Source organism: Zingiber officinale, chromosome 6A (genome assembly GCF_018446385.1).
Source record: "Zingiber officinale cultivar Zhangliang chromosome 6A, Zo_v1.1, whole genome shotgun sequence".
In the NCBI taxonomy this organism is placed as follows: Eukaryota; Viridiplantae; Streptophyta; class Magnoliopsida; order Zingiberales; family Zingiberaceae; genus Zingiber; species Zingiber officinale.
The window spans coordinates 62,867,320-62,936,471 of NC_055997.1; the positions used below are offsets into that span (position 1 = coordinate 62,867,320).

A 69,152-nucleotide genomic window follows, 5' to 3' on the forward strand; every position below is an offset into this window, starting at 1 on the left:
ATTTAAACTGTATACACAACTGATTTGTGAGTTTTGAAAACTATTTATCATAGATAGATTAAAATAGTAATCATGCTGCTGTTTGGCCCCGGCAACTGTACTTGCTATGCGCGCATCCCTAACTAGACCCAGGTTTGCAAGTCCCGAGGTTAGTAAGGTTTACTAGGTTATCTAAACCTAGGGACGACTGTGAGAGCCCAACCCAATGGATATCTAATCCAGTACAGTGTCACTACTAAAATAAAATACTGATTATAGCTGAGTTCTTCTTATATTGCTATCTCTAGGTTATCTGAACCTAGAGCTAGGTTATCTGAACCTAGAGGCGACTGTGGGAGCCCACCTATTGGACCGTAGTCCCACATGACTATAGTAAAACTGTACATACTGAATAAATGCTTCTATTGCATTTACTAAGCTATTAAAATGCCTAAGTTGCATTCTTTTCCTGTGCTGCACATATTATCGAACACCTAGTGTGCACTATTGCACAACCTATGTGTCAAAATTCGTATGCTACTAAACAAAATAGAAATTCACACGAGAGCTACTTATACTGCAGGTGAGGGGTTTCTTACCTTCTGCTCTAATTTTCTTACGATTCTAATCGCTAGATTTCTGGAGAAGACGATCCTTTCGACGATCTTCTCGCGTCTATGCGTTCCTCTCGCGGAGGGGAGCGTCCTCGTGTCGGAGTCGTCGCCGGAAAGTACTCCTACGCTCCTCAAGATGGAACCCTAGGTCTCCTTGAGGTTGGCGCCGAGAGATGAAGGAGAAAGAGAGAGAGTCGGCGGTGAGGTTTGAGGAAAAGGTTTTCTTGTTTAAGAAAATCACAATTCCCCACTTAAATTCCCTATTTATATTAAGTGGGTAATTCGGCCCAACTTAAATATAAATAAAATTGTTCCCCTTTCCTTTCAGCACGGCCCTGCTGGGTTCACTTGGTTACTAGAGTTCACCTTAAGTCATAGAACCCAATAGGTCTCGGGTTCAATTCCCGCGTAGGCTATTCTACGATTCTATTTATTTTTGCTACTTTTGCTACTCTAAAAATTCTGTAAAAATATCCTAAATTTCCAGAAAAATCATAGAATATTTCTAAAATACTTTTGAGAATTTTCGGGCGTTACATCAGGTTCATGTTCTCTAGGGATCAAGTCTAAAGACTCTTCCAAAGCATGAATCTTTCAGGTTGTCTAACATCCCACTATGACGAGGCACTGTCTGTTGTTGTGTATCATTTGTGATATATGTTGCAGTTTCTTGTGATATTTCATCATGCACTGTGGTACTAAAGTAGGCGTGTCCTCTCGCATTTCTTCTAGAACAATTTCACTCATGGGCTTATGGTTTATTACATAATCTTTCTCTAAAAATCGAGCATTGGTGCTAACAATGATCTTCTGATTTTTAGGATTATAAAACAAATCACCTTTCGTTCCCTTAAGATATCCTACAAACAGACAAACTTCTGTACGTGATTCCAACTTATCAGTATCTCCCTTTAGCACATGTGTTGGACTACCCCATATCCGAATATGACTCAGACTAGGCTTATGCCCATTCCATAATTCCATGGGAGTAGAAGGTACTGATTTAGAAGGTATCATATTCAGAATGTACACTGCTGTTTCCAGAGCATATCCCCAAAATGAATCTGGTAATTCTGAATAACTCATCATCGATCTAACCATTTCTATAAGAGTTCTATTCCTTCATTCTGTCACACCATTCTGTTGGGGTGTACCAGGTGCAGACAACTGCGATTGAATTCCGGCCTCTGATAAGTAATTTCTAAACTCTCCTAAGAGGTATTCGCCACCACGATCAGACCGTAATGTCTTGATACTTTTACCATGACGTTTTTCCACATCAGCCTTGTACTCTTTGAACTTATCAAAGCATTCAGACTTGCGGCGCATCAAGTAAATGTATCCATATCTCGAATAATCGTCTGTAAAAGAGACAAAGTATTCGAAACCACCTCTCGCCTGGATAGACATAGGACCACACAAATCAGAATGAACTAGTTCTAACACATCTTTGGCTCTATACCCCTTGGCCTTAAAAGGTCTCTTGGTCATTTTTCCTTCCAAGTAAGACTTGCAGGTTGGAAAGTTTTCCACCACCAATGAACCCAAGAGTTCATCGGCTATTATCCTTTGAATCCTACTCAAGTTAATATAACCTAGCCTTAGATGCCAAAGATATGATTAGTTCATTTTCGAATGTTGCTTTCTCTTATTAGAGTTAGAAGATGTGTTATTAATTTCCATTTGTTGCATCGTGGGAGTTATTGGATTTAGAATATATAAATTGCCAATCAACGTACCAAAACAGATAACTTCTCTATTTTTCTTGATAACAACTTTGTTATCAAAAGAGACAGAATATCAAGTTCTTTGAATAGTTTAGAAACTGAAATCAAGTTCTTTCTAAAACTTGGTATGTAAAGACAATTTCTCAAAATCCATGTTTTATTCCTATCAGAGGATAAACATCTCCCACTGTAACAGCTGCTACTTTTACAGCAGTGTCCATGTAGACGGTGATTTCCCCTTCATATAGTTGTCGGATTTCCTGGAACCCCTGCAATGATTTGCAGACATGATCAGTGGCTCCCATATCTACATACCAGGTACCGATAGATAACACCACTAAACATATTTCAACAACTAATGAAATACACCTTTATTGTTCTCATTTCTAAGAGGGCAGTCCACCTTAGTGTCCAAGTTTTGTTTCCAATCATTATAATTAGGACTACTAAGTCTATTCTATAGTATAACAGCTAGGGGGTTGAAAAACATTTGAAATCCTAAGAATCACAAAAATATTTGGTCAAAACCAACACTTCAAAATCCCCATGAATTTTGTATGTCATGTTAGTGTGGACGTATACAAATTCAAACATTAAGAGGAGATTTTATCCATTAATTTTATTATCTTGTCAACCTATCTTTATGACAAATAAAATTAATAGTATTATCTTGTCAACCTATCTTTATGACAAATAAAATTAATAGTTGGTCTGTCTTTGATCAAATATTTGGTCAAAACTTTAGAATTTAAAATAATATTGATTCCCCGAAACAATATCATTTAAATTCACCAACACCTCAAACACCGTGAATTTTGCATGCCACGTTAGTGTGGACGTATACAAATTTAGCATTTGTAAGAGGAGGTTTTACCCATTAATTTTATTATCTTGTTATCCTAATTTTATGACAAATAAAATTAATAGTTGGTTTTCCTTTGGTCTCACAAATAATAGCAGTGACTCTGTTGGGGAGGATACTATTAAATGCGCCTAAGTGTATATCATTACTTGATACTTAGTCCATTAAATAGGATTGTGTCCATTCAGTTAGAGAATATCACACGCTCCTAAATAATTTCCTATAAACATCCATAAAGGAAGTTTGATCTAGTGATTTGCGAACAAACTCATCCATTGTGGAGGGAGACACTCAGAGCCAACACGCAAGTTTGTTGCATCACTTATAAACCAGTAATGGAGACCGTGGAATTTATTTACTAATCTCTCTCCCACTTAGTTATTTAAAGATGAGGATTTTATCATGCACACACACATCACTACAAATAAAGCAATAAATATGGAAAAATAATTTTACAATTATTATGGCATTTTCCATCACTGTCCTCCGTGTGTTGCCAACCCTAGCTGCTGTCATCTTTAGCCACCACAATCGGGTCCAGTCGCTGCATCCATCTTGCTTCCTTTTCCGCTGCGTCTCTGGTCCTCAAACAACATCACACCTCACAAGGATACGATCGGCGACAAAAATAGAATTTTACATTTATCGATCTTATATTCTACGAAGGAATGTATATGTAATCTAGATCGAAACAAAAATGTAAAATCCTAAAACTAATACTTCTCTTGTTGTATTTAATACATACAATCATGCACACACATAAAATGCCCTCGACATGTCCAAGGATCCAATCACACACAATCACATTAGGGCCATAATAGTTAGATCTAGGATGCCTGCAACCACAGAGTTAAATCTATTTACACATCCTACTATTATCCTGCCTAAAATATGTATGACATGTGCATAATTAAACTAAAAACCAAACACACAGAAGCAAACCCTAGCTTTGATACCAATTGTTGGTTGCAACTTAGAATATCGTACTAGTTCCCCTGTATAAAAATTTTGTACAAGTCCCGAACCATTCCGAACAACCTATTGTGTTCTTTAGAAATTAAATTTGGAATCGCAAACAGAACTTAACATTATTGATTCCAAATTCAACTTATCTATTCTTAGAGGTTTAGACTTGGATCGCAAACGATGCTTAACATTATTAATCCATATCCACCTATGTTACAAATTTGATTAAATATTTATTTAAGAGTTCGACTTCCAGGTTAAACATGGTGAGGTACTAGGCCTTCTTGGGTATGGGATTATCCACCACTTCCTAGACAAAGCCTTTCAATGAAATTCAATATTTAATCTCCTTATAGTAACACTAGATTTAACCATTAAAAACAATCGAATCACAAGATCGAAAAATAAAAGAAACACAAAGTTGAATCATAAATTTGAAACCTAGAATCATTAGCCTCTTGTGTTTGGTATTTCAAGATCTAAACAAAAGAATAAACTAGTTATGATTCGGAAACTAATAACTAGTTATATCTTTTATAGCTTATAGACCTCACGATCTTCTATCGTATTCCTCTTCTTATCTCGGACGTCGTGTGGGTGACAATCTACCGAGACGAGAATCCACCCAAGCCTCCTTCTTCTTCTTGCAAGTTTCGGCCACCAATAATCTCCTTGAGATGAAGAACTTCGGCTACCAACCAAGCTCCAAGGGATGCTAAGAAACAAAGCCTCCTTTCTCTACTTCTTCTCCAAGTAAAATCCGGCCACCAACCAAGCTCCAAGGGTTGATGCCGCCGGCCACCAAAGAAGAAGAAAAGGAGGAGAGGAAGGATGAGGGCCGGCCACCACCAAGGAAGAGAGGAGAGGAATAATACATGTGTTATCTAAAGTGAGGCACCTCTACCCTCTCTTTTATATTCCTTGGTCTTGGCAAATAAGGAAAGTTTTATAATTAAAATTTCCTTATTTTCCTTGCCAATGTCTAAGAAGGAAAATTTAATAAAAAACTTTCTTATAAACCTTTCAATGGTCGGCCATATCAAATCCTCCAAACAAGAAAAGTTTTAAACACAAAATTAAAACTTCCTAATTTGTTTTCGAAAATTTTTAAAATAAAAATTTCTCTTTTAAAAAATGCCTTTCATGGTTGGTTATAAAAAGAAATTTTTATAAATTAAAATCTCTCTATTAAAACATGTGGATGATTACAATAAGGAAAGTTTTCTCCAAAATTAAAATCTTCCTTTCAATCTACAAATAAGGAAATATATCAAACCTTTCTCTTAATCCTTTGTAGAAACTATAAAAGGTAAAATTTAATTTTGAAAACTCTCTTTTAAAATTATGTCTTCCACATTAGGAAAGATTTTAAAATAAAATCCTTTTTATTTTAATTGTGGCCGACCACCCTTGCTTGGGCTCCAAGCTAGGGTCGGCCACCACTTGATCCATCCAAGTCTTATCTTGGTCGACCCTTGCTTGGGTTCCAAGCTTGGCTTGGCCGGCCACCTATGGATGGGTAAGAAGGTAGATTTAGGTGGGTATAAAACTTTATAAATAAGAGGCTACGATAGGGACGGAGAAGAGGAATTGGTTTTGATCTCCCGATGAACTTGAGGTTCTCGTGTTCGCCCTGAACACTCAACTCGAGTTATTAATAATAACTCATACCACTAAAGAGTTATTATTGAACTACTGCACCAATCCCATATTACTATATGGACTCCTTTTTATCATGAGTGTGTTGATCTCCCTGTGTTTAAGTTATTGAATGTCCACTAATTAAATGAGTTACTGACAACTCACTTAATTAATATCTAGCTCCAAAAGTAGTACCACTCAACCTTATCGTCATGTCAGACTAAGTCCACCTGCAGGGTTTACATGACAATCCTTATGAGCTCCTCAAGGGGGCATCATCAACCTAGATTACTAGGACACAGTTTCATTCTATAATCAACAACACATCATATAAATAATATCATTTCCCAACTTATCAGACCTATTGATTTAACGAGCTAAATCGCATCTTTTGATAAATTAAAGAAATAAATATTAAGTATATGTATTTATTATTATATCATGATTAAGAGTACACACTTCCATAATAACAGAGGTATTGTTCTTTTGTATAGTCAGTATAAAAAGAAACTACCTCAAATAGTCCTGCTCAATACACTCAGAGTGTACTAGTGTAATTTATTAGTCAAGATAAACTAATACCTAATTACACTACAACCACTCCAATGGTTTGTCTCATTCCATCTTGGTTGTGAACAACTATTTATAATTTATAAGGAACTGATAACATGAGCTTCTGTGTGTCTCCTCACACCATGTTATCTACAATATAAATTAAATGGACAACTACACTTAGCATAAATGTAGACATTTGACCAATATGATTCTTATTTCTAAATAAATATTTATACAAAAAGCTAGGCTTTTAGTATACATTCCAATATAATGTTGCAATAGATTTTCAGTTAGAAGAGTTAAACTCTAGATTCAGTGATGAGATAGTAGAACTTCTTATGCTTAGCTCTACTTTGGATCCAAAAGATAATTTTAAGTGCTTCAACATTGATAAGATTTGTATGCTTACTGAGAAGTATTATCCTGAGGACTTCACTGAACAAGAAATGCATAATTTGATGTGTCAACTACAACATTATGAGCTCGATGTAGTTTGTCATGAAATTTTTAGAAAAATGTCCACTATCTCATAATTGTGTCGAGGGTTATTTGAAACAAAAAAATGGCAATACTATAATTTGATTGATAAGTTGATCCGTTTAGTTTTAACTTTGCATGTTTCTACGGCAACTACAGAGCGTGCATTTTCATCTATGAAGCATATTAAAACAATTCTTCGTAATAGAATGGGAGAGGATTTTCTGACAGATTCTATGATTATTTAAAGAGAGTTTGCTTCAAGTATTGATTCAGATTCTATAATTGATGAATATTATACTTTGAAGAATCATAAATCAAAACTTCAATGGAATGTGTATGGATCATCTTTGTATCTTTGGAGTTTGGTATTGAAGGTATGCATATTGCACACTAGAACACAAAACTTAGTTTGGTATTGAAGGTATGCATTTACTAGGTGAAATTGAAAGTTTGAGATAAAATTGTCTGCTTTTATATCATTCACTGTTGAACTTTAACCAAGGTTTTTGCATATTGAAATTTTGTAGGCTTTGGGTCGACCACTTTGCCGCTTTATATGTCATAACCTGTTCAGCTTTTAGTCTTCTTTACTTCGCAAGAATCTGTTGTGAGTGTTGTTTTCTCAGATTAAGTTATTGTAACCTAGTAATTGACTTACTTTTTGTTGTCATTTTTAGGAGTATAAAAGTATTTCAAAAAGGAAGTTAGATTATATTACTGGATCACCTCTAAAGCCTAGTCTTTTACCATCCTTGTCCATGGGATTCCAAAGTCAATAGGGGAACTTTGGGTGATACTATTATAAACTTCTTCCTACACTATCATGGATCAAACTACTTAGGACATCAAATAATTTGTCGAAGTCGAAAACTATAGAATTTTTCTTTAAGTGTATTTAGGACATCAAATATTTTTTCCAGATATTTTAAATGTTTAGTCGAGATGTTATACTTGGTTACATTTACATTGGCATGTGACATATCATGTTTGAAAGTTATTTGAACATATATTAATCTTTTGTTAGATTTTGATTTTCTATCGGTTTCAAATATGATTTTCTTTTCCAGAACTAAAGAAGATGTATTTGTAGAACTTGATTTTGGCCACTCAACTTAGACTGATATTTTGGATTAATAAGGTGAGGTTAGTTTTCCATTTCATGTTATTGAGCTTAATGCATCAAGGTATTCTCGATATCTTGGATTTGCCAATGAATTAACCTGCACTCTCGTGTTTTGCAGGATTCGACCTACAAAAACTATGAGGTCACCTTTGTTGATGTTGCTCACAATACTATTATCTGCAATGACCTAAGGATTAACTTTAGTGTTACTGTTAAATTTGTTTTTATAGTTACCTTTTGTCTAGAATTTGATATGATTTCAACTCAAGAATTTTAGTTACCTATTCAATGTGTTAGTCTAGTCTCATAAGTTATGTGATTCTACTCAACTTTAGACCTTTATAAATGTTTTGATAATTGGCATTCTGATATATTTTTAGTATTTATCATTTTCTTATTTGTTTGGTTGATAAATGATTTTTTGTATGAATTTAAGTTGAAATAAAAGATACATGTTATAACTATTCTATGTGTCTTGTAAAAGATATTTTCTAGAATATTTTTGTATAATAATATTATAGGTTTCTCTCAATATGCATTTTTAAAAATATTAAGAAAATTAGTGATAAAAATTTAATTTCATCATTATATTTAGCAATAGCTTTTAAATTTCTTAGCTAAATTAGTGACATAATTAAATTTCTATCATAAAATACATTGCTAATCAAAATTTTTACTATCGACAATTTTAATTTTATTTTTTGATTATTATTTGTTCATGCCTAATGAATATATGTTATTTTATTTTATTGTTAAAATGTTTTTAGCCCAACTAGATAATAAATCCTGGCTCCATCATTGGCTTCGTCACAATCGGTAGACTAATGGTTCGTCATCCGGTTGTGAAATTAACAGCCCGTTTTTATCAACGCACGAGATGTACCATGAACACTAGGGATGTAAACGAGCCGAATCGAGCCGAACAGTATTAGGTTCGAGCTCGGCTCGTTTAAGTTATATTCGGGCTCGAGCTCGGCTCGAGCTCGAATCGAACTTTTATTACAAGGCTCAAACTCGACTCGTTTTGGAATTATCAAGCTCGCGAATAGTTTGAGCTTGGCTCGTTATTAGCTCGATTATCATACTAAACTAGCCTAATTCGTTAAGCGAGCTCGGGTTCGTTTTAGAGCTCGTTCTTTTTATTCATTTTAAAGCTCGTTTTAAGGTTCGTTTTAGAACTTATTTTTTGGCTCGTTTTAGAACTTGTTTTTTTGTTCGATTTAAGACTCGTTTAAAGGCTCGTTTTTTTGCCTTGTGAGCCTACAAACGAACATGTTCGCGAGCTCACGAGTCGAATATCCTTAAGCTTGAGTTCGGCTCGATAAAACTGTCGAGCTCGAAATCGAGCTCGAGCTTGAGCTTGGCTCGATAAGATAAACGAATGAATTTTTTATCGAACCGAACTCTGAATAACTCGCGAACCATTTGATTCATTTACATAAACACCTAGTTCGGCCAAACACGCCTCAGCATTTGGAACGCCTCTAATGTCTCACACAAATGCCACGTAATGAATCAAGAGTCGGTCCCGTATATTTTGACAAATGAAAATCTTGTTTCTTGACGTGGTGCTCCAAAGAATACACAGGATCCCAAGCCACACGAATAAATCCAATGGAAAAAGGCGAAGACTTCTTTGACTCCTGCGGCCAGTGACTCATATTCCGATTGCTTTCGCTTTATTTCCGCCGCCCTGTCCATGCTGGCGACGGGCGAATGGGGTTCGTCGAGGCGAAACTTGTCCTGAACAACGATGAACTTCCTCCTTCTCCGTCGTTGCATTCCTTGGACGTCGTGCTTGCAGATGTAGCTAGGTTGGAGGTGGGGGAGAAGCCTGGAAACGGCGTCGATGCCCCGGGGATCGCAGTAGCTCAAGCAAATGCTGGTGTGGACCCCGATCCTGGGTCTCCCAAGAAAGGGGTGGAGGAGGCGGAGAAGGAGGTCCCGATGCAGTTCCCTCAGAGATCCGAGGCGCCCGATTGCGCATTTTATATGAAGACCGGGGCCTGTAAATTTGGTTCTGCCTGCAAGTTCAATCATCCTCCAAAACGGAGGAAACCCAAGGTTGTAATTGCTTTTTGGGTTTTCTTTTTCTGGATCGGATTGGGCATATGTCTTCTTTGCTTGGTAATGATCGGAGAATTTTATGATTTCGATTCGCAGGTTAGAGCAAAGAAAGGCGCGGAAAATGTTCAGGTGATTCTAATTTTTCGCCTTTACCCAAGTCCTAGGAGTTTCCTTGTTTATTTATTACTTATGGAATTTCTTTAGTGACACATCCGTGAAATGGCTTAGTACAACAACTGTTTGACTGCAAATTAAGATGCAGCTAAGTATGTGCTACCAACCACTTGAAATGAAGATGCTACAGTTTGTTGAATGTTGCATAATCACGATCAAAGTTGATAGGATTATGAATGAGTAGATGTCAAATGTTGTAGAGATCTCTAAGTTACTTCATAATGTTTAATTAGATAGCTTACTTAGCCCCACGATGATCTAAACATTCATTTAGAATAAACAGTTTGATTATGGCATGCCCATCGATGCTGCAGTTTTGGATTACCACGTACTGTGAGATCAGACGACCAAAACCAAGCTGAAAGGTCATTTTTGCATTCTAAAATGTGGACAAACTGGATACGAAAACCAGTGGTTGGATGAACATGGGCCAACACATCGATGATGATCAAATCTGAAAAGGAAAAAGATACTTAAACAAACAATTGACAATAGCATGTCATAATGCGGCAAACAGAAAGCGATACTTTAACTTGAAGGACATGGAAAAGAGTCAACAAGCCTGAGGGAAGTAAAGAGTCAACAATGCTATATAGATGTTGGCTGGAAGGGACATAATCTGTAGCTGTGGTGAAGTTTGCAAGCTTTAACATGAATAGATTAACCAAACATGATTGAGGAGATGCTATGTGCATAGAAGATGGTTGAACAAGGAAATGGAGAAGTTTGAGGTGTTAGGTGGGAAGGGAAGCCATTTGGGTTGCATTGTACTCATAGTTTTCACCAAACATATATCAAAGAAGACAATATGGCTCCACACCATGTTAACAATGATTTTGGAGATATTATTTACTAATGGTATTTGCAATATCAGTAATTTGTATCTGTTGCTTTGCTTTTTATGCATATTTATATCAAGTGCTATAGTCTTAAATAGATCCAAAGGAGAGATAGATCCACATAGCCAACTACTGAAGTCGGGATGAACATAACTTGATGATGATAATCACGATTCTTATGAGTATGATCATTTCATAGTGGAATATCCTATTTCTTTATTGCCATCGCTCCATTCTAATATACATTTGTTCTCACACTCTTAAATTTTTAATGACTACACGATTAATAGTAGAAATAACATTTGTGATTTTTAGCATACATATTCAAATTTTCTCTACGCAGTCAAATCAGTGTAGAAATGGATGGCTTGTGTAAGGTTGAAACATGGACAAACTTCATAGCTTCATAATCATATAGGTGGTCTGTAGGCATGGTGAGGCTGCCTACTAAAAATGACGTGATGACACTTTCCTGCTAAAAATGAGGTGATGGCATTCAAATCATCAAATGATGAAGTCCTCTAACAGTGTCAAGTGGTGTTGTATGACATTACTCAATGTTAATCTCATCATAGTTAAATCTAGTGAATAATAAATTTAGTGAATTTGTTAACTACTAAATACAGGCATGGAACTGAATTTGTTAAGCCTCTTTGAAGTATCTCTATCATAGTTAAGAATTGATTGAGATAATGAATCTAAGTTTAATTTTAATTAAAAAAAAATCAGTCGACACATTGCGACCTCTGACGCGGCTGCTAGGGTCGCGCGACCCCTCCAGTGTGGCCGAAGGGTCACGCGAGCCTTCTACGGCGACCGCAAAGGTTGCGTGACGTGGCTGCCCTGGTGCCAGGTAGTTTCGGTCGACGGGCGGAACGAAATATTTTGTCTCGACACGATATTTCAATCCTTGGTTTGTACAGATATCTCGTGTCAGTCTCCAATCATTTAATTGTAGTTTCTTGACTCTAAATGTGTAAAGTAGTGATAGTTTTTAGCCAATTCAGGGAATTAGAACCAACTTCTTACCACCATAGTATATTTTTAAACATTTTAGATGCATATTGTGTTCCCCCTAGATTTGAACAATTTAATGATATGAAATTTGGAAAGATTGACAAGAAGAAAAAGTTGGAGAAGTTGATGAAAAAGAAAAGAAGCTTGAGGATATCTGTTTCGTTTTTAGAAATATTCCAGGTATGTGACCTTGAGGATAGTTGAGAGGGTTGAAATATTATATTATTATAGTAAGAGATAACAATTACATGTTATTTATAAACGAATCAACTTAATGACCTATAGGTAAAACATCAAAAGTGGGACTAAACCCACAATTCATTTAAGAACTCCAATAACCGATTAAATAAAAAAAGGATGACTTCTCCTGTTTGCTTAAGTAGGAACTCTCTTGTGCACTTATTCTGACATGATTTTACTTTTTTGCTGGTTAGCTTCCAAAGAATGCTAAAGGAAAGCAAAAGGAATGCCTTTTTAAAAAGGTAGAGCAAACTGAAAAAAAGGCAAACCTTATTTTTTTTTCTATCAGATAAACCCTAGTAAAATATTTTTGTTTATATTTTCTTCTTGACCTTCTCTTGATAGGATGACAAGGTAGAGAAACAAACTTCTTCCAGAAGGTTGCAGCAGGAAGATTGCAAGGTTAATATCTCTTGTTACTATATTTTACTGCTGCATCTTTTTAAGGATTTATTTTGTAGATTAGCTCTCCAAATTCTAAACCCTTCAAAAGCTCTGTGAAAGCCTATCGATAGTCCTAACATTTATAGAGCTTCGATCACGATCACGTGGACAGTCCTTATTTTACATTATATTTCCTTTTGAAAATTCAATGACTTTGCAAAATGCATACAAGTGATTCCTCTAGCATCCGAAGGTACAGTGTCCAGTAACTGTGTTGGCCAAATATTTCTTTAAAACTTTTAAGGAAACCTTCTTGGAGACACTAGCAAGAATCGATAGGCAAGTTGGTGCTTTATCGTTAGAATTTGGCAACAAAGAGTTGATGTTGACTTTTAAAAAATTAGTTATTACAACAAAAGACTTATAACTAGAGTTGAAAGAGGGTTTTTGTCACCTATAGACTTGAAAGTGCCTCCATGAAAGGACATTCTGGAATTTGTGGCTGAAGTTTTAACACTACAAGTATGCAACTCATAATTGAAGTGGCTTTGCATGGTTGTTAAGTTTCATCTAAGTTATTCTAGTATTCAGATATCGTATTATATATTCTAAGTGTGGCCTAAACAATGCTTTAAAAGCATTCCTTCTCGTAGACACTGAATACACAAGTTCACTACCTTATCATTAAAACATGCCAATGAAGACTTAAGGCCCGCCATTTAAATACCATCTATTGCTATCATAAACTGGAATTCAAAGAGTATATCCCGTCATTCTTGGACTTGAAAGTGCCTCCATGAATAATACCTTTTTGTTAGTCATAATGATGGCTAGAGGCCCTTTATTTATAATAGATATGTATAGCAGTAACGATGGTGGCATTTATGCTGACCCATTGAAATTGAAATGAATCATAAGAATGTTGAGCAAAGATGTGCACTGTACATTTTTGTAATAATTCCACAAGCTGGTGTGCTATCTAGTGGTGGACATTATTTGGCTTATTAGTTTAGTGAAGAAAACTAAAACAAACTGAAATTCTTTGGTTAAAAAAATCCAAATCAAAATTGAACCTAAATCATTTTAATTTAGCTTGAACCAAACGGAATTTTTTGGTTTAGATTTGCTTGGCTTAGTTTGAAACCATTAATTAAAAATTAATGTAAAAACTAGTTTCTAAACAATAATTCTATTAAAATTAAATATTAAAAGATTATATTTTGAGGCTAGCGTTGATTTGGGTATCAATAAGGCCAAGAAATCATAATAATTAACATACTAATTTGGCTATAAATACACCTATACATATATACAAAATTTAATGGTTCTGTTCGGGTTTGATGGTTTTTATAGGTTCTACCTGAATCCTAACCAAAATCAATAAATTTACCTCGTATCCAAACTGAAACCAAATCGGAAAACTAATCTTTTCGATTTGGACCTAGTATCCCAACCTAAACCAAATTGATAAACTATACTTTTCAATTTGGACTTAGTATCCACACTGAAACCAAATCGATATACTAAACTTTTCGATTTGATCAGATTGCGACTGAAATTTTAACACTACAAGTAGGCAACTCACATTTGAAGTGGCTTTGCATGGTTGTTAAGTTCCATCTAAGTTACTCTAGTATTTAGATACCATACTATTTATTTTAATAATCTCCTCTCACAAATGGAGTTAGTTAAAGGAAAGAAATATTGAACAACAACAACAACCAAGTTTTATCCCACTAGGTGAGGTCGGCTATATGGATTCTTTTACGTTATTGAGCTCTATCTCCTAGCATATTATCATCTATACTTAAATAGATTTTATCTTATTTTATTATTGTTAACCAAGTTTTTTTTGGTCTTCCTTGTTTGATATGTGTATTTGTAATAGTTTCACATCACCTAACTAAAGCATTTATTGGTTGTCTAAGTACATGCTCGTACCATCTTAAACGTATCTCTTGGAGTTTTTTCTCAATAGATGCAACTCTGACTTTCTTTCTATTGCTCTCATATCTTATTTTATCCATCCTCGTATGTCTACACATCCTCTTTGACATTCTCATCTCTAACTCTCATTTTCTGCTCATGAGTTCCATATAACATAGCAGGTCTAACTGCGGTTTTATAGAACTTTCCTTTAAGTTTTAGAGGTACTTTACAGATACTGTTCAAAAGAAAACCACGTGTATTGGATACCACGGGTTAGGCTTTTTATAGGAAAGAAGTATGTACATAATTACAAAAATACCCCTACAAATATATTACTTATTCTAACACTCCCCCTCAAGCTGGAGAATATAGATTATATGCACCAAGCTTGTTACATATGTAGTCTTAGTGACTTAGTAAATATATCTGCTAGCTGATCATGTGAATTGACAAAACTAGTAGATAGTTATCCAGATATGACTTTCTCTCTGACAAAGTGACAGACAACTTCAATATGCTTTGTCCTCTCATAGAAGACTGGATTTGAGGCAATATGCATGACGGCCTGGTTGTCACATATGAGTGACATTTGTGTAACCTCTCTAAATCTTAGTTCCTGAAGCAACTGTTTTAGCCATACAAGTTATTGACTGGTTATAGCCATAGCTCGATATTATGCCTCTGCACTGGATCTTGCCACAACATTCTGCTTTTTTCTTTTCCAAGAAACAAGGTTACCTCCGACAAATATACAAAATCCAGAAGTAGATCTTCTATCAAAGGGAGATCCTGCCCAATCTGCATCAGAATACCCCACAACTTGAGTATGTCCTTTGTCTTCATATAGAAGACCCTTTCCTGGTGCACCCCTGATATATCGAATAATGCAAGTCACAGCATCCCAATGTTCTTTGCACGGAGAGTTGAGAAACTGACTTACTACACTTACTGCAAATGAGATATCCGGACGGGTGAAAGTAAGGTAGCTTAGTTTTCCTACTAATCGCCTGTACCGTTCAGGATCTGAAAGAGACTCCCCTGATTTGGCAGGAGTTTGACATTAGGATCCATGAGATTATCAACTGTCTTTGAGTTTAACATTCCTGTTTCTTCCAGAATATCCATTGCATACTTCCTTTGGGATATAATGATCCCATCTTTAGACTGTGCCACTTCTATCCCTAGGAAATATTTGAGTTTGTCGAGATCCTTTGTCTGAAAATGTTTGAAAAGATGTTGTTTTACTTGTGAAATCCCAAGATGATCATTACTTGTGATGACAATATCATCAACATAAACCACTACATAGATGCAACCAGTAGATGAGTGGCAATAAAAGATAGAATGATCAGCCTCGCTTCGAGTCATGTCAAACTGTTGAATTACGGTACTAAATCTACTGAACCATGCTCCAGGTGACTGCTTGAGACCATATAAAGATTTCCGCAAGCGATATACAAGACCAGAAGACTCCCCCTAAGCAACAAAACACGGAGGTTGCTCCATGTAAACTTCCTCGAGCAGATCACCATGTAAGAATGCATTTTTGATGTCCAATTGATGAAGGGGCTAATGGCGAATTGCAGCAATAGACAGAAAAAGACGTACAGAAGACATCTTGGCAACAGGAGAAAAAGTGTCTCCATAATCCAATCCAAATACCTGAGTATAGCCTTTAGCGACGAAACGGACCTTAAGTCGATTGACCGTGTCGTCTACACCAACTTTCACCGTAAACACCCATCAACAACCAACCACTGACTTCCCAGGAGGTAGAGGAACGAGGTTCCAAGTTCCACTGCTCTATAAGGCACTCATTTCCTCAAGCATAGCCTATTTCCATCCTGGATGGGCAAAGACATCACCTGCAGTCTTTGGAAGAGAAACAGACGACAAGGAAGACAGACAATAATAATAGGATGGAGAAAGACGATGATAGCTCAAAGAAACATAGTGAGGAGAAGGATTGCGAGTGGAACGCATACTCTTTCGAAGTGCAATAGGAACATCAGAGTCAGGAGATGGGACCAGAGGAAACGACGAAGGACTTGGCTCCAAAGATGTGCCCACAGCAGTGTCAGTGTTGGTCGGCGGCAAAGCAGAACGAGGACGACGCTGATAAACCTGCAAAGGAGGAGACGAGGCTGGAGATGATAGAGGCGCCTCCGAAGAACAAAAGATAGTTACTGGTGCAGGTGAAGAGGGAGAAACCTCGAACTATGAAGCGGAAGGCCCAAAAAAAGAAGCTGACTCAAAGAATGTGACATCAGCAGAGATGAAGTACCGACGAAGAGTAGGGGAATAACACTTGTACCGTTTCTGAGACTGTTGGTACCCAAGGAAGACACACTTATGAAACCGGGGAGAGAGTTTGTCAATGCCGGGATCAAGAGCATGAACAAAACATATAGAACCAAATACTCGAGGTGGTAAAAGATGAAGAGACTGATGCGTATAAAGTACCTGATGAGGTATTTTATCCTGGAGAGTGGATAAAGACATGCGATTAATGAGATAACACGCAGTAAGTACGACATCACCCCAAAATTGATGAGGGACATGAGAATAGAGAAGAAGAGTCCGAGTGGTCTCAAGGAGATGACGATTCTTGCGTTCTGCTACCTCATTCTGTTGAGGGGTATGAGGGCAAGACGTGCGATGCAACACACCATGAGATGTCAAGAAGGTACGAAACTGAGTAGATAAATACTCGCGTGCATTATCACTTTGCAAAGTTTGAAGGGAAGTACCAAATTGAGTTTTTATTTCAAGGAAAAAGGATTCAAAAATAGAAAACAATTCTGAACGATCCTTCATCAGATATAATCATGTACAACGGGAAAAATCGTCTATAAAAGTAACAAAATACCTTGACCCCATTGTAGAAGAAACACGACTCGGACCCCAAACATCAGAATGAACCAAAGCAAAAGGAGACATTGCCCGACTCTCAATGCGAGGAGAAAAAGAACTACGAACATGCTTACCTAATTGACACGACTCACAAGATAGACTTTAAGTGAAAAAGACTAGGATGTAACTGTTTCAACTTATTAAGACCTGGATGTCCCAACTGAGCATGAATAAGAAGTGGAGATGCCGCCGTCGAACCAACCAGAGAGGGTTGTTGAAGCCGATATAGGCCATGAGACTCACATCCGAAGCCAATCATCCTCCCCGTCCTCCGGTCTTGTAAGGAAACAGATGTGTTAGTAAAAGAAATGACACAATCAAGAGATCGAGTAAGTTGACTTATCGATAATAAATTAAAGGGGGCTCCGGGAACATAAAGAACATTATGAATGGAAAGAGATGAAGAAGGATGAACAATGCCAATACCCTGGGATTGAGTTTGGGAATCATTGGCCATGGTGATCATTGGTAAATTACCAGAAGTAGTGATAGAGGAAAATAGGGATTTATTACTAGTGATATGATCGGTGGCTCCAGAATCAAGAACCCAAGGAACCGAAGAATGAGATATGCCAGCAAAGGAAGTACCAGCGTGTGCAATGGGAGCAGTGGAACCAGAAGCCTGACGATCTTCAAACCATTTCAAAAAGTCAGTATAGGAAGGTGTAGGAGTCGAATCAGGTATTAACTGTGAAGTGGAAGCTGAAGAAGCAACAGAACTCTGAACAATCTGAGCAGCACGAAGAGGACGACCATGTAGACTCCAACACTTATCAATCGTGTGTCCCGGTCGGTGGCAATGATCACACCAAGGACATCCTTTGCCCCCTTTGCGAGGTGGAGGTCCTTTGTGTCGAGAGACCAAAGCTGACGAGTCGACAGGAACGGAAGAAGGCATCATCAAGACTTTGGCCGTGACACGGAGAAGAGTCACCCGGGTATTGTCCATGGTAGCTTCTGTGGGGCTGCCCAAGATCTGATCACGGACATGAAAATAATTTGTGGGCAGACCATTTAAAGCCAGAGACATAAAAAATTTCTTTCGATTTTCAAGCTCTTCAACAGGAGTGACCGCAGGCGGTAGCCATTCATTGAAGTCACAAAGAAGGCTAGAGACCGAACCCAGATAAGTTGACATTGAATCCTTGATCTGATGGTCATTGAGGATGGTCATGAGATCTTCACAAACCTGATAGAGTCGCCAAGAGGTGTTTGTAAAGAGTTGTTGAGCCTGTGTCCAAACGGCTTTGCAGGTTTTGTGAGTACGGAAGACATTCCTAAGAGATGAATGGATGGTAGCTCGGATAATACAACACAACTGAGCGTCAACCTTCTTCCATAGAGGGTGATCAGCAACTGGAACATCTTCTTCAGTTTGAGTGAGATGTGTCTCATATCCCTGTCCAACAAGCCAAAGCTCAATGTGAGATGCCCAAGAGACGTAATTTTTACCATCCAACCCCTCGGAAGAGAGGGGTGCAGTGATGTAATTGGTAAAGATTGAGGTATCCAGCTTTGAACGCCGGATGTAGCCATTGATTAGGTTGGACTCTCCGCCCTCTCAAACTTCAAATATGTTTGTGTTGGTTATTCCGTATTTGTAAACAGCAAAGATGGCTCCATTCAAAATCAAGAGAATGCTACTAAACTGCCTTTCTGTGCTGATCTTGAGCTATTAGTGGATAGAAGGACATCAACAGAACGTGTGCCTGTTCATGTGCAGAATACAGAAGAAGCTTCTACTCACTTCCAACCAGCTAAAGCTAAACCAGAGCATGCATCAAGGAGCAACTTCTTCGACCTTCTTTATCGGCTTCCAACTCAGATTCTCCCACAATGTAGCTAAGAAGGTACAGCGAGAACACAATCCCCAGAACCTTCTAGGCGAGTTGATGTGGCTCTGGCGGGTCACAGGGGAAGACGCACAGGGAGCAGCAAGGAATTAGTCCGAAGAAGGCCGGGTTGCAGGGGAAGACGCCTTGATCTAGGTCGTGGTGTCAGCGACGGAGAAGAGCCGCGACTGTGGTGCTCGCGTGAGGAGAGAAGGGAGTCGCCGGCTGAGAGGCGACTGTAGCTCGACGACTAGTGCCCGCATGAGGAGGCGGAGAGGTCGATGGCTCCGATTGCGGGAACACGCGAGGGGGGGAGGGAAGCGGAAGTAGGGGAGGGACTCGACGACAGCCTTGTTGATGCCGCCCGAGGAGGGATGACCTGCGGCGTCAGCAGTTTGCAGGGCGAAGCGATGGTCGCGACGGCGCTTGAGGTATGCGAGTAGGGGTTTTGAGCACAGAGAAGAGGGAGCTCGGCGGGGTTGGTAGCGGCGGCGGAGAAAACTTAAAAAGGAAATTAGGATTTTCTTAAGAAAATAGGGTTGGCTCTGATACCATGTTCAAAAGAAAACCACGTGTATTGGATACCACGGGTTAGGCTTTTTATAGGAAAGAAGTATGCACATAATTACAGAAATACCCCTACAAATATATTACTTATTCTAACAGTTACATAAAACACCCGACGCTCTTCTCCATTTCAACCATCCCGCTTGTATTTTATGTAAGATATCTCTCTCAATTTCTCCATCATTTTGCAAAAATGATCCTAAATATTTAAAGCTTTTGGTTTCGGGCAACTTGTCATCTCCTATCTTAACAATTATCTCATTACGTCTAATATTGCTAAAGTTAAATTTCATATATTCTTTCTTTATTCTGCTAAAGCTAAAACATTTCCCTTCTAGTGTTTCCTACTAAGATTCTAATTTAGCATTTACTCTTTCATGTGTTTCATCTACCAAAATAATATATGTAAACAACATGCACCACGGTACTGTATCTTGAATGTGTGTAGTGAGTTCGTCCATAATTAGTGTAAAAAGATAGGAACATAGAGCTAATCCTTGATGGAAATGCTTTAGTTGCTCAGCGTGAAGTCATTAGGTTGTTATATTCTCGTACATATCCTTAATTAGTTCAATAAACAATATTTTTTTAGCTACAAATGGGGGAAAAATATAAGAGCCAACAACATGTAAATAGAGAAGCAATATTCTCAATCATTTGTTTGGATTGGTTTACAATTTTTTTTCCTTTGCTCTTGTAACTTCTATATGTTATGAAAATTCTTTATTCTATAGGCTTCTGATCAAATCTCAGATTCTTCTTTTTTTTCCAATTCATAATTTACATTTGAAACAGTGCTGAGGATATGGGTAAAGAAGTCATTTCGGTATATGTAGAATTAACAAAATACTAGATATAGTTTTCTTACCTCTTAATGTCTTTTAACACAAACTGGATGCATGAAGATCTGCAACTATGCATATGCAAAATTGGTGAAATCCAAGAACTTTAGAACCAATTCTTCAAGGTGGTTTGTTATTTTATTCACTGTAAAATTTAGAGGCGAAGCAAGTGCTCTTTGCATTAGTAATCCAGTACCCTTGTACTTTTCTCTGATATATTGCAACCATGTGAGCTGTAGGATCACATGTCCTGTTTGCTAACTAAGAACCCTTTTTGCACACTTATACTGACATGACTTTCCTTTTTTGTTTGTTAGTTTCAAAAGAATGCTATTGGAAAGCAAATGCCTCCCTTTAAAAAATTTGAGCAATCTGAGGAAAAGGTCAATAATTCTGTCCATTAGTGTAATTATGCATCATTATTTTTCTATCAACTTATAATCAGAGTACAATGCCTTTGTTTTATTTTCTTTAACTTTTTTTACAGGCTGACCAGATGGAGAGACACTGGTTAAGGTCGGAACAAGATGATAGTAAGGTTAGCTTCTCTCATTACTACGTGCTCTTTTCTCTAATCTTATTAAAGATTATTTTTGTAGCTTAGGTCTCCAAATCTTTTCGAAAGCTTCATGAAAAATGTTGGGTCAATGATCCTAGCATTTGAAGAGCTTCAATCACAGTGGCAATTTGCATAAATTTTTAACATTCATACAAGCGATTTCTCTAGCATCAGATAGTACAATTCCTAGTCATCATATGAGCCAAACAATGCTTCAAAAGTATTCTTGCTTGTAGACACCAGATAGGCAAGTTCGTTATCTTATCCTTAAAACATGCCTACCTTTTGAAAAATCACCTATTATTAGCATGGACTTGAATTCAAAGAGTATATCTTATCACTCTTGGACTTGCAAGTGCTTGCATGAAATAGTGACTTTTTCTCAATAGCTAGAGATCCTCTAGTTATAATGATGCCTAAGACACTTGACCAATTGAATTGAATCGAATCATAAGAATGTTTATACATTCTCGTAATTATTCTACAGGCTTGTGTGCTAGTGGTGGACATGATTTGATTTATTAGTTTAGTGAATAAAGCTGAAACCAAAACAAAATTCTTCGGTTTAGAAAAATCCAAATCGAACCGAAACCATTTTAATTTAGTTGGAATCAAATAAAAAAATTTGGTTTAGTTTTGCTATGGCATAGTTTGAAACTATTAATTAAAAAATACAAATAAATTAAAAATCAATCTAAAAGCTAGTTTCTAAACAATAATTCTATTAAAATTAATATTAAAAAACAATATTTTAAGTTAGTGTTGATTAGGAAATATTTAAGAGAAAATCGTGTATTAGATACCACGGAGTTATTGACTTATATAGAGGACATATAACATAATTACAATAATACCCCTAATTATTATATTTACAATATTCTAACACTCCCCCTCGAGCTAGAGAATATAGATCATATGCACCCAGCTTGTTACATATGTAGTCAATTCGAGAACCTCTCAGTGACTTAGTGAATATATCTGCTAGTTGATCATGTGAGTTGACAAAACTAGTAGATATTTCTCCTTATATGACTTTCTCTCCAACAAAGTGATAGTCAACTTCAATATGTTTTGTCCTCTCATGAAAAATTGGGTTCGAGGCAATATAGCAGCTTGGTTGTCACATATAAGTGACATTTGTGTAACCTCCCCAAACCTGAGTTTCTGAAGCAATTGTTTTAGCCATATAAGTTCTTGACTAGTAATGGTCATAGCTCGATACTCTGCCTTTGCACTGGATCTTGCCACAGCATTCTGCCTTTAGTTTTTCCAAGAAACAAGCTTACCTCCAACAAATATACAAAACCCAGAAGCGGGCCTTCTATCAGTGGGAGATCCTACCCAATTTGCATCAGAGTACCCTATAACTTGAGTATGTCCTTTGTCTACATATAAGATCCTTTCCTGGTGCGTCTCTCATATATCGAATAATGTGAGTCACAGTATTCCAATGTTCTTTGCATGGAGAGTTGAGAAACTGACTTACTACACTTACGGCAAATGAGATATCCGGACGAGTAACAATAAGGTAGCTTAGTTTCTCTACTAATCGCTTGTACCATTCAGGATCTGGAAGAGGCTCCCCCTGATTTGGCAGGATCCATAAGGTTGTCGACTATCTTTGAGTTTAACATTCCTGTTTCTTCCAAAATATCCATTGCATACTTTCTTTGGGATATGACGATCCCCTGTTTAGACTGTGCTACTTCTATCCCCAAGAAATATTTGAGTTTGCCGAGGTCCTTTGTCTGGAAATATTTAAAAAGATGTTGTTTCACTTGTGAAATCCCAAGATGATCACTACATGTGATGACAATATCATCAACATAAACCACTACGTAGATGCAACCTGTAAGTGAGTGGCGATAAAAGACAGAATGGTCAGCCTCGCTCCGAGTCATGCCAAACTGTTGAATTACAGTACTAAATCTACCGAACCATGCTCTGGGTGATTGCTTGAGGCCTTATAAAGATTTCTGCAGGCGACATACAAAACCAGAAGACTCCCCTTGAGCAACAAACACGGAGGTTACTCCATGTAGACTTCCTCGAGCAAATCACCATGTAAGAATGCATTTTTGATGTCCAACTGATAAAGAGGCCAATGGCGAATCGCAGCAATTGACAAAAATAGTCGTACTGAAGACAACTTGGCAACAGGAGAAAAAGTATCCCCATAATTCAATCCGAAGATCTGAGTATAGCCTTTAGCGACGAGATGCGCTTTAAGTCTGTCAACCATCTCGTCTGGACCAACCTTCACCGTATACACCCATCGACAACCAACAACTGACTTCCCATGTGGTAGAGGAACGAGGTCCCAAGTCCCACTACTCTGTAAAGCACAAATATCATCGAGCATAGCTTGTTTCTATCCTGGATGGGCAAAGACATCACCTGCAGTCTTAGGAAGAGAAACAGACGACAAGGAAGAAAGACAAGAATAATAGGAAGGAGAAAGACGATGATAACTCAAAGAAACATAGTGAGGAGAAGGATTATGAGTGGAACACATACCCTTTCGAAGTGCAATAGGAATATTAGAGTCAGGAGATGGGACTGGAGGAAACGACGAAGGGCTTGGCTCCAAAGATGTGTCCACGGCAGTCTCAGGGTTGGTCGACGACAAAGTAGGACGAGGACGACGCTGATAAACCTGCAAAGGAGGAGACGAGGCTGGGGATGATAGAGGCGCCTCCGGAGGACAAAAGATAGTCACTAGTGCAGGTGGAGAGGGAGAAATCTCAGACTGGGAAGCGGGAGGCCCAAAAAATAAAACTGAATCAAAGAATGTGACATCAACAGAGATGAAGTACCGACGAAGAGTAGGGGAATAACACTTGTACCCTTTCTGAGACCTTGGGTACCCAAGGAAAACACACTTATGAGACCGGGGAGAGAGTTTATCAATGCTAGGATCAAGATCATGAGTAAAACATATAGAATCAAAGACCCGAGGTGGTAAAGGATAAAGAGGATTATGTGGGTAGAGGATATGATGAGGTATTTTACCCTGGAGAGTGGAAGAAGGCATACGATTGATAAGATAACACGCAGTAAGTACGGCATCACCCCAAAACTGATGAGGAACATGAGAATGGAGAAGAAGAGTCCGAGTGGTCTCAAGGAGATGACGATTCTTGCGTTCTACAACCCCATTCTGTTGAGGGGTATAAGGGCAAGACATGCGATGCAGTACACCATGAGATGCCAAGAAGGAACGAAACTGAGTAGAAAGATACTCGCGTGCATTATCACTTTGCAAAGTTCAAAGAGAAATACCAAACTGAGTTTAGATTTCATGAAAAAAAGATTGAAAAATAGAAAATAATTTTGAACGTTCCTTCATCAGATATAACCATGTACAACGGGAAAAATCGTCTATAAAAGTAACAAAATATCGTGATCCCAATGTAGAAGAAACACGACTCGGACCCAAAACATCAGAATGTACCAAAGCAAAGGGGGGTGCAACCCGACTCACAGTGCGAGGAGAAAAAGAACTACGAACATGCTTACCTAACGAACACGACTCACAAGATAAAGACTCTAAGTGAGAAAGACTAGGATGTAATTGTTTCAACTTATCAAGACCTGGATGTCCCAACTGAGCATGAATAAGAAGTGGAGATGCCGCCGCCGAGCCAACAAGAGAGGGTTGTTGAATCCAATTAAGTCCGTGAGACTCATATCCGAAGCCAATCATCCTCCCCGTACTCCGGTTCTGTAAGGAAACAGACGTTTTAGTAAAAGAAATAACACAATCAAGAGACCGAGTAAGTTGACTTATTGACAATAGATTAAAGGGTGCTCCGGGAACATAAAGAACATTATGAATGGAAAGAGACGGAGAAGGATGAACAATACCAATACCCTTAGACTCAGTTTGGGAACCATTGGCCATGGTGGCAATTGGTAAATAACCAGAAGTAGTGAGAGAAGAAAATAGAGATTTATTACTAGTGATATGATCAGTGGCCCTAGAATCAAGAACCCAAGGACCTGAAGAGTGAGATATGTTAGCAAAGAAATTACCAGCGTGTGCAACAGTAGCAGTGGAATCAGAAGCATGACGATCCTCAAACCATTTCAGAAAGTCATTATAGGAAGGTTGTCGGGTCGGATCTAGTGACGGCAGCGCAGCAGAAGCCGAAGAAGCAACAGAACTCTGAACGACCTGAGCAGCGTGAGGAGGTCGACCATGCAGACTCCAAAGAAATTACCAGCGTGTGCAACAGTAGCAGTGGAATCAGAAGCCTGACGATCCTCAAACCATTTCAGAAAGTCATTATAGGAAGGTTGTCGGGTCGGATCTAGTGACGGCAGCGCAGCAGAAGCCGAAGAAGCAATAGAACTCTGAACGACCTGAGCAGCGTGAGGAGGTCGACCATGCAGACTCCAACACTTATCAATCGTGTGTCCTGGTCGGTGGCAGTGATCACACCAAGGACGTCCTTTGCCACCCTTACGAGGCGGAGATCTGTTGTTGTTTCGAGAGACCAAAGCTGACGAGTTACTAGGAACGGAAGGAGGCAACGTCAAGACTTTGGCAGGGACACGGAGGAGAGTCGCCCAGGTACTGTCTATGGTAGCTTCTGTGGGGCTGCGGATCTGATCATGAACATGAGAATAATCTGAGAGCGGACCATATAAAGCCAGAGACATAAAAAAACTTCTTCCGATTTTCAAGCTCTGCAACAGGAGTGGCCGCAGGTGGAAGTAGTTCATTGAAGTCACAAAGAAGGCTAGAGATCGATCCCAGATACGTTGATATTGAATCCTTAATTTGATGGTTAGAGGATGGTCATGAGATCTTCACAAACTTGATAGAGTCGCCGAGAGGTGTTTGTAAAGAGTTGTTGAGCCTGTGTCCAAACATCTTTACAGGTTTTGTGAGTGCGGAAGACATCCTTAAGAGATGGATGGATGGTGACTTGGATAATGCAACACAACTAGGCGTCAACCTTTTTCCACAAAGGACGATCGGCGACTTGGACATCTTCTTCGGTTTGAGAGAGATGTGTCTCATAACCCTATCCAACAAACCAAAGCTCAATGTGAGAAGCCCAAGAGGAGTAGTTCTTACCATCCAACTGCTCGGAGGAGAGTGATGCGGTGATGTAGTTGGTAAAGATCGAAATATCCGATTTTGGAGTGCTGGAGGTAGGCATTGATCTGTTCGGTGAAAGAGGGTAGTAGCTCAACTCTTCGGCGACGTCGCAACACCTTGAAGACAGGCACGGAGAGAATTAAGGGTATGCTGCGGCGTTGGAAAATTTAGGGCTTGCTGCGACGGCGCTGGAAAATTTAGGGTTGGCTGCGGCGACACAAGGATATTCCACGCATAAGGAAGAGCAGCGGCGGCCTGTGCTCGCGATCGGGAAGGAGATGCCTCTACTGGTGCGCAAGGAAAGGAGGCGGCGCTTGTGCTTGCGAGCGACGCGAGAGGGAGAAGAAAGATCGGGAGAGATTTGCCCCCGTCCAAGCATGACTAATGGCGGCAGGAATTGGTGGCGACGTCGAAAAAATTAGGATTTGGCTCTGATACCATGTTAAGAGAAAACCGTGTATTAGATACTACGGAGTTATTGACTTATATAGAAGGATATACAACATAATTACAATAATACCCCTAGTTATTATATTTACAATATTCTAACAGAAATAAATAATGCCATGAAATCATAATATTGAACACACTAAATACTTATAATTAGTATTTACTTACACATACATATTATAAAAAACTTATTGGTTTTAATGGTTCTGTTTAGTTTTAATAGTTTTTATAAGTTCTAACTGAATGACGAGAGCTTCGTGCACCGGGCTGTCCTTTTTTATAAGTTCTAACTGAATCTTATCCAAAATCAATAACTTTACCTAGTAACCAAAATGAAACCAAATCGATAAACTAAACTTTCCGATTTGGATCACTTTAGTTCAATTTGATTAGGATTTATGATTGAACTTCTAATGCTTAAAGTATGCAACTCATATTTGAAGTGGCTTTGCTCTGTCGTTAAGTTCCACCTAAGTTTCTCTTGTATTCAGATATCATACTAAGTATTTAAACAATCTCCTTGTATAAATAGTACAAATGGTTAGTTGAAGGGAAAAAGTACTAGATGCATAAAATTATTTGTTTTAGCTAAGCAAATGGGGAAATATAAGAGCTAAGAATATGTAAATAAAGAAGCAATAATTTCAATCATTTGTTTGGTTTCCAAAAGTTTTTTTTCTTTGCTCTTGTACCTTTTATACGTTATCAAATTTCTATATTTTATAGGCTTCTGATCAAATCTCAGTTTTCCCTTTTTTTCATATTTATAATTTGTGTTTGGAATGCTGCTGAGGAAGTGGGAAACAAGTTATTTCGGGAAATGTTGAATTAATAGGAATACAAGATATAGTTTTCTTACTTCTTAATTTGCATTATGTATGATTACACAAGCTGCATGAAGTTTTGCAACTATGCATATGCAGAGTTTGTGAAGTCCAATAGCTTTAGATTATGCAATCAAAATTTAGTTCAGACTAGTTTCCAGATTACCAACTCTTTTGGGTTTCTTTGACATTTTATTCAATGTAAAATTTAGAGGTGATGTAAGTGCTCTTTGCATTAGCAATCCAGTAACCTCATACTTTTCTCTGATATATTGCAAGCATGCGAGCTTTAGGATCACATATCCTATTTTCTAATTAAAAACCCTCTGCTGCACTTATACTGACATGGTTTTGATTTTTTGCTTGTTAGTTTCAAAACAAAGCTGTTGGAAAGCAAATACCTCCCTTTAAAAAGTTTGTGCAAACTGAGAAAAAGGTCAATAATTCTTTTCATGGGTGCAGTTATGTATTATCTTTTTTTCTATCAACTTATAGTCAGATTATAATGCCTTTGGTTTATTTTCTTCTTGATATTCTGTTGATAGGCTGATGAGGTTGAGAAAAACTGTTCAACGTCAGGAAAAGAAGATAGCAAGGTCCTCGTTGCCACTTGTTCTTTCCTCCGATCGTCTTAAAGATTACTTTTGTAGATTAGGGCTCCAAATCCTTCCTAAAGCTTCATGAAAAATCTTGTTAATGGTCCAAACATTTGAGGAACTGTAATCGTAGTGACAACTTGCATAATTTTACAAAATGTATACAAGCGGCTCCTCTAGCATAGATAGTACAATTTTATAGTCACTGTGTGGGCCAAACAATGCTTCAAAATTATTCCTGCTTGTAAACATCAGATATGCAAGTTCGTTGCCTTTCATTAAAACATGCCCACAATGACTTAATGCCCATCTTTTAAAAAGTCATCTATTATTAGCGTAAGCTTGAATTCAAAGAGTGTGTCTTATCACACTTGGACTTGTATGTGCCTCCATGAAATAGTACCTTTTTTGTCGGTGAGAATGATGTTTATGTACAACAATAACATCAGTGGCTTTGACACTTGGCCCATTGAGATGAATCATAAGAATGTTGGGCAGAGATGTGAAGCTTACATTCTTGTAATTATTCCACAAAGTTTGAGTGCTAACTTAGTTGGTGAAAAGGATTTGGTTTATTAGTTCAGTGAAGAAAAGTAAAATCAAACCAAAATTCTTTGGTTTAGAAAAATCCAAATCATAATCGAAATGAAACCATTTTAATTGGCTTGAACTAAATGTTTTTCTCTTGCAGAGTTTGAAACCATTAATTAAAAAACATAAAAATCAATGTAAAAGCTAGTTTCTAAATAATAATTCTATTAAAATTATTAAAAGATTATTTTTTAACGTTAGTGCTGATTGGGAAATAAATAATGCCAAGGAATTATGATAATTAACATACTAAGTACCTATAACTACACTTTACAAATTATAAACAATTTAATGGTTCCGTTTTGGTTTTAATGGTTTTTATAAGTTCTAACTGAATCCTAACCCAAATTGATAAGTTTATGTAGTAACAAACTGAAACCAAATTGATAAACTAAACTTTTTAATTTGGATCAGTTTAATTCGATTTGGTTTGGATTTGTGACTGAACTTTAATGCTTCAAGTATGCAACTCATAATTGAAGTGGCTTTGCTCTGTTACTAAGTTCCATCTAGGTTACTCTAGTATCCATATATCATATTATTTTTATTTTAATAATCTCCTAGTACAAATAGTACAGATAGAGTTAGTTGAAGAAAAGAAGTATTAAATACAGAAAATTATTTGACCAAATGGGGAAATATAAGAGCATATAAATAAAGAAGCAATATTGTCAATCATTTGTTTGGTTTCCAAAAGGTTTTTCTTCTTTGATCTTGTAGCTTTTATATGTTATCAAATTTCTTTATTCTATAGGCTTCTGATCAAATCTCACTTTTTCCTTTGTTTTTCTTATTTATAATTTGTGTTTGGAATGCTGCTAAAGAAATGGGTAAAGAAGTCATTTCAGGAAACATTGAATTATCAGAATACAAGATATAGTTTTCTTACTTTTTAAGTTGCATTATGTCTTTTTACACAAACTGCATGAAGTTCTGCAACTATGCATATGCAAAGTTTGTGAAATCTAAGAACTTTAGGTTACGCAATCAAAATTTAATTCAGACTGGTGCTCTATTTATTTTTTCAATATAAAATATACATGTGAAGCAAATGCTCTTTGCATTAGCAATTCACTAACCTAGTACTTTCTCTTATATATTGCAAGCATGTGAACTTTAGGATCACGTCTCCTGTTTGCTAATTAAGAACCCTGTTGTGATCTTACACTGAGTTGGTTTTGCCTTTTTGCTTGTTAGATTCCAAAGAATTTTATTGGAAAGCAAATGCCTCCCTTTAAGAAGTTTGTGCAAATTGAGGAAAAGGTGAATAATTCTTTCCATGAGTGCAGTTATGCATTATCTTTTTTTCTATCAATTTATAATCAGAATACAATGCCTTTCAACTTCAGAACTAGAAGATAGCAAGGTTAACATCTCTCATGCCACTTGTTCCTTCCTCCGATCTTCTTAGAGATTACTTTTGTAGATTAGGTATAGATTGCAAGCATGTGAACTTTAGGATCGCAGCGATCTCCTGTTTGCTAATTAAGAACCCTGTTGTGATCTTATACTGAGTTGGTTTTGCTTTTTTGCTTGTTAGATTCCAAAGAATTTTATTGGAAAGCAAATACCTCCCTTTAAGAAGTTTGTGCAAATTGAGGAAAAGGTCAATAATTCTATCCATGAGTGCAGTTATCCATTATCTTTTTTCTATCAGTTTATAATCAGAATACAATGCCTTAGTTTTTATTTTCTTCTTGACATTTTGTTGACAGACTGATGAGGTGGAGAAACATTGTTCAATGTCGGAACTAGAAGATAGCAAGGTTAATATCTCTCATGTCACTTGTTCCTTCCTCCGATCTTCTTAGAGATTACTTTTGTAGATTAGGTATATATTGCAAGCATGTGAACTTTAAGATTGCATCTCCTGTTTGCTAATTAAGAACCCAGTTGTGATCTTATACTGAGTTGGTTTTGCTATTCCAAAGAATTTTATTGGAAAGCAAATACCTCCCTTTAAGAAGTTTGTGCAAATTGTGGAAAAGGTCAATAATTCTTTCCATGAGGGCAGTTATTTATTATCTTTTTTCTATCAATTTATAATCAGATACAATGCCTTAGTTTTTATTTTCTTCTTTACATTTTGTTGACAGACTGACAAGTTGGAGAAACATTGTTCAACATCAGAACTAGAAGATAGCAAGGTTAACATCTTTCATGCCACTTGTTCCTTCCTCCGATCTTCTTATAGATTACTTTTGTAGATTAGCCTTCCAAAAGCTTCACGAAAATTATTGTCAATGATCTTAGCATTTGAAGAACTTCAATCATAGTGATAATTTGCATAATTTTGCAAAATGCATACAAGCGGTTCTTCTAGGATCAGATAGTAGAGTCACTAGTCATTGTGTGGGTTAAACAATGCTTTAAAAGCTTTCTTCCTTGTAGACACCGAAACACCAAATATGCAAGTACACTGTCTTATCATTAAAACATGCCAACAATGACTTAATGCCCACCTTTTAAAAAATCTATTAATAGCTTAAGCTTGAATCCAAAGAGTATATCTTATCACTCTTGGACTTGCAAGTGCCTCCATGAATAATACCTTTTTGTTTGGTTGCCTAGAGATCCTTTATTTATAGTAAATTATTATGTGCAACAGTACTGTCGTGGCTTTTACTCGACCCATTAAAATGATTCATAAGAATGTTCGGCAGAGATGTGAAGCTTACATTTTTTGTAATTATTCCACAAAGCTTGTGTGCTGACAATTGGTGCATATGATTTGGTTTATTAGTTTAGTGAAGAAAAGTAAAACCAAACCAAAATTCTTTGATTTAGAAAAATCCAAATCATAATTGAAATGAAACCATTTTAATTTGTCTTGAATTAAACTGAAAATTTTGGTTTAGATTTGCTTGGCTTAATTAACATACTAATTGCATATAATTACATTATAAATATTATAAAAAACTTAATGGGTCTGTTCAGTTTTAATGGTTATTATAAGTTCTAACTGAATTCTCACCAAAATCAATAAATTTGCCTAACAGCCAAACGGAAACCAAATCTATAAACTAAACTTTTGAATTTGGATTTAGTTTAGTTCGATTTGGTTAATCGGATTTGTGACTGTACTGTTATCACTACAAGTATGCAACCCATGATTGAAGTGGCTTTGCTTGGTTGTTAAGTTCCATCTAAGTTACTCTAGTACTAATATATCATAGTATTTGTTTTAATAATCTCCTGGTACATATAAATGTAGTTGAAGGAAAGAAGTTATAAATACAGAAAATTATTTATATCTGAGCAAATAGGGAAAAATACAAGAGCCAAAGCATGTAAAAAAAGAAGAAATAATGTCAATCATTTTGTTTGGTTGGTTAGCAAAAGGTTTTTTTATACTTTATTAAATTTCTTTATTCTATAGGCTTCTGATCAAATTTTAGTTTCTTCCTTTTTTTCCCTATTCATAATTTGCATTTGAAACGCTGCTGAGGAAATGGGTAAAGAAGTCATTTCAAGAAATGTTGAATTAACAGAATGCAAGATATAATTTTCTTACTTTTTACTATTATGTCCCTTTACACAAACTGCATGAAGTTTTGCGATTATGCATATGCAAAGTGTGTGAAATTAAAGGACTCTAGATTATGCAATCATAATTCTTCTAAGATGCTCTGACATTTTATTTCAATGTAAAATTTAGAGGTGAAGCAAGTTCTCTTTGCATTAATAATTCAGTAACCTCACTTTCTCTGTTCTATTGTGAGCATGTGAGCTTTAGGATTGCATCTCCTGTTTACTAATTTAGAACCGCCTTGTGAACTTATACTGACATGGTTTTGCTTTTTTACTTATTAGTTACAAAGGAATGCTATTAGAAAGCAAAAACGTCTCTTTAAGAAGTTTGAGCAAACTGAGAAAAAGGTCATTGATTCTGTCCATAAGTGCAATTATGCAAAAACGTCATTGCTTTTGTTTTTAATTTCTTCTTGACATTTTGTTGGCAGGCTGATGAGGCGGAGAAACAATGTTCAATGTTGGAACAAGAAGATAGGGAGGTTAGCATCTCTCATCGCCACTTGTTCTTTCCTCCGATCTTAAAGATTGCTTTTGTATATTAGGTCTCCAAATCTTTCCAAAAGCCTCATGAAAAATTTATCAATTGCCCTAGCATTTGAAGAGCTTCAATCACAGTGGCAATTTGAGTAATTTTGCAAAATGCATGCATGTGATTCCTCTAGCATCAGATAGTACAACGTCTAGTCATTGTGTTAACCAAACAATGCTTTAAAATCATTTGTGCTTGTAGACACAAGATATGCAAGTTTGCTGCCTTATCATTAAAGCATGCCAACAAAGACTTAATGCTCACCTTTTAAAAGTCATCTATTACTAGTGTAAGCTTAATTGAAAGAGTATATTTTATCAGTCTTGGAATTGCTATCACTCTTGGAATTGCTAGTGCTTCAATGTATAATATAACATTTTGTTGGTCAAAATGATGGCTAGAGGCCCTTTATTTATAAGAAATGACTATGTATAGTAATAACATTGGTGGCTTTTACACTTGAATGAATCATATGAACGTTGGGCAGAGATGTGAAGTATACATTTTTGTGATTATTCTGCAAAGTTTGTGTGCTATCTAGTGCTGGACATTATTTGGTTTATTTGTTTAGTGAAGAAAACTAAAACCCAACTCAAATTCTTTGGTTTATGAAAATCCAAATCAAAATGGAACCATTTTAATCTGGTTTGAACCAAACTGAAAATTTTGGTTTAGACTTGGCATAGTTTGAGACCATTAATTAAAAAATAAAAACCAATGTGGAAACTAGTTTCTAAACAATAAATCTATTAAACTTGATATTAAATGGTTAATTTTATGGTTAGTATTGATTAGGTAATAAATAATGCCAATAAATAAATAATTAACATACTACCTATTATTACATTTATACATTATTAAAAAAAACTCAATGGTTCTGTTCGGTTTTAATTGTTTTTACAAGTTCTAATTGAATCCCCATCAAAATCAATAAATTTACCCAGTAACCAAATCAAAACTATATTGATAAACTAAACTTTTTTGGATCAGTTTAGTTCGATTTGGTTAATCAAATTTTTTACTGAAGTTTTAACGCTACAAGTGAGCAACTCATAATTGAAGTGGCTTTGCATGGTTGTTAAGTGCCGTCAAGTTATTCTAGTATTCAAATATCATACTATTTATTTTAAAAATCACTTCGCACAAATAGAGAGAGTTCAAGAAAAAGAAGTATTAAATACATAAAATTATTTATTTAAGCTGAGCAAATAGGGGAGATTATAAGAGCCAACAACATGTAAATAAAGAAGCAATAATCTCAATCATTTGTTTGCTTTACAATAACTTTTATACTTATCGATTTTCTTAGTTATATAGGCTTTCAATCAAATCTCTAGGAAATGGGTAAAGAAGTTATTTTGGGAAACTATAGTTTTCTTACAGACTGCAACATATAGTTTTCTTACATTTTAACTTTTATTATGTCTTTTTACAGAAACTAGATAAAGTTCTTCAAGTATGCATATACAAAATTTGTGCAATGCAAGAACTTAAAATTATGCAATCATAAATTAGTTTAGACAAGTTTCACTAGTTTCTGGATTACCAACTCTTCTGAGGTTCTCTATTATTTTAGAAAATGTAATATTTATAAGTGAAGCAAGTGCTCTTTGCATTTTGCAAGCCAGTAACCTGATACTTTTCTCTGATATTTTGCAAGAATCTGAGCTTTGGGATTGCATCTCCTATTTGCTAATTAAGAACCCTCTTGTGAACTGATACTGAGATGGTTTTGCTTTTTGTTGTTAGTTTCAAAAGAATGCTATTGAAAAGCAAATACCTCTTTTTAAAAGGTTTGAGCAAACTGAGAAAAAGGTCAATAATTCTGTCTACTTGCAGTTATGCATTTTTTTTTCTTATCCACTTATAATCAGACTATCAGAGTACAATGCATTTATTTATATTTTCTTCTTGACCTTTTGTTAACAGTCTGACGAGGTGGAGAAACAGAGTTCAAGATCGGAACAAGAAGATAGCAAGGTTATAGCATCTCTCATCGTTCAATGCTTTAAAAGCATTCTTTGCTTTTGGCAACTTCGTTTCCTTGTCATTAAAACATGCCAACAATGACTTAATGCCCACCTTTAAAAAACTCATGTATTATTAGCAAAATCTTCAATTCAAAGAATATATCTTATCACCTTTTAAAACTTAATGTTTCCGTTCAGTTTTAATGGCTCTTATGAGTTCCAACTGAGTCCCAACCAAAATTGATAAATTTACCTAGTAACCAAACAGAAACTAAATCGATAAACTAAAATTTCAATTTGGATCATGTTAGTTCGATTTGGTTAATCGGATTTGTAACTGAACTTTTAATGTTACATGTGTGCAACTCTCAGTACAAATTTGTGTAACTCTTCTTACAAATAGAATTAGTTGAAGGAAGAAGTACTGAATGATAAAATTATGTTCAAGCTGTGCAAATGGGGGAAAATATAAGAGCCAACAACATGCAAATAAATAAGCTATAATGTCAATCATTTATTTGACTTGCAAAAGGTTTCTTTTCTTTGCTTTTGTAATTTTGATATGGTATTAAATTTCTTTATTCCATAGGCTTCTGTTCAAATCTTACTTTCTTCCTTTTTTTCCTATTCATAATCTGTGTTTGAAAGGCTGCTGAAGAAATGGGTAATGCACATAATGCAAATAACAATTTTCTTACTTTTAAGTTTCCATTGTCTTTTTACACAAACTGCATGAATTTCTCAAATATTCATATGCCAAGTTTGTTAAATCCAAAAATAATTTTAGATTATGAAATCATAATTTAGTTTACCAATTCTTTTGAGGTGCTCTGATATTTTCTTTCAATGTAAAATTTCAAGGTGAAGCTAGCGCTCTTTGCATTAGCATACCAATAACCTCATATTTTTCTCTGATATATGTTTGTTAGTTTCAAAATAAAGTAATTGGAAAGCAAAAACCTCCCTTTAAAAAAGTTTGAGCAAAGTGAGAAAAAGGTCAATTATTCTGTCCATAAGTTCAGTTATGCATTATGTTTTTCCTCTCAACTTATAATCAAAGTACAATGTTTTTTTTTATTTTCTTCTTGACCTTTTGTTAATAGGCTGATGAGGTGGAGAAACATTCAAGGTGGGAACAAGAAGATAGCAAGGTCAGCATCTCTAGTTGGTACTTGTTCTTTTCTCCAATCTTCTTAAAGATTATTTTTGTAGATTAGGTTTCCCAATCCTTCCAAAAGTTTCATAAAAATCTTGTCAATGGTCCTAACTTTTGAAGAGCTTCTATCAGAGTGGCAATTTGCATAGTTTTACAAAATGCATAGAAGTGATTTCTCTAGCATCAGCTGTTTTTTCATTGTGTGGGCCAAACAATTCTTTAAAAGCATTCCTATTTGTAGACACCAGATTGGCAAGTTCGCTGCCTTAGCATTAAAGCATGCCAACAAAGACTTAATGCCCACCTTTTTTTGAAATCATTTTTTACTAGCGTAAACTTGAATTCAAAGAGTATATTTTATCACTCTTAGACTTGCAAGTGCCTCCATGAATAGTAACTTTTTGTTGGTTGAAATGATGGCTAGATGCCCTTTATTTATAATAAATGATTACGTATAACAGTAACATTAATGACATTGGCATTGACACTCGATCCATTGAGATGAATCATGAGAATGTTCTGCAAAGAAGTGAACTTGAACTGACACTCGATCCATTGAGATGAATCATAAGAATGTTCTGCAAAGAAGTGAACTTGAACTGACACTCGATCCATTGAGATGAATCATAAGATTTTATAAAAAATTTTAAAAGTATTTAATGATGCAATTAAATAATTATTTGGTGTCATTTAGAAATTTTTTTGTAGCATAGCTTAGTGTCATTTAGTTGAATTTTTGTAGCATAGCTTAGCTTGAATTTAAATGAATATAACACTAATGAATTTTTGGCTTCCTATGTGTTAGCAATGTTAAAATGGGAAAAATATTTTTATTATATTTCTAATATTTATTTAGTTGAATTTGTTTTAGACTCTTAACTTAAATTAAATATTTTGCATGAAATATTAGTTATGTATTATGATGCTTTGGTACTATTTAAAAATTCTTCTTCTCTTAATATACTTTAATTGTACAAAATATTTGAAATAATTTATAAGATATTTATAATGATTATAGTTTGAAATATGAATTAGAAAGTAATGCACCTGAAACACAAAGTACCCCGTGGCAGTGATAGTTTAAAACTTATAAAGGCACAATTTTTATTACAAGAACGTAAGATATGTTCATTAGGATCCACAAATTCTAGATTTTATGATTTCATTTGATTTCAGTGAAACTTAAAGCATACCATATTTCAATATTTTACAATGGTTGTCGCAGAAGATCCAAGGTCATTCTGTTCTCTCTACTATAACAAAGGAGATTCTAGCATGTCGATTGTCAACTGTTATGGAATAAATATTTGATTCTGAAGATAATATTTTAGATGAAAGAGGATCTACTTTGGTTCCTAAATCTTTGAAAGCTAAGCGTTACTTGATGATTGGATGAGACCTATAAAAAGATAGAAGTAATGCAACTTCTAGAGACCTGGCAAATGATTTTGACATTGAAAGAACTACCATTACAAAGCAAATAATTTCAATTCCTTTCTTAATTTCTTTTTTTACTTTTCAACATTTATATTTTGTAAAAAAATAAAATATAAATAATAATCGTAATAGATGGTGACTTGTAACTTGAACCATAATCAATTCCGAATTGTGAATGGTAATCTGCTTCGACAATTTAAGTTAAGGGACTCTTGAACTAAGCAGTGGTCATGTCTAATGTGAAGTATCCATTTTTTTGTAATCATAAATGACTATGTATAACAATAACGTCAATGGAGTGGCATTTGCCTTAATCCATTGAAATGAATCATAAGAATGTTATGCAGAGATGTGAAGTTTTCATTCTTGTAATTATTCTATAGTTTAAAATCTCGTATTGCTTTACCCGATACGGGCGAAACATTTCGTTCCACTCGCGGACCGACACAGGCATGCCTCAACGCACCCTAAAGCCCCACGAACACTTCGTGCAGGCCTAACGAGGCCTTCAGATGCATTGATTTGGCTCAGCAAGGCCTCCGTACGCATCGCGCTAGTCTAGATGTCGCTGTTGACATGTCGCAGAGTAGGGTGCCAGGTTCAAAGTTTTAGCTTTTAATTAAATATATTATGTTAATAATTTTAATCAACTCCTATATATGATTCGATAATTAAATTAAAGTCTAATTAAATTATCTCATTAATTATATATATATATATATATATATATTTTAAAAAAAATATTTTATATTTTTAAATATTTAGATTAAATTTGGTATTTTAAGTTTATATATTTTATATTTAAAAAATATTGAAACTATGTCGGCACGGTACTATATGGTACCAAAGTGAATTGTTCCGGTTTAGAATCGAAACCTCGGCCCGGGTCGATATTTTAAACCATGAATTATTCCTTAAAACCTATGTTCCAAGTAGTGGCGGACATGAATTGGTTTATTAATTCTTTGGTTTAGAAAATCCAAATCAAAATTGAACGGAAATCTTTTTAGTTTGTCTTTTGAACTAAACCAAAAATTTTGTTTAGTTTTGCACTTAGTTTGAAACCATTAATTAAAAAATAAATATAAATTAATTTAAACTCAATGAAAAAAACTGGTTTCTAAACTATAACTCTTAAAATTAATATTAAAAGATTGTTTTTAAGGTTAGTGTTAATTATGGAATAAATAAGACCAAGAACTCATAATAATCAACATACTAAATTATCTATAATTACACCTATACATATTATAAAAAACTTAATGGTTTTGTTTGGTTTTAATTGTTTTTATAAGTTCTGAATGAATCCTAACCAAAGTTGATAAGTTTACCTAGTATGCAAATCATAACCAAATCGATAAAGTAAACTTTTCGATTGGATCAATCAGATTTGTGACTGAATTTTTTAATGCTACAAGTATGTAATGCACAATTGAAGTGGCTTTGCATGGTTATTAAGTTTCACCTAAGTTACTCTAGTATTCAGATATCATAGTATAACAATCTCATACAAATAGAAGGTGCGGAATCCTGACACTCTCTGTGAGGTCCTAGTTATGGTTGGATGTGGCATTGCTGCTTCAGGCAGGATCAGCAATTGCAGAATATTCTAGTGATGTACCCAAGACTGTTGACATGGATGCCAGAGGCCATGGATCTACTCCACTAAACACTTTATGGTTTCTCCATGTCCAGTTCTTCCAAGCTGGGAAACCAAAACTAGTCACCCATTCTGCTCCATTCAAAACAGTGACCTGTACTCCTACATCAAAGAGAAGAATTCTCCAAACTTTGGTGGAACCAAAACTTCCTAAGCCTCTTTTACCTTCTTCAATCTCAGAGTGCATGCAATAGCATTTCAATTTGTTCCAGGCATCCTTGCATCATTGAATAATACCTTTTTGAATTTTGTGACTAAACTTTTAACACAAAAAATCAAAATTGCAAATTGAAATGGCTTTGCATAGTTGTTAAAAATCCAATTAGTTATTTTAATTTTTCAGATATCATTCTGTTTGTTTTAATAATCTCCTTGTACAAATGGAGTTAGATGAAAGACGATATTACTTATATGGGGTACTAAATTATTTATTCTAAAAAGGAGTACATGACTGAAAACTGAAAGAATAGAAGAAGCAATAATCCCAATCATGTATTTAGTTTGCAACTAATTTTGTTTTTCTCAGCTCTAGAAACTTTTATTTTGCCATCAAACTTGTGGTTATTCTACAAGGTTCTGATAAAATCTCAGTTTCTTTGTTCTTCCCCAAATTTGCAATTGAAAGGCTACTGAGAAAATGAGTAAAGAAGCCATTTCAGGAAACATTGGAATTGGAATACCAGAATGCAAGGTATGGCTTCTAATTTTTTAAGTCACCATAAGGTTTCTTGTTTAGCTCTTTATACAAACTGCATTAAGTTTAAAATTCAGGAACTTAGATTATGCTATCACAATTGCTTACGCACTAGTTTCACTTATTTAGGTTTCTGTTTCATTTCTTCTAATGTAAAATGTGGAGGTGAAGCAAGTATTCTTTGTTAGTGTGCTTCATGCTATTACAAGTTTCATGATCCACATATTCTACTAGCCCATTTGTTTGGTCCATGAAAATTTTTAATTTTGAATTTAAAAATTTACATATTCTGGTGAAATAATCCCTTTGCAATCTGGTGAATCTCATTTAATAGCCCATTTAATAGCCTATTTGTAATATTCATATTCTGGTGAATATTCCCCCAAAGAGGTGGAATAGTCCCTTTGCATATTAAATTTTGAATTTTGAATTTTGAATTTTCATGAGTTTCATGATATTTCCGGTCTATTAAATGAGATAATTCAATCTCCCTAAAAGTCTGAGTGACTCTCCCAACCCTAGTGCTAACGAGTTCATGGGTGTATCTACTAGTTTAACCCCTACCATTCTAACATCCTCAAAGATAGCTAATACAATCAAATACAGATGCACTCTTCTAAACAAGCCACCTCTATGCAATAAAAGTACTTAAGGTATGCCAAGTCTTTAGTTTAGAAATATTAATGAAGATAAGATTTCAATCTTACAATGCTAGTTGAATCATCAATTATCACCTTTGATGATAATGTACTACACAGACACTGCACCACTGAGTGATCCACGACACCTATGGTATTGTCATATGAAAGAAGAGTTGAACTAAAGTTTCAAACCTAGCTCTCAGAGATGTTTTAAGTTATATGGTGACTTCTTTAGCTTACACATCATATTAGTCTCCATTAAGCAATAGACTCCAAAGATTGCTCCATATAGACATTCTCTAATAGATCTCCATGAAGAAAGATATATATATAAGTAAAAGTGGTATATCATATATCCATGGTGGCAAAAGGCGAATACGCTCGCCCCCAGCGCCCCCGCCAACCCATCCTAGGGCCAACACGAAGGAGGTAAATCACGAGCGGCTACTAACCTTTGGAATAGTGACTAGCACATAAGGGAGGTATTTATCTCGACTATGCCGAGATTCGAACCCCAGACCTTATGGTAGCAACACCTCATGTGCTAGCCACTAGACCGTCCCGAGGGGACGGTATATCATATATCCAAAATATACAAAAAGAGGTTTTAGGGTTATTATGTCTGATCAAGTATCAAATATGAATAGATGCACACTCCTAAATATCCTCTCTACATCTAACCATGCCTCTCCAAAAAATAAATTACGATTTTGAGCCCTCCATACATAATGTATCAATGATGACATAGACCAAATGATGAGCCTTTGTCATCTCCCTACTCCTATGATAATGTTGTCCAAAGAAATTAATCGTCCTCCGATAGATGGGCATCGACGCATAAGTCTACAATAGGCAGACATTGTGTTTCTAGCACCTGTCTGCAAAAGTTGTCAATCCTCCAAATAATCTTGTCGATCTCTAGTGGGAAGCCTCCATTGTGCTAGCATCCTAGAGGTGACTGCATGACTTGGCTAAACATAGGACTTCCACACTATCCAGCCCCTGGCACCCTGGGACTAGGAAGTCATAAGCCCGGGCTACTCCTCCCTCCAATGCAAACTGCTTTGCCAATCTCATGTCACCCTCATCTTTCGGTCTACACATTCGCCCATGACACTGGAGGGTGTTTGGACATCCACATGAAAGACCGGAAGATGTTGTAGATGCAATCAATGATACCCTATGGTAATAACATAATAGATAACCAGAAACTTTGGACGCTCTGAAGCACTGAAATGATAAGTTGTGCCTTGCTTGCATAAGATAATGTCTTCCTCGGTCAAGTGTTGATTCGTCGAGTCAGAGAGTCAGTCAGCAAGTTGTAATCAGATATCTGTAGGCGCTCAGTAGCTAGTGGAATCCCAAGGTATCTGAAAGGCATGGTGCCTTCATGGAAGCCTATGATGAACAAAAGCCTACTCCATGTCATATCAGCAACTCCAATGAGGTAAATATTGGACTTCAAGCGGTTAACTTGTAGTCCAATTGTGTCGAAGTCCTATAAACATGTGATCAATGTGCCCACTGAAGCTATATCACCCTGGCTAAAAAGGAGATCATCTGTGTAAGCTAAATGAGTCATTCTTAGGCGTCCACATCGTGGATAAAAGTTGAATCTAGCCTAATAATACTCCGCTGCAATTGTCTTCCAAAAATCTCTATGCATATCCCAAAAAGGTATGGTGATAGAGGATCTCCTTGTCACTATCTACAAGCTCCCCAAAAGTAGTCGAAACTCCTTCCATTGATGGCCAATAAGGAGGTAGTGGTCACGTACTCCATGATCCATGCAATAAACTGCTCTGGAAAGCTCAGCCCTTTGAGTGCTTCATGAAGGAAAGCCGGCGCACTGAGTCAAAAGCTTTCTGAAGATCTATCTTTGTGGTATATCTCGGTGAAATGAGAAGAGTAGCCGCTAGAGAGAAATAAATGAGCCAAAGTAATCTTGGTCATAAGATAAAATGTATTAAGATAGTCTACCCCATAAATCTAAGTGTGCACTTTACTAGACAAGCTTTGAGGTGATTGACAATGTCGTTAGTTGTAAAGAGCAATTCACAGCTCACAAACTTTCTAAGACAAAGAGGGGCAAGTTCCCAAGTGTAGTTGGAATGAAGTGCATTTGTCTCATCTATCATAGCCCACTATCATTCGGATTTGATATAACCTTTAAGCCATTTTTAGGGATGAAGAATGAGGATAAAAAAGTATAATATTTGGAGATGTAGAGCATAAGTTAAAAAAACATGAGGATGAGATGGAGAGCATAAGATAATGAAGTACCTTTATGAAGGGTAATAAAAATATCTAAATCAGGAGGCAATTCAGGATAGTAGTAGGTGGTTGGAGCATGAGAGAGTTTGGTGGAAGTGTTGGAGCATCATCACGTTGTCTTGGTGATTGTACACTTGCAAGGGAGGGGATGGTTGATGAGTCATCAGTGGGGCCTCAGAAACTAAAGATGGGAAAAATTCAATAGTAGCGATGGGGAAAGATAGTGGTATAGAACTGGAAGAAGCTCTTGAAATGAATCAAATAGAGACATTTGTGAAGGAAAGATTGAAGTCAACTCCAAGAAAATCACATCAATTGAGATAGGCATGATGTGACAAAGGGAATAACATTGGTAACTGTCAAAGATGTACTTAATAGATAGAGGAGATAATTTATCATGGCAGGATCTCTAAATGGATCAAGCAAACACAGCCGAACACCCTTGGTGGAACCATACGTTGTATCTTGTGGAAAAAAAAATACAATAAAAGGAATTTGGCCAAGAAGTGTGGAAGCATACAATTGATCAGAGGATGGCATCAATAAAAGGAGTGTTCGAGCAGTTTCGACTAGATGTTGGTTCTTTTCACCAATACTATTCTACTGAGCAGTATATGAACATGATGACTAGTGGAGGATACTGTTACCCTATAAGAATGATTAGGAGTAAGAAAAATATTCCTTAGCATTACCATTGTCAAAAAAATTAATTTCTATATAGAACTAGGGAAATTAGAGAAAAGCATAGATTGTTCTTTCATTAAAAGACAGTCATTTGAGTGTAGTCATCAATGAAATGACCACTATTTAAAGCCAGCCAGAAGTAGAGTTGACAAAACTCGAACCTTAAACATCTGAATGGACTAAAACAAAGAGTACAGAAGCATGCTTGTGAACACTTTTAGGATAATAGGACATGATATGATTGCCTAAGTGGCAGGACTCACATTCAAGACATTGAAGAATAGAAGGACCATTAGCTTCAAATGAGGAAAAATGGGATGACTAAGATGATTGTGGATTTGAAGAGAGGAAGACGTAGTTGAAAATGTTGATGACAATAGGGGTATGCCCAGTTTATAGAGTCCACAAGATTTATTTTCGATACCATTAACCTTGCCCATTCACAAATTGTGAAAAGAGAGAGACAGAAGTAGAGTAAAAAATGATTGAACAATTTAAAAATTATAGTAAGTGTACTAATAGACGACAAACTTAATGTGAATTCAGGAATATAAAATAAAGAATGAGTGAAAGAGAAACATCTCTAATGTCGTTAACAAATCAGTGTAGCTCATTAGCTATTGTTTTGTGGTGGATTAAGAGTTGAGAAAGAAAATGCCTTGCCAGAAACATATTCAGGAGCTCCTAAATATAAGATCCAGTGAATGATCTACAGGTATAGTTTATGCAAGCCAAAAAGGTACCTCTATGGACAAGTGAGCTAACAGGTTGAGATGATGCAACAACAATTGCCTCGAGTTGAAATAACTGAGTATTCTTCGAAAAAAACTGCAATAGTGGAATTCGTTGAAGCGGACTGAGCAACCATAGCAATGGGGATCTTGTCAGACTATGCAAAATATGAGTAACATAAGAGGGATGACCAGGGGAAATTCATAAAGAGTGTAGCATCTTTGACATGCTCAAGTCTCACAGTGTGAATTCTTGGGTCTATTCTGACGTGACCTTCTAGAGGATAAGTCAACAATCAAAACGGCATGATCAATTGTAGTTGTGGCTCACAATATCCACGTGCACACATTAAAGATGGGAGGAATTGAGGAGCCACCTAGACTATGAGATTTCACTTACCCTAATTCTGGTCGGATTGTATGGAGGAGCACGATGTTTAAGTAGCTTGTCAAAGCGATCTTGCATGTTCTGGATATTAAGTAATTGGAAATAAATCTCTTAGATTAATAGCAATAACTGGAAGCAACCTATGTGAGCGGGCCATCTTGGTGTCACTTTAATGCATCTAGAACAAGCTATCAATAATGTCATAAGCATGAATGATGTCACTCATATAAAGAGCAGAAGATACTCATAAGATCAGTATCAATGAACTATGATATGAGGGTGAGTAATTGAACATCCATCCTTCTCATATCGCTCTATGGCTCAGGAATCTCAGTTGCTTGGGTAATAAGATGGTCGAGCTAACCTTGACCCATGAATTTTACACAAGCTACAACGACCAATGAGAGATAGTTCCTCCCTTTAAATTCCTCCATTGTTATTATAGAAAAAAAACAAAAATGGTAGTGGAATTTATGATTAGTGGCATCAAGGTAATAGAGAGATCTGACATGATTAATCACCACAAGTTATTGATATCCTAGCTCAAGCGGTTGCAACAAACTTAAAATCTAGTTAAGGTTCCAAACTATTGTTTTGGTTCCTTCCAGGAAAAAAAGGAGCACAAGCAAAGGTTTTGAATGTGCTCACACCAAGCGACACAAACTTCTTATTTGTGGAGAGAGAAAGCGCATTGAACAGCATGGAGGAAGGACCTAATGCCCTAATCACATCATACAACATGCGAGAAAGGGGTGAATGCCTTAATCATGCCAGGCAAATCAAAGAGTGATGTCAGATAACACATGAAGGACTGGACAACTTGCAAAAGTAGTGTATACTATACAGACCGATGTGTGAGAAGGATAACGCTGGAAGATAAACTACTATGGATGACACGACAACACTTGTTGTGGAACGCGAACAGACTGTGCTACGCCAAACAACACAGAGCAATGTCAGGGTAGAGATGAGAAGCATGCAGAGGAGTCAAAGGAGAGTCCTGACAAACAAACAGATTGTTGTGAACTGTGTGACAACAGTGTGGGCAGTGGAACACAGAATGATGATGGAATGCTCAAGAACCCTCAAAAGGGGTGGAGCACATATCAATTTGACTTTGATACAATTTGTTGTGTTAGGAGAATTCACCATTTGCACAACCTTAGGTGCACACAATACCAGTACATATTTACTAAAGGGGTACGGAATATTACTAGTAGCTCCTCCATAGTGTACATATTTGCAAATGTCATCAGACTTTTAATTGGGGGTATGAAAAATCACAGCACCGTAACATTTTTTCTTACCATTGATCTTGCAACTATTAAAAAAAAATTGATACAAAAATAAATTCAACTTAATCTATCTACTTGGTAACATGGATTGATAAGATTTATCTAATAGTAGAAAAATAGTTACTTAGATCAATGTACTTTATCTATTCTTTGCGTTATGTTTCCATGGTCAATGTCAAAAAGCTTGATCTTCTCTTGTTATTACTGTAGCAAGACCACAAAAACAAAGTTGGCAATGGAATAAAGATAAAAGCAGACACACATACCACAATCACTAACACAGCCATTTAACATGGTTTGGTCGCCCCCAGACTATTAGTCCACGACTTATAATCCGTATAGTGGATCACCCCTAGAATCTTCTATATTTTTTTCCTCTTCGATAAAGTGTCGGAGGTGAAGAAATATTATACAAGATGATTGTAATATGTACAGGAGACTCACAACAGAGGTTAGAGATTTTGACAATTAAGGCTCAACAAAAATAACAATCAAATGTTCTTTTTATTATCTTGTTCGTAGTCGTTCAAACCATTTTAATACCTCCTCGCAACTATCCAAGCAATTCTAGTGGATCATGATCGTTTTCTGTGATACCTCAATGAATATTTCATCCAAGGCTCACTAATCAGCCATATCCATCAGTCAACTGACCTTGACCTTGACCTTGACCAAATCCAGTGGATCGTGACCTTTTTCTCTATTTTCTTCTATGATTGTTTCATCCAACCTGTATCACAGTCAATTGGTCAACTATTCTATTAGTTTCTGAGTCAACTTTCTAGTCAACTAAACCATCAATCAATTGGTCAACATTTTCAATCGACTAGTATGTTGACTACGATTCATCTAATGATCGAGTCTACATAGGTTGAAAGTTACTGTCACCCGAGTACAATTTGCTCCTAACTCTTAGCTCACCAACCGTTGTCCGCCACTACGAGATCTCTCGTCAAGCTTCTCGTCCCTCAAATGTGTTGAGCTTTCAACTCCCTTCCAATGTCATCCTTCTTGTTCGCTTACGTGGTGGCTCCAACCATTTCACTTGAGCTTCTCGTCCCTTAGATGCATCTAGCATTCGGCTCCCTCCCCTTGTCATCTTTTTGTATCTGCTTACGTACTCTGCTTCCCATGTACAACTGCTACCTCCGATGCTTCTCATTTTGTAGTCTCTTAGGTACACCATACCACCTTTCACCGATCTCAACAGACCCTGAGTCACTAGGTACCCACAACCGTGGTTGTGTCAAATTATCTCATTGTGTATACCTAAATCCCTACACAGTCATAACATAAAGTAAGACCTAATTTAAACCCTTTGTCCAAATATCAAAATCCATGGTCACACCGGACCACTTAGGGGTATATTCCAACATATTGATCACATTCTATGTATTTGAGTTAATACACTAATAGGCTTTTATTATGACTTCTTTTTTGCTAGATCTGTTGAAGTATGGGATCACTGGTTTAAGATTAAATACTACACCCCCTCCATCCAATTTTATTGTTTTGTTGTGATTATAACAAACTATTTTGCAGTTCTACAAAACATCCGGCAAGTGCAAGTATGGGAAATCCTGCAAGTACACTCATTCTCTGAAGAAAATAGAAGTCGCTCCACTAGCATTGAACTTCTTAGGTCTTCCTGTTAGACCAGTAAGTCCACTATTCATTTTGTCATGCTATGTGATCATCCCTGTGTTGCTTTATATTGATTCATAACAAGCATGTTTGTCACATGATTTCACCTCACAAGTTTATATTACATTATAGGGAGAGAAGGAATGTCCATACTATATTTGTACTGGTAATTGCAAATATGCAGCGAATTGTAAGTATCATCATCCTGAACCTACTGTAGCAACCCTTGAACAAGGTGCTCTTCCTGCCTGTCAAATTGGTGGATCTGAGCAACAAATTTCATGTGGTGTGTCGTCACTCCCTGTGACACCTAGCCCAACTCAAGGGGCATTTCATTTCCTAAATCCTTTAACAGCCGCATCGTCGTCACTCCCTTTAACAGAATGCAATGGTTATCAGGTAATTGGCCGTTTATGCTTAAATTATTTTTTTAAAGACCTTTATCACTTTGGATTCATGAATGCACAAGATTTCTCATGCTTATATTCCCAGAGATAGTTGTTTTTCTATATATATATTTCGTCAAAATTTTAAAGTCATATTAACAAACATAATTTACAATCCACCATCATTGGAAGTTTCTTGTTTTTGGAATTATTTGTCCTCGGGGTCCTTTTTTTGGAATTATTTGTCCCCGGGGTCATGGTGTCGCGGTAGGACATCCAGATTATCACCCAGACACCCGCGGTTCGAACCCCAGTTACGACGTATTTATAGGAATTTTTGCTCTAAAGGGGGGGTCGTAATTAAAAGATGCTGGGCTTCTGGACTGGCCGCCGCATGCGCTTCCCGATTTATCCTAGTGGCTGGTAGAAAACTTCCATGGGTCAAACCAGTCACCCCAGAGATAGTCAATGAGACTATACTTCTTTGCTTTTTTTTTTTCCCTTTTGTGAAATATTGAGACAAGATAGATAAATGTTAGAGCAACCCCCCCCCAAAAAAAAAAAAAAACATGCTTAAATAATGCCCCTTCTAGTTAATTTTTTAAAAATAGAAATTGGTGGTCCAATTGATTTTAGATGAATATTCTTTTTGTTAATTTTAAAAATAGATTAAATTAATGAATTAAAATTAATTAATAGGTCGACATTCTATTTGGTTAAACAATCTGATGGATTAAAATTAGAAAAGTTAATTTGTGTTTTCCAAAGACAAATATCAATTAAAAGAGGTCCTTATCTTTCAAACCATTTGAATTATTTCAGTTAGTCAAATTCTTTTACTAAATAATTTGACTAACTGATTGATTTGTTTTTTTTTTAAAATTGCAGGTAGAATTAAATGAATATTTGTCTTTTAAAAAATATTTTTAGTCACTCAATTTGTTTCACCAAACAATCTTGACTCAAAATGATTTTTTTTTTAACATTGCTGAGTATTTTTGGTTCAGAAAATTGAGGGGCCCAATTTGAGCATTTTGGATCATAACTTCTGATTGCTCTAAGTCTGAGTACTTGTAGATATTACCTACCCTCCATGGTAAATTGCAGTCTTGAGATTTACCCAATTGCAGATTTATTAAATGCACTTTACACGTTTCTTTTTCTGTTAGGTATTTGTACATGATTGTTATTTAAACAATGGAAATTTAAACGACTGAGAACTGATGCTATGCCCTTGTGATTAGCAGATAGATCCCAAGAGGCCCGGCGAGACAGAGTGTCAGTACCATTCAAAGGTTCATCCCAGCGATGCCCTCTTACATTCCTAGTAAATACCCTTTCAATAATGCATCTTATTTCTCGTCTCAGATTTCTCATCTAAATGCCCAAGGCAACTGATTTACGTTGGCGAAACATGATGCTTATAGCACAGCAAAGGAGTGATAAGCTACGTCGAGGGATGCCTGCTTTCCCTACTTAATTGGAGACGATGAAAGCTAAGATTGAGTATTGGCTCTCCTGCAGACTTTGTAGAACGAGTATAATATTTGTGTATAAAGTGAACATAATGTTCCTCTTAGAGTTGTAAAGTGATCAAATAAGATGGGGCTTGAAATTTTCTTATTTTCCAGGATTCTTTAACAGTTAGTTTAAATCATCTTTGCACTTGTGGCAACGGCAGTGAGGTTATAACTGAGGCGCTATAAATGCTGGTTGAAGATTATTTCCAAAGACAATGCCATTTAGAATTTTTGAAAGGGCTCCTTTTGATCAATGCAAGGTCCTACAAGTCTAATTATTTAAATTTTGAAGTATTTCTTTAATCGTTTAGGGAGTTTCTAGAAGGGCTTCGGTAGCCCTTTAATGAAGGGTGAAGTTTTATAATTTCTTCTGTTGTGATTATTTATCTAATTAGATGCAAGACCATTTTTCTAAATTAATTTAGAAAATAAATAGTTTTTTTTTAATATTTATCCGCTTTGCACGATCTATTATGTTTTTCTTATCTTTGGCCAAAGGTGCTTCAGAAAATATCTAATAAGAGTATCTTGATTTTTTTGCCTAGAAGCTTAAGTAAATAAATAATAAATATTTAACTTATTATAATGCTTGAAGGTGTAGAACTGTCTCTTGCCACAATTGAAGGTGTAGAATCATTGGATGCGACGATCGGGTGAATAGGCACTTCGATTTTGTCTGTCATTTCATTTATAATTTAAGTTAGCAGAGTGAAAACATAAATAATAACTCAAATCGCAATGCATATACACATCTATGATCCCTTAAACCTTAGCCCCCGGGGTTATGGTACAACAGCAGCGTATTCAGATTGTCACTTAGGTATTACGGTTCGAGCCCTAGGTATGATAAATTTGTAAAAAAAATTTCTCCAAATGAGACATGTAACTAAAGAATGTTGGGTTTCTGGGCTATCCGCTATGAACGCTTCTTGATTTATCTTGGTGTACAGTGGAAAATTTTCGTGGAACCGGATCAATCATCCCAGACTCGACGTTACCCAACCTTGTTAATCATTTTTAGGATCCTCTAAACCCTCGTAGCATCCACATTAAAATCCTCATTTAAAGTCTTAAATTTAAAATGAAAAAATATTTTATTAAATTTAGATATTTATTTTTCATTAATATTAACTTTCTTATAATTTATTATATATTTATTTTATTATTATTTTTTTCTCTTTCTTTTATATTTTTTATTATTAGATGGAGGAGAGAGAAATATTATTTTAATATTTAGGAAATAAAATTCATTCTTTAAATTTAAAATAATGTATATTTAAGGAAGGACTAAGATAACTAATATTTATTTTTTTGTAAAATATAAAATTTAAGATAATTAATATAGATGCTCTTAAAGTGTATTATTCTTATAATCATCTTTATTTTTTCCTTTAAAAATTATCCAAAGGTGAAAAAATCTTTTACAAATTTATTAAGTTACATAATTTTCATCTATCAATTTATTAAGTTACATAATTTTCATCTATCAATGTGTGTTAGACTTTTTTCAATGTGGGCACGTACATGTTGAACTTTATTTAATATCAACGTAACTTTTTATCTATCAGCATTTGTTAGACTTTCCTGATTACTAAAGTGTTTCGTTTAATCTCTTAGAGTGTGTTTGGTTGGGGATTATCTTTAATAATTTTGGTTATTCATCTAAGATTATCAACAAAAATCCTGTTTGATTTAGGTAATTGATGATTCCTGAGTAATGTTTCATGTCCGACACGTCAGCAAAAGGGGCATGCAACTAGGTTTTTCTTGATTTCTAGGTTATCGAATTTTTTTACCCAAAATATCCTCAAATAAAAGAAAAATGTGAAAAAAAAAAGTAAAATATAAAGAAAAAAATGAAAATATAAAAATAAAAAAACGTAAACAAATTTTAAAAAAATAAAAAATCATTAAAAAATAATAAAAAAATAAAAAATGGTAAAAAAAATTTAAAAATATTTTTAAAAAAAGAAAACCCATTAAAAATTAAAAAAATACAAAAAAACATTAAAAAACTAAAAAAACATAAAAATAATAAAAATAGAAAAAACGTAAAAATTTTAAAAAAGTAAAAAAATAATTAAAAATGTCAAAAAACATTAAAAAAATTTAAAAATAGAAAATTGTAAAAACCCTAAAAAATAAAAAAAAATTTAAAAAAAACTTAAAAATATATAAAAAATTAAATTAAAAAACATAAAAATAAACAAAATAAAAAATAAAAAAATATATATAAAAACATGAAAATATAGTAAAATAGAATAGAGTTTAAATAATAATAATAATAATAATAATAATAATAATAATAATAATAATAATATTATTATTATTATTATTATTATTATTATTATGTATAGTTGGTTTAGTAACTAAGGGTAATCTAGTAAAATACTAAACTAGATTATTTATTAAAACCTTCAAACAAATATGTTTTTGTTGCATTACCTAGATTGAACCAAACAACATTTGGTTATGTTTATTTCCCATAACCTTGGTTATATGATTATCTGATAATTACATAACCAAGATTATATATGATAACTTGAACCAAACGCACCCTTAATGTTATATATTCTAATGTAGTGTGTATTGAATTTCTATTCATCATTTCCATTGCGATTATAACTTATGCCATGTGAATCAATTTGAAGACACTATCTGTTCATCACTTATTCTCTAACCTGACAAAGTAGATTCAACATTCTTCTTCATTTATGTCGAAAGTGAAATATGACACCCACGAAGAATGATATAAGATCTAAAATTCGAGTGATACATTACAAGAATTTTTTTTTCTCTAGTTAAATACTGAGTCTCAATTACGATGCATTATAAGATTTTTTTTTCTTTAGTTAAATACAAACCTAAGAATGTTGTGTTGAATAAGTGTGAATGGAGAAAAGGCGGAAGGGAATAAGCTCTATCGTACATGGGACTTTAGTCTCACATTAGGAGTTTCTTGGCATCTTTGTTGGTTTATATTGATTCACATACATTGAGAATGTGAACAAATGCATGGGGAGAGACTCTCTTTCACTCGTGGGTGCGCATGAGGGTGCAAATCCAGGGCCCGGATTGCACTGAACTAAGTTGACTCGTGCGCGAGCGTGACCTGCGCACACGAATGCTGAACCGGTGAATAGCTGGCGTTTGAGCTCTTATATAAGGAAGCTGCAACAACAGGCAAAAGGTTGCGAAGATAACACAGTGAAGCAAACAGAAGCTCTCCTCCTCATTCCCTCCTCTGTCGTGCAACTCTTGCTCAGCAGAGTGCCCGTGGTAGCATTCGGGTGCCACTCAGTTCGTCGTGACTACCAATGCTTGGTGGAGTTCACGGTCGATTGTTGTATCCTGGGAAACAGCAGACCCGAGTAAACCTAAACCTCGAAGCACAGCCGGAAGTGGGTGAATCTGTTTCAAGGAAATTGCTACTCGCATGCCTCGATCAGCTTGCTCGGTCGGAATTTTCGCCCGACCTTTCTACAGACCTGCTCAAACAGACCTGGTCATTCTGCTTTGCTGACCTGGTCATCCTTTCTGCAGACCTGGTCATCTTTTCTGCAGACCTGGTCATCTTTTCTGCAGACCTGCTCAAACAGACCTGGTCATTCTGCTCTACAGATATGGTCTTCCTTTCTGCAGACCTGCCGCTCTGCAGATCTGTTTTGCTGCTCTGGTCTGCTGCTCCACCACTCTGGTCTTCCGCATTGCAGCGCTGGTCTGCTGCTCTGCCCTGCCGCTATGCAAACTTACCCTGCCGCTCTGGTCTTCCGCTCTACAGACCTGTCTTGGTCTTCCGCTCAGGTCTGCTGCTCTGCAGACCTGCTCTTCCACTCTGCAAACTGCTCTTCCGTTCTGCAAATTTAGTCTTCCGCTCTGATCTACCACTCTGCAGACCTATTCTATCACTCTGCAGACCTGCTGACAGTCTGAGATTATCTGCTCAGGTCATTTCGACTGTAAGTTAAATTTAAATTCTGAGTAAATTTTAAATTCAATTAAGTACTCATAAATTTCTGACATTAGATTGTTGGTGTCTAACTTGTTGACCATTTGAATAAATCTCCATTAACATTTCTCGATTTATCCACCGGTAACAAATTTATGTGAGACTGGCCTAACTGGATACCTAGATAGAACAAAAAAAGTGAAAACATGGCACATATTATTAGTCTAAATTTTCCATTAATAGAGGTACAACGTTGTCAAAACAAGTCTTCTTGCCCTAACCAAAGAATGAACACAGGAACACATTCAGTGCTTTTGAGTTAATGTTTGATTAAACTATATTGATTAGAGTTTAAACCTCTCATAAGATTTAATTTAATTTTTTAATAAATTAAAATTTCAATTAATTAAATTTACTTTTTATTGGTTGAAAAATAATAAAATACTATCGAATCAAAATAAATCATCGTTGCTCCTTTTATTTCTAATCCATATGAAAATAACATCTCACTTTACGCATAAGTGGTAACAATTATGAATATGATGCTCAGCAATCAATCAAACACGTCTAGAAGAAACAAGCAATAGAGATACATTCACATTTGCATAAATTCAGACCTGTTCATAGCTATCCATAAACCATATCTCCATAACCAAACAAACACTCCACTCCATGATCGCCATGATGGAACTATAGATATTGTCTGGAAGTAGATGATTAAAGCGGATACATTGATTGGATATCTGCAAGCACTAACAGAAGGAAAAAAAACACACACACACACATTTGAACACTTTCAGAAAGAATCTAGTAGCTGACAAACAAAGTAAATGACAGACCTCTGGTTGCTACTCATATATTACATTTCACAAAGTCAATGAGAGACCTCTGGTTGCTACTCATACATTAACATTTCATCAGATCTATTCATAAAGTTTAGTAAACCCAAATCTCTGCAAGCATATACGCCATGACTAACAGGTTGCAACTACACATTATAGATATTGCCTAGAACTTGATTATAAGTAGATACAAGTTTAGCAACTAAAAGAATACTGAAGATCCCATCATCTTGGGATACCTAGCGTGGATGTTTCTTTGGTTTTGTAAAAGAGCGACCACATATTGGCACATCACTGGAGACACACTACATCTAGATTATGTGAACTAGTGCAGAATATGATGCAAAGACCAAATCAGTGCTCCATTCTATGTACAACTCCTAAATAGATGGTTTAGATCATGAGGCAACCAGTACACAAAGACACATTGTCCTCTCCTTGGTAAAAAAATCTCAACTTATGCAAAGCTGAAAGCTATCTATAGCAAATGCTCCACGACTGTATTTCCATTGATCACTTATCCTCCCAGGTGGAGGTTAGTCATCCTCAAAGAAACTGATGGTACGACTAATCATATTGATTCTTTGAGTGCATAACCTTTAGCGGGAGTCAGAATCCTTGCAGCTGATACGATGCAAGAGAAAAATCTAAGTTATACAGTGTCAATAGGGTCATTCAATCTCTCCTTCCTCGGCTTCGTTCATAGGCACATTTTCAGATTCTTCCTCTTCTTCATCATCCATCTTCATAAACAGCCCGAGTTGCTCTAGAGGGTTACTGCCCCCTAGTCTAAAGCCTCCTATGTCAGCAAGAGAATAGCCAAGGCTCTTCTCATTATTTGATATGGGCATTTCTGCACATGTAGCAGTTCCAAGCATTTCCAGATCTTTAAGGATTCGACAATCATTGATCTCAACTGTCTTTTCAATCTGCAGAGACAGCAAAAGTTGATGTGAAGAAAAAGTGCAATGAAGAAGAAAGTAGAAAGTATTATGAAACCAAAGTACAAACCTTTAACAAGGCTTGGCGCGCAGCTTCTCGCTCTAACTCCCTTTGACGTTTAGCATCAGCTACAGCTTCTGCTTCAGCTCGCCTACAAGCATCCTCAGCAGCTTTAGCTTCGGCTTGAAGCCGTGCTCGCTCTATTCCAGTAGCAGCAGATTGTTCTCAATACCATGAAGGCATAAAACTGGTGCAATCAGATCAAACTCGACAACTTTTGTTACCTTCCTTTTGCTGTCGTTTAATTTCCTCCCTTGCATGTTGCAGTTTTTCAGGATCACCTTTGGCACCCTGATGTGAAGGCAGCAACATATTTACTGACATTAGAACTACAGAAGCATTGTGAAAAGTTTAAATTTACGTCTGAACATAAGCCCTACCTGACCAAGTGTTTTCTCCTTAGCTTTGAGAATTGTATCGGCAAAGCGATTCCTCAGCAAAGCGACTCTATATTGCTTTCCTGGGGATAGGTTTTTCTCAGATGGAGCATGCTCCCCTAACATTTCCAGGGGTAAAAGGTAAGCCGACCCATGAAAATTAAGAGCTTAGGACCATTGGGCCACAGATTTCTTCATACTATTCATGCTTACCCTCTTGGCACCTCTCAGAGTCAATCAATGAAGGTTTCCCATCTGCAGCATTCTCCAAGCAATTCAACTCACTCAAAGGTCCTGCATATTGCCATCATTAGTATGAGTTACAATCATTTTAGTATTTAACATCTTCCAAAGATTATTGGTTAAGATATAATACAACTCACTATGCATATCAAACGGATTCATTAGATCACTTTTCTCTTGATCAGAACCTGCCTTGTTTACTGAATTTTCCTGACACAAAAACAATAAAATATAAAAATTACATCGATTTATCCTTATGAATAAAATATGACAAAAGGAGATATAAGGCAAACATGAAAATGCTAAAACCGAGCATTAATCTGATAAACATATTCCAGATGCCCATTGTTAGGAAGAATAAATTCTGTGAAATCAGTCACTGAGAAATAGACATACCTTCGCACCATCTTTAGGATTGGAAACTTTCTTTGATTCACTTCCAGCAGAACTGTCAGAGTCTAGACAGAGAAACAAACAAAACTTCAGAACAGTTATAGTTGCGATTAGAAGAGAAGAACTCGGGTAGTTTTTTTAAAAAAAAAAAACTTCATTTCTATCAACTTCATTTATACAGATAAGACAAAAAGAACATTGCTAAATTAAACTGTCCAATAGAAAAGATCTTTTTTGCGATTTAATTTTCACTGTTATTTAATTTGTACTCAATTTTATTATTTCTGGCAAATTTAGTGAGTTCTGATCATGTCTTATGAAATCATATTATTAATATTTTAAGGTTAATAAATGAGCCCTTTCACTGTTTTTATGATTCAAGCAATAAGATAACTTCCTCTTCAAAAATTCTCTCCTCTCACGAAATCATTGACTAAGGTCGTGCAACTCTCAGTATGGCGGATCATATCAAATCTTATAACCCATTTTTTAAGCAAAACAATCATACAGTGATCATACAAGACTTTAGAAGCACATCTTTACTTCAAACACTCATTTGTTATCCTATTAATGATATCACTTTATTGAATAATCACTCCATTTCAGGGGGCTCTCCATCATCTACACTCACCTCAACACTTTCCCAATCCACTCTAAAATCATCCATTCCTTTCACTATAGATGTGTCGTTAGCATAGAAGATACTGTTTATTAAGTTCTCAACCTCACTGGTGTAAGTACCCCGTGTAGTTTTGATGTGGTCAACCAAGTTAAGTTAGGTCTGTGTGTGTTTGATCCTTGTGTCTAAATATGCAGGAGTTTAGGAACACAAAAAGTCGAGCGAAAGACGCAACTAACGAGAAGGATGACACAGGAAAGGAGCCGACGGGCTGATCCGAAGAACGAGGTGTTGTGGAAGAGTATACAAGTGGACGAGAAGGACGTGCACGACGCTTGAGGGACGAGAAGCGGGAGGAAGTTTGCTCGAGGAGAAGGTCGAAAGATGGGTCCAGTGAGCCTAATTCCGGATCGACGAAATCACCCAGGCGATCGGAGCAGCGAAAGAGCCAACGGGGAGCTGCTAGAGGCACCTTCAATGTGGTTGGAGGTGCCTCCGCGCCATTATATGGGAAGGCGCCTTCAACCCTTTGAAAGTGCCTTAGACTGGGCAAAATGTAACCATTAACAAAAATAAAACCAGACTGGGCAAAATGCATCCTTGCTAAGCAAAGGAAGAGATTCATTTTAACTTTTGATCGTAAGCAATTCACCCCCTCTTGCCGACCCCGCTGCACCAACAATTGATATCAAAGCCCAACCGTTTTAGAAGGATTAACCGTCAACTGAAGTACAAAGACGATGGTTGGACCTAGCATCCACCCACAAGTGTTTGAGGGGGAGTTCGCGTTTTGGAAGCAACAAATGGAGGTATTCTTTAAGACATTTTAATATTTTATTAATAATGAAATATGATTTTGAAGCACCAAAGAACAAGAACGGAGAAGAACTCGAAAAACACCTCTAGGCCAAAAAGCAGCGCGACGAGTTTATGACAAACGGTAAGGCTGAATTTCACCTTATGAGCATACTACCAGTTGAGAAACTTGACAAAATTGACAACTACAAGAGTGCAAAAGAACTTTGGGAAAAGTTCTTAAAACTCTATGAAGAACTAAAAGAAACCGAATCTAACTCCTCGATAGACACCCCAAGTCATTGTCCGAAGAACCCAAGACCAAGGAAATTGTTGGAACAACATTTATAGTCAAATACCAACCTGAAGACAAAGAAAGCTCATCCGAGATAAGAATCGATGAAGTGAGAGTCTTCAGAAGAAAGCAACGACGAGGAGAGAGTATCGGACAACGAAATTGTAACGGTAAGTAAGGTGCGTTCACGACCTCCTGAGGAATTATTTGAATTCATTAAAATACTTTCTAAAAATATGATGGATTTAAAAAAAGAGAATGCAAAGTTAAAATTGACTTTAATAAATACATGTGGCCTGGAAGACTTTGATAAATTAAAAGATAAAATGGAATGGCTAGAAAAAGATAATTCATACTCAAATTCTTTACATGCTCCGAAATTACAAATATCGTCGAAAACTTAACTGGTATTTTAGATACCATAAGGATCAAATTATAAAAATGGAAAAACAATTAATTCCCAGAAAAAATTTGATTAGTCGAGGACATAATTTATTTTAGGTTCCTAAATCTTGTTTAGATAATTAAATAAATTTTTATTTGCATGCCTAAATTATCTTTATGTTATTAGACAAAGTAATACATGCTAAAAATTTAATTTAGCTGATTTATTCTTATCGATAAAATCAATCATTTTTGTTATCTTTCTGATCAAATTTTTTTGCTCAAAATTTTATCTGCACAAAATGAATACATTCTTGAAATTTTTTCCGTTGAGTTGGTTTTTTTTTTTAAAACGGCATTTTAAAAAATATTTCGTAAACTTAATTTTCAAATTTTTTGAAATAGATAACGAATTTCTAAATTTTTTTTTCAAAATAAAAGATTAATTAGTAAAGATAGAATATTTTTGAATATTATATCTAAAACATGTTAGCTATATGTAGAAAAATATTTTAAATTTTCTAACATTTCATTTTATTTTTCCTAAATTTTATTTTGATGTGATCAAGGGAGAAGTACAAGTTAAGGGGAGTAAGAATTTTATTGCTTAATACATTATGAATTTTATTGCTTAATTCATTACAATATTTGATTCTAATTACAACTTCTTTACATAAGTTATATTATTGTATTTTTAACCCTAACTTGAACTTGGATTGATGTACATCAAAAAAGGAGAGATTGTAAACTTAGGAACACAAGAATTCAAGCGAAAGATACAGCTAGCGAGAAGGATGGTACGAAAAAGGAGTCGACGGGCTCGGTGCATCCAAGGGACGGTGCTGCGGAAGAGTACACTAGTAGACGAGGAGGACGTGCGCGACATTCGAGGGACGAGAAGCCGGGGAGAAAGTCTGCTCGAGGAGAAGGCCGGAAGATGGGTCTGGGTGAGCCCAATTCTGGATGAACGAAATCACCCAGGCGATCGGAGCAACGGAAGAGCCAACGAGGAGCTACGCAATTGCTGGAGACGCCTCCATGCCTTTCTGTGGGAAGGCACCTTCAACCACTCATGGAAAGCGCCTTCAACCCTTTGAAGGTACCTTAGACCGAGCAAAATGTAACCGTTTGTGAAGATAAAACTTTATCTTCGCTTGTCTTGCTGGAGGCGCCTTCTTGTTGAAGGCATCTGTTGATGCAATATCCCCTGGGTCAAGTTGACCAGGTTAACTAAGCCTGAATTAGCTCAAACTTGAGTCTTGATGTTTGAGTTTCGATGTTTGACAATATATAAAGATTGCAGATGCAATCGTCCAATTAGGGAGATTGTTGATGCAATTCCCCTCTGGTCAAGGTTTGACCAGTTAGATGTAAAGAAGAGTCAAGTAGGTCAAGGTTGATCAGATACTTGACTGGGAGTCCTAACTGGAGATTAGGCAAAGGGAACTCCTGGTGAGTGAAGCCAGGTGAAAGACCTAGTGAGTGAAGGTAGGCAGTTGAAAAATCCTGGTGAGTAAGCCAGGTGAAAATCCTAGTGAGTGAAGCTAGGTGAAAGTCCTGGTGAGTGAAGTCAAACAGGTGAGTCCCGATGAGTGAAGCCGAGCAGTGGGAAAACCCTAGTGAGTGAAGCTAGGTGAAAATCCTAGTGAGTGAAGCTAGGTGAAAGTCCTTATGAGTGAAGATAGGTGAAAGTCCTGGTGAGTGAAGCCAGGCAGGTGAAAGTTCCGATGAATGAAGCCAAGCAGTGGAAAAATCCTGGTGAGTGAAGTCAGGTGAAAATCCTAGTGCGTGAAGCTAGGTGAAAGTTCTGGTGAGTGAAGATAAGTGAAAGTCCTGGTGAGTGAAGCCAGACAGGTGAAAGTTCCGGTGAGTGAAGCCAAGTAGTGGAAAAATCTTGGTGAGTGGAGTCAGGTGAAAATCTTAGTGGGTGAAGCTGGGTAAAAGCCCTAGTGAATGAAGCCAAACAGATGGAAAGTCCTAGTGAGTGAAACTAGACAGGTGGAAAATCAGTGAAGCAAGGTTGACCGGACACCTGGTGTTGAGAAGTCCAAGTAAGTCAAAGGAGTGACCGGATACTTGGCACGAGCAAATCAAGATGGATCAAGGGTGACCGGACATCTAGTGGAAGGAAGTCCAAGTGCGTCATGGAGAACCGAACACTTGGCATGAGACGATAAGTCCAAATGGATCAAGGTTGACTGGACACTTGGCACGAGAAGAAAAGTCCAAGTGGATCAAAAGATTGACCGAACACTTGGTAAAGAAATCCCAACGAGTCAAGGTTGACCGAATGCTAGGCATGAAGAAGTCCCAATAGATCACGATTGACCGGATGTTGGGTTTGGGAATCTTGGACTTGAGTTAAGCATGTCAAAGGGGGGGCAATCGTCCAATCGATCAGCCGATTGATTGGAGGTGTGCTGCAAGTGAAGGCTAGCCCAATCGATCGGGCGATCGATTGGGAAGCGATGTCGCGAGCACAAAAGGTTCGTCAATCGATCGATGGATCGTGACTGGATTTCTCACGCAGACGCGAGAAAGCTGAATCGATCAACCGATCGATTCAAGCTTTTCCAGCGAGAGCAAAGGCGCTCTGAATAGATCAGCTAGCCCCCCCCAATCGATTGGCCAATCGATTAGGATATGACCGTTGCGCAGGTAGCGAGCTTTGGACGGCTGGGATGGCACAAATCTCACAGGAGCAAGCCTAATCGATTGGGAGTCCTAGAGGCGTAGTGTATAAAGTCGTAGCGAGCTTCCTTCTCAGTAGTTCCCTTGAGACTTCTTCTAGCGCTTACACGATTCTTCACTACTACTCACGAGCGGACTCAGAGCTTGGAAGAGAAGTGTTACACTTTCCAAAGGGTCCAAAGGCGTCTTCATCAACAAGAGATCAAGCAAAAAGAGGTTTTTCATTTGTATTCTTGTATTTTCTTCTTACGTGTGTTGTATCTTGTTGTGTGAGTGTCGTACGAGGTTTCTCCACCTCCGGTAGTTACCGAGAAGATGTGTTTTTCATAGTGCAGAGCGTGTCATGTGTGGATCCTTGGATTAGTCACCTCTTCTTGAGGTGGATACCAAGTAAATCCTTATGTTAACATTGTGAGCACCGAAGCAAGCAAACAAAGCGCGACGAGCTATTCAACCCCCCCCCCCCTCTCTAGCTACAAATCGACCCTAACAGCCTCTTCCAGCCTCGGATAAAATTTTTCAAGGACTATAAAAAAACCCCTGGACCTAGGAATATTCAACAACTTCTGTATTAACTTTCCTAGTCATTTTTCAGCTATCAATGTGTGTAAAAAACTTCTCCGCCTTCAACAAAAGAGTTTCTTAGTGAGTTTTTCAACGCTTTGGATTAACAATCACCTAGGTTGTAACCAAGTAAAGCTCTGGCCTTTTACCTTATCCTTTAAGTTGTTTTCATTAATGTTTATTGTCTATATATTTGCTTAATTTAATTGTGCATCATTGCTAAGCAAAGAAGGGGAGCCTTGGCACAACAGTAAAGTTTTTGTCATGTGACCAAAAAATCACGGGTCTGAATCCTGAAAACAGCCTCTTGCAAAAAGCAGGATAAGGCTGCGTACAATGGATCCTTCCCCGAGACCCCGCATAGCGGGAGCTTCGTGCACCAGGCTACCCTTTTTATCATTGCTAAGCAAAGTAAGAGATTCATTTTAACTTTGATCATAGGCAATTCACCCCCCTCTTGCCGTCCCGCTGCACCAACAACCAGTACCTTCTCTTAATTATTTATGAATCGCATAATTAAGCCCTCTTACTCTTCCAATGGAAATGAACCATGAATGAGGAGATATCTGCACTTTTATCATGTGAAACATGAAAGCTCATTCTTCCACTTCGTGATGCATATCTTATTTGTTGTTATTGGGTGCTTTCACTTTAAGAGTTATCCCAAGAATAGGGTAACTTGATATAAGGAAAAATTGATTGATAAAGGATATACTCAAAAAAATAGTGGAGATTACTTCAAGATATTTTCTCTTGTTTCTTATCTCAATTCAATCAATATTTTTTTTCCTTGATAGTTGTGTTTGGTTTCAGAAACAACCAATTCTATAGTCCAGGTTGTGTCCAATTATAAGATTTGTGACATTGAAGGATTAGTCTTTTTTCAAGTAAGTGGTACACATTAGATGATTAAAAATGACCAAATGTTCAAAAGACAAATTTGTTATTGATGATCTGAAAAGGCACAAATATTTAGGTTAGAAACTAATTTGTAGCTCTGGAAGTATCTGAAAGAAAATGTAGTTGATCTTTTGCTAGAAATCAGTCTACAAATTTGCATATTGAATATTTCAATTCCCTAGCTCATATGTTGTAGAAAGAATATGATTTTGAAGAACATACTCATTATTGAAGATTCTAAAGTAACTCATTTATCTTACAGTAATTAATCCAGATATATCTTCTGTAGTTGATGTTACAATTCAATTCATAATAATATAATTGACACATAATCAGTGAGATCATGTAGAATTTTAATTGATGATCATGATTTTACAAACTAGAGCAATGAACATGCATTGCAACAATAAAGAGTTATTTACATTCCAAGTGATTTGAGTTGCATGACAAACTAAACACTTCAAAAGTTGATTGTCACTTCATATGAGATGTTATGTCCAAGAACACCAACACTCCATATAACTTCTTTAAAGGATAAATTGCTAACATTCTTTATCAAACTACTAGTCTGAACTCACTTGATGTTTTTGGGTAATAAGTTAACCATGATGGATATTTATGCTTCATTTTGTGATTGTTAATCTAACATCAATTTTTTGATTAATTAATCAAGTATACAGGCAACATAGACACATATGTTGTCTTCTTGATATCTAAAACTGTCTGGTGCACGAAATTCCAGCCAATGCAAGGTCCCGGGAAAGAGTCTATTGTACGCAATCTTATCCTGCTTTGCAAAAGATTGTGTCCGAGACTCGAACTGTGAACTTTTGATCACAAGACATCAACTTTATCGTTACACCAAGACTCCCCTTCATTATGTCTTCTTGATGTTATAAAATAATAAAACCTACATTATTTAGATGGCATAGCAAGAACAATACCAAGAAAAGTCAAAACAAACCAGTATTCTGTAAATTTAGTTGAATCACCTAGGAAGAGTTAATCTAATATCAATTTTGTTATAAATTAATTAAGATCGCAGACAATATGTACATATCTGTTGAGGTCTTCTCAATGTAACAAAATAATAAAAGCAACATTATCTACGTGTCATGGCAATAATAATATCAAGAGGCCAAAACAAGTCAGTATCCTATAAATTTAGGTGCATCACCAAGCTTTGCTTAAGAACGTCAATGACCTCATGATTTACCGAAAAACAAATTTGAGAAATGTAAGAAAGCAACTTCAGCAAATAGAAACAAAATTATATAAATTGTTGGACTATATGGATCAGAACTCCTATGTATAACAAGAGCTGGAGAATAAAAATTAAACCAAAATAATATTAATAAAATCAAATATTACAATTCATATCATACTTATGATATAATTCGCATGTAAAACGATACCATTCTCAAATTTGAATCGGAAGTGAAAAAATTGTGACAATTCCATTCAATTTAAAACAATTCGCAATGAATCTTAAATTATATGATTCTAAAATAAGAAATAAAACATATTAAAAAGATAAATCTAACCCACTAAAACAAAATTTACCTCATTAAGAACTTATATTAAACCCCACATACTAGAAACGACATAGAAGGAAAAAAATCTTGTTAGTGGAAATGCATAGTTGATGATAGCCAATCTAACAATAATTGAGAAGAATAAATATCGTCACTGTGAATAAAATGAATAACAGCAAAATTGATAGTGATTTAGAAGTCATGACATGTCTAAGCTATTTTTTTTCCATTTGATGGCAATGATTTTTCTGTCAAAAAATTTGATGAAGTTATTTATTGCTCATTCTATTTCAATTCTTAATGGACATAAGAAATAATGATTTGTAGATTATCATAGATAGAGAAAATGAAATTATATATCTTTGTTATGAATTAACATCAATTTAATCTATTATGTCATGATCTTAAACGAATTGTTATATAAAACTATTATGAATATGTAGAATTATATTTTAAACTTTTTTTATTTTTTTATTTGATACTTAAGCTCATGATCCCATAATTCATCAAAATATTTACAATATAAACCTCAATTTGACAACCATCGGTCTATAAGTGCTGAGAATTGGAGTTAATACAAGACAATAGGAAACTAAATTTTCTGCATTGAAGGACAAATTTAGAGGTCTGAAAGTATAGTAAACTATCCAGATTATATATAACAATATAGAGATAGATGCATTCCTAAGCAATAGCAGGTCATTAATAAACAACATTAACGATCAAATGCCTACAACTATATTCATTGCATTAAAAAAAATTTGAATATGCCTAGTAATAAGACTCTAATACTGTGTAAAAAAATAATCATAGGCATCACTCAAATTTTCAACTAATATGGAATTCATGAAAATAGAACAAAAATCATATTGACAGAAAAAATTTTGTTTCTTTACCATAAAAATATGCAGCAAACCTAACATAATCAGGAATACTACCAAAGTATCAAATCTCACCAAGTAGGTGAAATGTTCTTAGTAGAACAAAAGCACGTAATGAAGAATATCAATATCACACTTTGCAAAAGAAAAAGGACTATAAATCTTTGACTCGGTATTGCTGATAGTGATAATAGTAAAAAAGAGTATACAATCTCGTGAGTACAAAAGGTAATACACACCAGTGGAAGATCCTGAATTACTAGTGTAACTGCTTGAGCTGGCACACTTGATTTCTCTAAACTTTGAGTCCTTTCGAATGTCCAAGGTGGGGTAATTAGGTATGAGAGGATCATCACCACCAATATCTATATCCTCTTCAACAGGATTATTGCCTGTAAATGGCCAACACCAGGTTAGTTTTCAAACTCAAAAGCCACTTATGTCTATCAAAGAATCATAGCCAAGCCAGAAGGCAAACCTTTGTACTGATGCATTACTGAGGTGCTAATGCCATTTTCAGAAACCTGCACGACACAATGATGACTGTAGTAATCCAAAATATAAAGACCAAAACCAAAATCCTAGTGAGATATTATCAGAGTGCCTACCGCCGTGTTGCACTGCTCAGATTTCACCTGTTGTCTCACATCTCTCTCCTGTAAATAACTATCCAGAAGCTTCTGTAACTTAAAGAGTGTAGTATCACCTAAAGATTCGATATCAATTTCTATTTCTCCACTGCTATCATTCATATTGCTTTGCTGTCTCAGAAAATCAATGATATGATTTGGAAGATCTTCCAAATGAGATTCCAAAACACTAGTTAGTCTATGTTTTTCCTCATTTGTCATTTGGCATTTCACCCCTTGGGGCACACAATCAATGTAATCATTATGTGATTTCTTCCTTTCGCGAGAGTAAACTTCCAACATGCAGAGATTTTTTCCCTCTTGGGATGACACTGCAGATTTTGGAGCTTGAATTTCTTTCTTACCATGTGCACCAGCTGCAGCTAATTTCTTTTCTATTGGTTTCCAACGAAGTTCAAAGTACTTGCTCAATGTATCTGCCATGAAATGGACATCATTTGTGGGTGGGTTATATGTCATTGCATTGGTAAAGGTAAGCCTCACGTCTGCAGCAAAATCCCATGGGCTGGAGTAACCACCTGAGCTTATTTTAGTTTTAATGGTTCCCAAATCCATTGGATGCTTAATAACAGTATAATAGTCAGGAATATTCAATTTCTTCACATCTACAGGACTGTTGAAGACCCAGGCGAACCGTTGTGACATTAAGCGCTTTAGAAGCCCCTCACATTGCTTCATCAATGCCAAACTTGAAATGTCTACAGGAGGCAGAGGAAAAGGCATTTTTGAAGATGCTGACTTTCCTGAAGCCACACACTTTAGCTGGGTAATACTCTTTGGATCAACTTCTTTCTCACTCTCATTGACTGAACCAGTTGTAACAGTGCCAACAGTTGCTAGGTTTGAGAAAAATTTCTTTTGTAACATTTGGATCTGATCTAATTCTGATTCAAATCTAATTTTGAGTTCCTTTCTTTGAGAACCAGATATTTTTGTGAAAGAAATTTGTTGAAGTGGGACATTAAATCCCCCGCATCTGTCAATGTTTACACTAGCACACTTCTGCCTCTTCGCAGGACTGGTATCATCAGATTGGGCACGTATGGAACTGCCCACACCCTCTGAATCATGCATCTTCTCAGCATCATGTTGACAGTCAAGAAGAGAAGCACGTCCATACCCTTGAGACAATTTATGAGATTTTTCCTTCAACGCAAATGAAAGATCCTGTGAACATCCCTTCCTCTGCTTCTCTTTGGTGTATTCCATTAGCACTGTGGGTGCCATGTGGTCAATCCGACAGGACTGTTCACATCAATCAAAACCTTGCATGAGGTCAAGCTTACAGCAATATATTTGCTAAAAATAATTTTATTGTCGTATTTTATACTTTCCGAACTCAGTAAAACATCAGAAGTTATCAAACCAGACTCGGCTGACGAGATAAGATACATACAATATCCAGTTTAGTGCTGATCAGAACGGATTCACGTAATGAATGATTGAGCTGGGAATTAGCACAAAACCAAATTGAGGCGAAGAAATTATCTAATTCACACCAAATTGCCCATTCTTCTGAAACCAAACTTACCAGAAAACAAAAGGACTGTTTTTTACCAAATATTCCAGAAGCTAAAACTCCCAAATTTTTTCCTTTGCTGGTACCCCTGTCACCGTAATCTAACCTAGATTCACATAAGACAGAAGAAACCCTAAAAAGGAAAGGCGTGAGAATCCGACCCACCGGCGTCTCCAAATCAAAAGGAAAGGTTTCTCATCTAATTCCAGCACAAAATCCCAGCCAGATGCACTCTTGAAACACAAATCCAAATCGAGAGAAAAAACAACAGAAAAGGAGCATAAATCAGAAACCTAGTTCAGAAGACGACCACGCGTCCCACATGAACCCCTGCAAATCGAACGCTCCCCTCTTCTATCCCCTCATTCGCCTTTTCTCCCTTCGCGTTTCCCCTCTCTTCTTCAACGAGCCTTGCGATGCCTACAGCGAACGCAGGCGGCTGAGTCTAGATCCAGAACCGAAGCCCAACAAGCCGCCTCGACCTCTCAAGTCTCGCCCTAATTTATAGAACGCGGACGGCTCGCTTCTGGTCAGCGCGGTGCTGGATTAGATCTTCACCGTCAAAGTTTTAAATCTGACGGTCCAGAAGGGGATTTCAAGAATAAGGAGAGTTAAAGAAGTGGCGGTGAAAAAGGAACTTTGGATTCGATTCCGATTTTGGTAAAAAAAACAACAGAAAACGGAACGTTCAGATACCTGCAGGACGCTTTGTAAAATTTGTTTGCCAAATGGATACACGTGTCATATAGTATCAATAAACTTGTTGACGTGTAATATATTTGTTATCGATATATTATTTTATGCAATTAATAAAGTGAAAATTCTAACTATGCATTAGTATAAACATATTTTTTGGAAACATATTGATAAAATTATATATTTTAATTAAATTAATCATGTTGGAGTTCATTTAATTATCTTGATAAGGGCACTTAAACTTGGAATATTTTGGAGCTGATTTTATTATTTTCAAAAGGCATTCCTTTATTGCTACTCTGGTGTCAAATATGCTATTTTTATATGGGAATATAAAGTGATAATGTTGATTCAACTTATGTGATATATCTTAGGCTTTAATGTAGGATGGAGAAGTACGATAGATAGAGACAGGGTGAATAATCAGAGGGGTAGTCAGCAATATTTTCTTTGATGGATAGAATATTTTTAAATATTAATTTAAACTTCACATAATAGAAATAAAAGAAACTAGAGAAATATATCAAATTCTTATTTAAGTCATATTTTATGATTTTTTTAATACATTCAACTTGTTTATGATAAATTATGCATCAATACCTAGAGCAATACCCCTCTTTATATAAACAACCATGGTATCGACTAGAAGGTCATTTCCCATTTTATTACGAAGTGGTATCTTAATAAGTTTCATCTCTGAAAAAGTTCATTCTGTAGTTGCTGTAACTAAAAGAGTCAAAACCAATCGAACCATTCTATCAATCAAACGATAGACGTTCTTCTGGCCAATGTTTGGCACAAATGATGCAAATAATCAATATTTTGAAACTATGCATGACGTGGTACATCAGACTTATAATGATCCAATTCTCTCTCCAAATCTCCTCTTTCTTCTCGACTGAAATTGTGGTAGTAAAACTTATCAACAAGAGAACAAATGTTAGATAGAGAAAATAATTTGAATCCATCAACGAGACTCAAAAGTATTACTAAGAGTAAGAAGTTTTATTGTGCCCTCCAGAAATCTCGCTCAATTCCATCAATTGAAAATCTATTATTGCATTGAATATTTCAAAATGATAATGATCATGAATTGTTATATTATTTTTCTGTTGGCAAGAACGTTTTGTACCTCGTGTGTAGCAATCATCAAAGTCGGGCACCTCAACATCATTGCTTTTACAAAACTTCAACACACTTCAAAGAAATTCTTCCCATCTATCATCTCGAATTTGCTGAAGATTTAGTCTAGTAATAGAAACCAAATTCATAGCATTCAAAATATCTATGCCATTCTTCTATAATGTCTGACACAACTTATCTAATATTCCCAAAACTTCATGCATCAAAAACAATACAAATACAAAGTCAAATGATTTTATATCCAAGTGCA

The 69,152-nt window shown here is 36.0% G+C and overlaps 2 protein-coding genes across 10 annotated transcripts; one reads left to right on the forward strand and one right to left on the reverse strand.

Moving 5' to 3' along the window:
• Positions 1-9,572: 9,572 nt before the first annotated feature.
• Positions 9,573-49,527, forward strand: LOC121996435 (zinc finger CCCH domain-containing protein 65-like). Of its 9 annotated transcripts, none has more exons than XM_042550407.1 (22): positions 9,573-10,011; positions 10,111-10,143; positions 12,479-12,526; positions 12,630-12,686; positions 21,069-21,134; positions 21,239-21,289; positions 28,065-28,130; positions 28,240-28,290; positions 30,079-30,144; positions 30,422-30,487; positions 30,597-30,647; positions 30,978-31,028; positions 32,695-32,760; positions 32,844-32,894; positions 34,694-34,759; positions 34,874-34,924; positions 36,018-36,065; positions 39,793-39,858; positions 47,417-47,533; positions 47,651-47,917; positions 49,149-49,199; positions 49,273-49,527. In XM_042550407.1, the coding sequence occupies exons 1-22, from the start codon at positions 9,664-9,666 to the stop codon at positions 49,300-49,302; spliced, it is 1,767 nt and encodes a 588-aa protein (XP_042406341.1). In that variant the 5' UTR covers positions 9,573-9,663; the 3' UTR covers positions 49,303-49,527. The 9 variants fall into 9 exon arrangements, with proteins under 9 accessions (XP_042406341.1, XP_042406343.1, XP_042406345.1 ...); XM_042550408.1 differs by having other exon boundaries at positions 9,574-10,011; positions 49,152-49,199; XM_042550409.1 differs by lacking the exon at positions 36,018-36,065.
• A 4,891-nt stretch (positions 49,528-54,418) lies between these two features.
• On the reverse strand, positions 54,419-67,536 carry LOC121996437 (transcription factor GTE9-like). Its single transcript, XM_042550416.1, has 11 exons — positions 67,357-67,536; positions 65,503-66,789; positions 65,373-65,418; positions 65,134-65,286; positions 56,234-56,295; positions 55,978-56,047; positions 55,808-55,888; positions 55,598-55,713; positions 55,442-55,508; positions 55,227-55,357; positions 54,419-55,144 (listed from the first exon to the last, which is right to left on the reverse strand). The coding sequence occupies exons 2-11, from the start codon at positions 66,769-66,771 to the stop codon at positions 54,887-54,889; spliced, it is 2,253 nt and encodes a 750-aa protein (XP_042406350.1). The 5' UTR covers positions 66,772-66,789; positions 67,357-67,536; the 3' UTR covers positions 54,419-54,886.
• Positions 67,537-69,152: the final 1,616 nt, after the last annotated feature.

Bases quoted from the DNA above. Each gene is read 5' to 3' on its own strand.
- LOC121996437 (XM_042550416.1), bottom strand. From the start codon at position 66,771: ATGGCACCCACAGTGCTAATGGAATACACCAAAGAGAAGCAGAGGAAG. The intron at 56,048-56,233 runs GTATGTCTATTT...TTTTTGTGTCAG, and splicing joins ATCCTAAAGATGGTGCGAAG to GAAAATTCAGTAAACAAGGC. The intron at 55,714-55,807 runs GTAAGCATGAAT...TGGAAATGTTAG, and splicing joins CTCTGAGAGGTGCCAAGAGG to GGGAGCATGCTCCATCTGAG.
- LOC121996435 (XM_042550407.1), top strand. From the start codon at position 9,664: ATGGGGTTCGTCGAGGCGAAACTTGTCCTGAACAACGATGAACTTCCT. The intron at 28,291-30,078 runs GTCCTCGTTGCC...TTTGCTTGTTAG, and splicing joins CAGGAAAAGAAGATAGCAAG to ATTCCAAAGAATTTTATTGG. The intron at 31,029-32,694 runs GTTAACATCTTT...TTTACTTATTAG, and splicing joins CAGAACTAGAAGATAGCAAG to TTACAAAGGAATGCTATTAG.